This window comes from Hordeum vulgare, chromosome 6H (assembly GCF_904849725.1).
Source record: "Hordeum vulgare subsp. vulgare chromosome 6H, MorexV3_pseudomolecules_assembly, whole genome shotgun sequence".
NCBI lineage: Eukaryota > Viridiplantae > Streptophyta > Magnoliopsida > Poales > Poaceae > Hordeum > Hordeum vulgare.
This window is the reverse complement of record NC_058523.1, coordinates 521,252,543-521,324,631: the sequence shown is the minus strand read 5'-3', so window position 1 is coordinate 521,324,631 and position 72,089 is coordinate 521,252,543. Positions and strand designations below refer to the sequence as shown.

The following is a 72,089-nucleotide window of genomic DNA, read 5'->3' as shown; positions in this document are numbered from 1 at the left end:
CCTTAGTCCTTTTCAGGTACTTCAGGATATTCTTGACCGATGTCCAGTGATCCACTCCTGGATTACTCTAGAACCTACCTGCCATACTTACGGCTAGGCTAACATCCGGTCTAGTGCACAGCATTGCATACATGATAGAACCTATGGCTGAAGCATAGGGGACGGAGCGCATATGCTCTCTATCTTCATTAGTTGCTGGGCACTGAGTCTTACTCAATCTCGTACCTTGTAAAACTGGCAAGAACCCTTTCTTGGACTGTTCCATTTTGAACCTCTTCAAAACTTTATCAAGGTATGTGCTTTGTGAAAGTCCTATGAGGCGTTTTGATCTATCCCTATAGATCTTAAAGCCTAGAATGTAAGCAGCTTCTCCTAGGTCCTTCATAGAGAAACTTTTATTCAAGTAATCCTTTATGCTCTCCAAAAACTCCACGTTGTTTCCAATCAGCAATATGTCATCCACATATAATATTAGAAACGCCACAGAGCTCCCCCTCACTTTCTTGTAAATACAAGATTCTCCAACCACTTGTATAAACCCAAATGCTTTGATCACCTCATCAAAACGTTTGTTCCAACTCCGAGATGCTTGCACCAGTCCATAAATGGATTGCTGGAGCTTGCACACCTTGTTAGCATTCTTAGGATCGACAAAACCTTCGGGTTGTATCATATACAACTCTTCCTTAAGGAAACCGTTAAGGAACGCCGTTTTGACATCCATCTGGCAGATTTCATAATCGAAAAATGCAGCTATTGCTAACATGATTCTGACGGACTTAAGCATCGCTACGGGTAAGAATGTCTCATCGCAGTCAACTCCTTGAACTTGTGAAAAACCCTTTGCCACAAGTCGAGCTTTATAAACGGTCACATTGCCGTCAGCGTCCGTCTTCCTCTTAAAGATCCATTTGTTCTGAATAGCCTTGCGGCCCTCAGGTAGTACCTCCAAAGTCCACACTTTGTTCTCATACATGGATCCTATCTCGGACTTCATGGCTTCTAGCCATTTGTTGGAATCTGGGCCCACCATTGCTTCTTCATAATTTGCAGGTTCATTGTTGTCTAACAACATGATTGATAAGACGGGATTACCGTACCACTCTGGAGCAATACGTGGTCTCGTCGACCTGTGTGGTTCGATAGAAACTTGAACCGGAGTTTCATGATCATCATCATTAACTTCCTCCTTAACCGGCATCGCAACGACAGAGGTTTCCCCCTGTCCTGCGCCACCATCCAGAGGGATGAGAGGTTCGACAACCTCGTCAAGTTCTATCTTCCTCCCACTCAATTCTCTCGAGAGAAATTCCTTCTCGAGAAAAGCTCCGTTTTTAGCAACAAACACTTTGCCCTCGGATTTGAGATAGAAGGTGTACCCAACTGTCTCTTTTGGGTAACCTATGAAGACGCACTTTTCCGCTTTGGGTTCCAGCTTTTCAGGCTGAAGCTTTTTTACATAAGCATCACATCCCCAAACTTTAAGAAACGACAACTTTGTCCTTTTGCCATACCACAGTTCGTATGGTGTCATCTCAACGGATTTTGATGGTGCCCTATTTAAAGTGAATGCAGCTGTTTCTAATGCATAACCCCAAAATGATAACGGCAAATCAGTAAGAGACAACATAGATCGCACCATCTCTAATAAAGTACGATTACGACGTTCGGACACACCATTACGCTGTGGTGTTCCAGGCGGTGTTAACTGTGAAACAATTCCACATTGTCTTAAGTGAGCACCAAATCGAAACTCAAATATTCACCCCCACGATCAGACCGTAGGAACTTGATCTTCTTGTTACGATGATTTTCCACTTCACTCTGAAATTGCTTGAACTTTTCAAATGTTTCAGACTTGTGCTTTATCAAGTAGACATAACCATATCTACTCAAATCGTCAGTGAAGGTGAGAAAATAACGATATCCGCCGCGCGCCTCTATGCTCATCGGACCACACACATCGGTATGTATGATTTCCAACAACTCACTTGCACGCTCCATAGTTCCGGAGAACGGAGTCTTAGTCATCTTGCCCATGAGGCATGGTTCGCACGTGTCAAGTGAATCAAAGTCAAGTGACTCCAAAAGTCCATCAGCATGGAGTTTCTTCATGCGCTTTACACCAATATGACCTAATCGGCAGTGCCACATAAATATGGCGCTATCATTGTTAACTCTAACTCTTTTGGTCTCAATGGTATGTATATGCGTATCGCTATCAAGATTCAATATGAACAATCCTCTCACATTAGGTGCATGACCATAAAAGATGTTACTCATAGAAATAGAACAACCATTATTCTCTGACTTAAAAGAGTAACCGTCTCGCAATAAACAAGATCCAGATATAATGTTCATGCTCAACGCAGGCACTAAATAACAATGATTTAAGTTCATCACTAATCCTGATGGTAACTGAAGTGAAACTGTGCCGACGGCGATTGCATCAACCTTGGAACCATTTCCTACGCGCATCGTCACTTCATCTTTCGCCAGCCTTCGTCTATTCCGCAGTTCCTGTTTCGAGTTGCAAATATGAGCAACAGAACCAGTATAGATACTACGAGAGCCGGTTAAGTACACATCAATAACATGTATATCAAATATACCTGATTTTTCTTTGGCCGCCTTCTTATCTGCCTGATACTTGGGGCAATTGCGCTTCCAGTGACCCATACCCTTGCCATAGTAACACTCCGTTTCAGGCTTAGGTCCAGTTTTGGATTTCTTCGTCGGATTGGCAACAGGCTTGCCGCTCTTCTTCGAATTACCCTTCTTGCCTTTGTCGTTTCTCTTGAAACTAGTGGTCTTATTCACCATCAACACTTGATGTTCTTTACGGAGTTCAGACTCTGCGACTTTCACATCGCAAACAACTCACCGGGTGACTTGTTCATCCCTTGCATGTTGTAGTTCAACACAAAGCCTTTATAGCTTGGCGGCAGTGATTGAAGGATTCTGTCAGTGATAGCCTCTTGCGGGAGTTCAATCCCCAGCTCAGCTAGACGGTTTGAGTACCCAGACATTTTGAGCACATGTTCACTGACAGACGAGTTCTCCTCCATCTTGCAAGCATAGAATTTATCGGGGTTGTCGTGCTACTCATGCTATTACTACTAAAGCTACATCCTAGCAAAATAGTAAACGCATCTGCAAGCACAAACGTTAGTATAAAGACAACCCTATGGCTCATGCCGGTTGCCGTACCATCGACGTGCAAGTCGATATTTTCTATTACAACATGATCACCTCATACATCCAATATATCACATCACATCGTTGGCCATATCACATCACAAGCATACCCTGCAAAAACAAGTTAGACGTCCTCTAATTTTGTTGTTGCATGTTTTACGTGGTGACCATGGGTATCTAGTAGGATCGCATCTTACTTACGCAAACACCACAATGGAGATATATGAGTTTCTATTTAACCTCATCCAAGGACCTCCTCGGTCAAATCCGATTCAACTAAAGTTGGAGAAACCGACACTTGCGAGTCATCTCTGAGCAACGGGGTTACTCGTAGCGATGAAACCAGTCTCTCGTAAGCGTACGAGTAATGTCGGTCCAAGCCACTTCAATCCAACAATACCGCGGAATCAAGAAAAGACTAAGGAGGGCAGCAAAATGCACATCACCGCCCACAAAAACTTTTGTGTTCTACTCGAGAAGACATCTACGCATGAACCTAGCTCATGATGCCACTGTTGGGGAACGTCGCATGGGAAACAAAAAATTTCCTACGCGCACGAAGACCTATCATGGTGATGTCCATCTACGAGAGGGGATGAGTGATCTACATACCCTTGTAGATCGTACATCAGAAGCGTTAGTAAACGCTATTGATGTAGTGGAACGTCCTCACGTCCCTCGATCCGCCCCGCGAACAATCCCGCGATCAGTCCCACGATCTAGTACCGAACGGACGCCACCTCCGCGTTCAGCACACGTACAGCTGACGATGATCTCGGCCTTCTTGATCCAGCAAGAGAGACGGAGAGGTAGAAGAGTTCTCCGGCAGCATGATGGCGCTCCGGAGGTTGGTGATGACCTTGTCTCAGCAGGGCTCCGCCCGAGCTCCGCAGAAACGCGATCTAGAGGAAAAACCTTGGAGGTATGTGGTCGGGCTGCCGTGGAAAAGTCGTCTCAAATCAGCCCTAAAACCTCCGTATATATAGGTGGGAGGGAGGGGACCTTGACTTGGGGCTCAAGGAGCCCCAAGGGGGTCGGCCGAGTCCAAGGGGGAAGGCTCCCCCCCCCCAAACCGAGTTGAACTTGGTTTGGTGGGTGGGAGTCCTTCCTTCCCTTCCCACCTCCTCTTTTTTTTCTCTTTGATTTTCTTTCCTAGGCGCATAGGGCCCTTTTGGGCTGTCCCACCAGCCCACTAAGGGCTGGTGTGCCACCCTCAAGGCCTATGGGCTTCCCCGGGGTGGGTTGCCCCCCCCCCGGTGAACTCCCGGAACCCATTCGTCATTCCCGGTAACTCCGAAAACCTTCCGGTAATCAAATGAGGTCATCCTATATATCAATCTTCGTTTCCGGACCATTCCGGAAATCCTCGTGACGTCTGTGATCTCATCCGGGACTCCGAACAACATTCGGTAACCAACCATATAACTCAAATACGCATAAAACAACATCGAACCTTAAGTGTGCAGACCCTGCGGGTTCGAGAACTATGTAGACATGACCCGAGAGACTCCTCGGTCAATATCCAATAGCGGGACCTGGATGCCCATATTGGATCCTACATATTCTATGAAGATCTTATCGTTTAAACCTCAGTGCCAAGGATTCATATAATCTCGTATGTCATTCCCTTTGTCCTTCGGTATGTTACTTGCCCGAGATTCGATTGTCAGTATCCGTATACCTATTTCAATCTCGTTTACCGGCAAGTCCCTTTACTCGTTCTGTAATACAAGATCCCGCAACTTACACTAAGTTACATTGCTTGCAAGGCTTGTGTGTGATGTTGTATTACCGAGTGGGCCCCGAGATACCTCTCCGTCATACGGAGTGACAAATCCCATTCTTGATCCATACTAACTCAACTAACACCTTCGGAGATACGTGTAGAGCATCTTTATAGTCACCCAGTTACGTTGCGACGTTTGATACACACAAAGCATTCCTCCGGTGTCAGTGAGTTATATGATCTCATGGTCATAGGAATAAATACTTGACACGCAGAAAACAGTAGCAACAAAATGACACGATCAACATGCTACGTCTATTAGTTTGGGTCTAGTCCATCACGTGATTCTCCTAATGATGTGATCCAGTTATCAAGCAACAACACTTTGTTCATAATCAGAAGATACTGACTATCTTTGATCAACTGGCTAGCCAACTAGAGGCTTGCTAGGGACGGTGTTTTGTCTATGTATCCACACATGTAAATGAGTCTTCATTCAATACAATTATAGCATGGATAATAAACGATTATCTTGATACAGGAATTATAATAATAACTATATTTATTATTGCCTCTAGGGCATAATTCCAACAGGTCCTTCATTGAAAAACTCTTGTTCAAATAGGCCTTTCTGCTCTCCAACATCTCTATATTATTCCCCATCAATAATATGTCATCCACATACAGTATGAGGAAAGCTACAGAGCTCCCACTCACTTTCTTGTACAGACAGGCTTCTCCATAAACCTGTATGAACCCAAACGCTTTAATCACCTCATTAAGCGAATGTTCCAACTCCGAGATGCTTGCACCAGCCCATAGATGGAGCGCTGGAGCTTGCACACTTTGTTAGCACCCTTAGGGTCGACAAAACCTTCTGGTTGTATCATATACAACTCTTCCATAAGGTTCCCGTTAAGGAACGTTGTTTTGACGTCCATTTGCGAAATTTCATAATCATAAAAGGCGACAATTGCTAACATGATTCGGACTGATTTCAGCTTCGCTACGGGAGAGAAAGTCTCTTCATAGTCAATTCCTTGAATTTGTTGAAAACCCTTTGCGACAAGTCGAGCTTTATAAACGGTTACATTACCGTTTGCATCAGTCTTCTTCTTGAAGATCCATTTATTTTCTATGGCTCGCTGGTCATCGCGCAAGTCTACCAAAGTCCATACTTTGTTCTCATACATGGATCCTATCTCGGATTTCATAGCTTCAAGCCATTTGTTGGAATTCGGGCCCGCCATCGCTTCTTCATAGTTCGAAGGTTCACCGTTGTCTAACAACATGATTTCCATCACAGGGTTGCCGTACCACTCTGGTGCGGAGCATGCCCTTGTGGACCTTCGTGGTTCAGTAGTAACTTGATCTGAAGCTTTAGGATCATTATCATTAACTTCCTCTTCAGTTGGTGCAGGCGCCACAGGAACAATTTCCCGCGTTGCGCTACTTTCGTGTTCGAGAGGGGGTGTGATTACCTCATCAAGTTCTACCTTCCTCCCACTTACTTCTTTCGAGAGAACCTCTTTCTCTAGAAAGGATCCGTTCTTGGCAACAAAGGTTTTACCTTTGGATCTAAGATAGAAGGTATACCCAATAGTTTCCTTAGGGTATCCTATGAATACGCATTTCTCCGCTTTGGGTTTGAGCTTTTCTAGTTGAATTTTCTTCACATAAGCATCGCAACCCCAAACTTTAAGAAACGACAACTTAGGTTTCTTGCCAAACAATAGTTCATACGGTGTCGTCTCAACGGATTTAGACGGTGCCCCATTTAAAGTGAATGCTGCAGTTTCTAATGCGTATCCCCAAAATGATAGCGGTAAGTCGGTAAGAGACATCATAGATTGTACCATATCTAATAAAGTGTGATTACGACGTTCAGACACTCCGTTGCGTTGTGGTGTGCCAGGCGGCGTCAGTTGTGAAACGATTCCACACTTCCTTAGGTGTGTGCCAAACTCGTGACTCAAATATTCTCCTCCACGATCAGATCGTAGACACTTAATTTTTCTGTCACGTTGATTCTCGACCTCACTCTGAAATTCCTTGAACTTTTCAAACGTCTCAGATTTGTGCTTCATCAAGTAGATATACCCATACCTACTCAAATCATCGGTGAGAGTGAGAACATAACGATAGCCACCGCGTGCTTCAACGTTCATTGGACCACACACATCAGTATGTATTATTTCCAATAAGTCGGTTTCTCTCTCCATTATTCCTGAGAATGGAGTCTTAGTCATCTTGCTCATGAGGCATGGTTCGCATGTGTCAAATGATTCAAAGTCAAGAGACTCTAATAGTCCATCAGTATGGAGCTTCTTCATGCGCTTAATACCGATATGACCAAGGCGAAGGCGGCAGTGCCACAAGTATGTGGGACTATCATTATCAACTTTACATCTTTTGGTACTCACACTATGAATATGCGTAACATCGCGATCGAGATTCATCAAGAATAAACCATTCACCAGCGGAGCATGACCATAAAACATATCACTCATATAAATAGAACAACCATTATTCTTTGACTTAAATGAGTAGCCGTCTCGCATTAAGCAAGACCCTGATACAATATTCATGCTCAAAGCTGGTACTAAATAACAATTATTAAGGTTTAAAACTAATCCCGACGGTAGATGTAGAGGTAGCGTGCCGACGGCGATCACATCGACCTTGGAGCCATTCCCGACGCGCATCTCACGGTCGAAGGAAAAGACACTTAACATTAGAAAAAATTTAGCATACGAACAATACGATTTAGTGCTATGCTTAGGATTGGGTCTTGTCCATCACATCATTCTCCCAATGATGTGATCCCGTTATCAATGACATCTAATGCCCATGACCAGGAAACCATGATCATCTATTGACTAGCGAGCTAGCCAACTAGAGGCTTGCTAGGGACACATTGTGATCTATTTATTCACACATGTATTACTGTTTCCTGTTAATACAATTATAGCATGAACAATAGACGATTATCATGAACAAGGAATTATGATAATAACCATTTTATTATTGCATGTAGGGCATATTTCCAACACTACAACGCCACGGGATACAAATGTTATCACCTCCACCAATACAGCTAGTTCAAACTGCCTTGCTGACCCTATAAAACCGCATAGAGTCTAAATACCTCAACATAAGAAAAAATACAACATAAAAAAATCCAAAAACACAACACTAGTGCTTAAGACAATGCATATTACTACAGCCGCTTGGTAAATGGACCCATCCTTTTTCAGTAATGGCCCCAAGCATTTCGGTCCATCCTTTTTCACTAATGGCCCCCAGCATTTCCGTTTATGGAACACTTTGTGCCCCTGCATATTCTGAAGCTTTCTCTTCTGTAAACTGTAGTACTTGCCAAGAAGAAGGCAAATGTGAAATCTTAGATATAACAACTTTAGGGTCGAACGCAGTCTTGAGGATAGACACCCGAGCCGCACGCAATCTCGAGGATAGACCCCCGCGTCGCCCCGCTCGGGCGACTCAGACAGGACGAAACCCTAGCCATTGGGGCTCTCCTTCCTTTCCTCCCTCCCTTTGCCGCCTTTAAAGGAAGCCACCTGCCTATAGCCCAAGGGCCGATGACAGTGGTAGGGGCCTTCCTCTCTTCTGTGCCATGGGAATGGTGCGGAGCCCCGCGGCATGAGGAGGCGCGGTCGATCTGGCCTTGGCGGCACGACGGGTGTCCCTGCCTTGACGTCCGGCGACGCAACGGACGACTCCGCCTCGAGTGACAATGATTGCGGGCGCGGCACGCGCCCTTTTGGGCAGCGGCGGCGGCTACCAGATCTGCGGTGACGTGCCATGTGGCCTCAGATCGATGACAGCGGCTTGGAGGGCCTGGTGGACGGGTCGGTGCCATGCATCGTCTGGCCTACGTACATATCTGATCTGGCTGGTGCGGCCTACTCGCTGCACCATGGCTCAGATTGATGGCAACCCGTGTACACGATGCTTGATTGAGGTTCGTCGAGTGGATCTAGGTGAAAACCTCTTTCTCGGCTTGTTGTCAAGACTAGACATGGCGGCACTCTTTTGTGTTGTTACCTTCTTGAAGGCATTGCCGTGGAGAAGCTCCAGACCTCTATCCGCTACCTCCGGGGGAAACCCTTGATCAGTAGATCGGATGAAGGCAGCGCTCTGGTGTCGTTTCCCCTTCGGGGCGTCATTCTTGGAGGTGCCACGGGCACGAGGGACCAGTGGATGGCTTTTTTGGTGGAGCGGTGCTTCATCTTACACATTGATGGCGATGGATCTCGACATCAATGGCGCAGTGGATACTCGGCATCTGATGCACGGAGATGGACTCGTGTAGGAGGAGGACATTGTCTGGCATCATCGTAGCGTCGATGGCAGAGAGGTCGGTCAAGGTCGATACGTTAGTCTTCTCTGAAGATGGATTGATGAAAAACGGCGGCGATGACACATGAAAATGTGTCGGACCAGTTTGTACCCCCAAACCCTTTATGTGACTTTGTTGGGGCCTCCGATTTTAGATGTTATGCTTTCGTGTGATGTATGTTTGGTATTAGGCTCCGACTATCGGCACCCCTTCATCAAGTGGATAGGAATAACGACAATTGTTGCTAAGATGATGGCTTCAGACTACGTGATGTACTACTTTGTAAAGTATTTATGAATAATCAATAAAATAGTTGCATGCATCGTCCAGATGCAGATGACGGAGTAATCCTCTTTTTTTCCTAAAACAGCTTTAGGGTCAGGAGGGTATATTCTGGTAGAATACATAATTCATAAGGGAAACGCTTGTATGCGGCACGCCGGCCGAACTTTCGGCAAATTGCATTGCTCGCTCGCACGCATGTGACAGCCTGTACTTCATGGGATCCAACGAAACCTTATCTCACGCGAAAACCACTATTCGTCTTCCACCTCTCATTCGTCTTTCTTCCTTTCTTAAAACACATCGAGCAAACTCACGACCGCTGCCGAATTCGATGAGAAGGAGGTCCGCCAACGACGAGTGCCGGAACCATCGACGGTCACCGTCGCCACCGCGCCGACGTGAAGCTGGAACCGATGTAGCACCGTGCTACAACCGACGTCTTATTTTGCTGGAACCAGCATGGCACCCTGCTACAAACGGCATCTCATTTTTCTACAAAACACACCGTCGATGTGGAAAACCTTCAACCTTTTGTGGAAAAGCTTCATCCGGCTAGAGGAAAAGCTTCAAAGTGGCATGAGGAAAAATCTTCCCACGCGGGAAATAATCTTCAAGCGCGGGTAGCAAAGCTTCAACCGGCGGGGGAAAAAGCTTCAAGCGGCAATGGAGAAAAAGCTTCAACTGGGGGAACGCCGATGGTACGAGCGACACGACGCGAACTGTTTTTTGCTCCAGCTGCATAGCGCAAAAACTACAACCGGTGGCGTGTTTTGCTGCGATCTGCAGAAGAGAATGCTACATCCGTCATCTAAAAAAGCTTCAACCAGGCGACGGCGAACCAACAATGGCGAGTGGTGGCAACGGGAGCTACGAGCATGTCGTAGATGGGGATGACGACAACAAGCGAAACCTGGAACTTTGGTCCATTAGAGCTGCAACCATGGGGCAGCGGAGCTGAAGTGCATACTGCGACATCTCCGGGAGCAGTTTTTCCTTCGATCTGGACGAGGGGCGACATCCAGCCTACGTCCCAGCGTGGCGAGCGGCGATCGCTGATGAACGACAACGAGTGGAGGCGTTGTAGTGCTTCGAGGTTGCGGGGGCATGGAGCTATGTTAGCGCGGTGGTTTCTATTTTCTCTCACTCGTGGCCACAAACTGCGGGAGAGTGACCACCGAGTCCACGTGCAATCTTGTGCGTCAGGGGTTGCTGGTCCAATGGAGGTGAGGCGACCGGCAGAACCTAGCGCCGGTCCGCTGGCGCCTATAAGTGCCCTATTCATAATCTATCCAATTTCCCATAGAACAGCCACTTAGCACAAAAGCAAGTTAGTTTGTCCGCCCCTTTAGAACTAAACACCCAGCTAACTCTTGGATTGTTCTAGGAAACATCCTCACACTCGGAGAACTTTCTACCACATTTGAAACGTATCAAGCAATTGCACATCTAGGAGGGAAGATGAGCAGAAACACCCTCGCTCTCGCGACCGCGTCGCCCCCGTGGGCGACCGGCCACGCCCTGGCCCTTCCTCCTCCAGCTCTCCCTCACCCCTCCCTCCTCGCTGCTGTCGCCGACACCCGCTACTGGACTTGGCACGGGCGACACTGGCGGCGGCGGCCCCCAGCCATTCCCCTCTCGGTTTCTCTCCCGCGCGGGGCGAAGCGGCGCTAGGGGTGTTCCTAGGTAGTTGCGGGGTATCCCGGTGCGAAGTAGGAGATCGGTTGGGCGGCGGTGTCACCGTTGGCGGCGGGGCGGCGCGGCCTCGCGGCGCCCGCTAGGCCCAGATTAAGCCCTTTGGGACCCCTATGGGTCTGGCGAGCCGACGCCGGGGCGGGGCTGTTGGAAATATGCCCTAGAGGCAATAATAAATTAGTTATTATTATATTTCTTAGTTCATGATAATCGTTTATTATCCATGCTATAATTGTATTGAATGAAGACTTATATACATGTGTGGATACATAGACAAAACATTGTCCCTAGCAAGCCTCTAGTTGGCTAGCCAGTTGATCAAAGATAGTCAGGGTCTTCTGATTATGAACAAGGTGTTGTTGCTTGATAACTGGATCACGTCATTAGGAGAATCACGTGATGGACTAGACCCAAACTAATAGACGTAGCATGTTGATCGTGTCATTTTGTTGCTACTGTTTTCTACGTGTCAAGTATTTGTTCCTATGACCATGAGATCATATAACTCACTGACACCGGAGGAATGCTTTGTGTGTATCAAACGTCGCAACGTAACTGGGTGACTATAAAGATGCTCTACAGGTATCTCCGAAGGTGTTAGTTGAGTTAGTATGGATCGAGACTGGGATTTGTCACTCCGTGTGACGGAGAGGTATCTCGGGGCCCACTCGGTAATACAACATCACACACAAGCCTTGCAAGCAATGTGACTTCGTGTAAGTTGCGGGATCTTGTATTATGGAACGAGTAAAGAGACTTGCCGGTAAACGAGATTGAAATAGGTATGCGGATACTAACGATCGAATCTCGGGCAAGTAACATACCGAAGGACAAAGGGAATGACATACGGGATTATATGAATCCTTGGCACTAAGGTTCAAACGATAAGATCTTCGTAGAATATGTAGGATCCAATATGGGCATCCAGGTCCCGCTATTGTATATTGACCGAGGAGTCACTCGGGTCATGTCTACATAGTTCTCGAACCCGCAGGGTCTGCACACTTAAGGTTCGACGTTGTTTTATGCGTATTTGAGTTATATGGTTGGTTACCGAATGTTGTTCGGAGTCCCGGATGAGATCACGGACATCACGAGGGTTTCCGGAATGGTTCGGAAACGAAGATTGATATATAGGATGACCTCATTTGATTACCGGAAGGTTTTCGGAGTTACCGAGAATGACGAATGGGTTCCGGGTGTTCACTGGGGGCAACCCACCCCGGGGAAGCCCATAGGCCTTGGGGGTGGTGCACCAGCCCTTAGTGGGCTGGTGGGACAGCCCAAGAAGGCCCTATGCGCCATAGGAAGAAAATCAAAGAGAAAAGAAAAAAAAAGAGGAGGTGGGAAAAAGGGGGAAGGACTCCTCCTTCCAAACCTAGTTGGATTCGGTTTGGAAGGGGAGGACTCCCCCCTTGTCTCGGCCGAACCCCTTGGGGATCCTTGGACCCCAAGGCAAGGCTCCCCCTCTTCCCCCTATATATACGGAGGTTTTAGGGCTGATTTGAGACAACTTTTGCCACGGCAGCCCGACCACATACCTCCACGGTTTTACCTCTAGATCGAGTTTCTGCGGAGCTCGGGCGGAGCCCTGCTGAGATTAGATCACCACCAACCTCCGGAGCGCCGTCACGCTGCCGGAGAACTCATCTACCTCTCCGTCTCTCTTGCTGGATCAAGAAGGCCGAGATCATCGTCGAGCTGTACGTGTGCTGAACGAGGAGGTGCCGTCCGTTCGGCACTAGATCGTGGGACGGTTCGTGGGATGGTTCGCGGGGCGGATCGAGGGACGTGAGGACGTTCCACTACATCAACCGCGTTCACTAACGCTTCTGCTGTGCGATCTACAAGGGTACGTAGATCACAAATCCCCTCTCGTAGATGGACATCACCATGATAGGACTTCGTGCGCGCAGGAAATTTTTTGTTTCCCATGCGACGTTCCCCACAGTGGCATCATGAGCTAGGTTCGTGCGTAGATGTCTTCTCGAGTAGAACACAAAAGTTTTTTGTGGGCGGTGATGTGCGTTTTGCTGCCCTCCTTAGTCTTTTCTTGATTCCGCGGTATTGTTGGATTGAAGCGGCTTGGACCGACATTACTCGTACGCTTAAGAGATACTGGTTTCATCGCTACCAGTAACCCCGTTGCTCAAAGATGACTGGCAAGTGTCAGTTTCTCCAAATTTAGTTGAATCGGATTTGACCGAGGAGGTCCTTGGATGAGGTTAAATAGCAATTCATATATCTCCATTGTGGTGTTTGCGTAAGTAAGATGCGATCCTATTAGATACCCATGGTCACCACGTAAAACATGCAACAACAAAATTAGAGGACGTCTAACTTGTTTTTGCAGGGTATGCTTGTGATGTGATATGGCCAACGATGTGATGTGATATATTGGATGTATGAGATGATCATGTTGTAATAGTTAATATCGACTTGCACGTCGATGGTACGGCAACCGGCAGGAGCCATAGGGTTGTCTTTAAACTAACGTTTGTGCTTGCAGATGCGTTTACTATATTGCTAGGACGTAGCTTTAGTAGTAATAACATGAGTAGGACGACAACCCCGATGGCGACACGTTGATGGAGATCATGGTGTGACGCCGGTGACAAGAAGATCGTGCCGGTGCTTTGGTGATGGAGATCAAGAAGCGCATGATGATGGCCATATCATGTCACTTATGAATTGCATGTGATGTTAATCCTTTATGCACCTTATCTTTCTTAGAACGACGGTAGCATTATGAGGTGATCTCTCACTAAAATTTCAAGACGAAATTGTGTTCTCCCCGACTGTTCACCGTTGCGACAGTTCTTCATTTCGAGACACCACGTGATGATCGGGTGTGATAGACTCAACGTTCACATACAACGGGTGCAAAACAGTTGCACACGCGGAACACTCGGGTTAAGCTTGACGAGCCTAGCATGTGCAGACATGGCCTCGGAACACATGAGACCAAAAGGTCGAGCATGAATTGTATAGTTGATATGATTAGCATAGAGATGCTTACCACTGAAACTATTCTCGACTCACGTGATGATCGGACTTGAGATAGTGGATTTGGATCATGTACCACTCAAATGACTAGAGAGATGTACTTTTTGAGTGGGAGTTCTCAAGTAATATGATTAATTGAACTAATTGTCATGAACATAGTCTAATGGTCTTTACGAATTACGATGTAGCTTGCGCTATAGCTCTACTGTTTTTATATGTTCCTAGAGAAAATTTAGTTGAAAGTTGATAGTAGCAAACTTTGAAGAGGATTGTCCTCGTTGCTGCGCAGAAGGCTTACGTCCTTAATGCACCACTCAGTGTGCTGCACCTCGAGCATCGTTTGTGGATGTTGTGAACATCCGACATACACGTTTCTGATGACTACATGATAGTTCAGTGCAAAATACTTAATGGCTTAGAAGCAAGGCGCCGAAGACGTTTTGAAACGTCACGGAACATAAGTGATGTTCTAAAGAGATGAAATTGTGATTTCATGCTCATGCCCTTGTTAAGAGGTACGAGACCTCTGACGAGATTCTTTGTCCACAAAGTAAAGGAGAAAATCTCAATCGTTGAGCGTGTGCTCAGATTGTCTGAGTACGACAATCGCTTGAATCAAGTGGGGGTTAATCTGCCAGATGAGATAGTAATAGTTCTCCAAAGTCACTGCCACCAAGCTGTGAGAGCTTCGTGATGAACTATAACATATCAAGGATAGATACAATGATCTTTGAGTGATTCGCGATGTTTGACACTGCAAAAGTAGAAATCAAGAAGGAGCGTCAATAGTTGATGGTTAGTAAAACCACTAAGTTTCGAGAAAGGCAAGGGCTAGAAGGGATACTTCGTGAAACGGCAAAACAATTGCTGCACTAATAAAGAGACCCAAGATTAAACCCAAACCTGAGACTAAGTGCTTCTGTAATGAGGGGAACAGTCACTGAGGCGGAGTAACTCTAGATACTTGGTAGATAAGTAGGCTGGCAAAAGTTGAAAGAAGTATATTTGATATACATGATGTGTACTTTATTAGTACTCCTAGTAGCATGAGGGTATTGGATACCGGTTCGGTTGCTAAGTGATTAGTAACACGAAATGATAGCTACGGCATAAACGGAGACTAGCTAAAGGCGAGGTGACGATACGTGTTGGAAGTGTTTCCAAGATTGATATGATCAAAACATCGCACGCTCCCTCTACCATCGGGATTGGTGTTAAACCTAAATAATTGTTATTTGGTGCTTGCGTTAAGCATGAACATGATTGGATCGTGTTTATTGCAATACGATTATTCATCTAAAGAGAATAATGGTTACTCTATTTGCTTGAATAATCACCTTCAATGGTTTATTGAATCTCGATCGTAGTGTTACACATGTTCATGATATTGGTGCCAAAAGACACGAGGTAATGATGATAGTACCACTTACTTGTTGCACTGCCGCTTGAGTCATGTTGGTATAAATTGCATGAAGAGGCTCCATGTTGATGGATCTTTATACTCACTTGATTTTGAATCACTAGTGACATGCAAATCATACCACATGAGCAAGGCCTTGTTTTTCATTGAGATGAAACAAGATAGTAACTTGTTGGAAGTGATACATTTTGATGTATGCAATCCAATGGGTGCTGAGGCACGCAGTGGATATCATTATGTTCTTACTTCAATGAAGATTTGAGCAGATACAAGAGTATTTGCTTAATGAATCACAAGTCTGAAATATTGAAAAGTTCAATTCTGTTTCAGAGTGAAGTTTGTCGTAACAAAAGGATAAACTGTCTACGATATGATCATAGAAATGAATATCTGAGTTACGAGTTTTGGTACGCAATTAAGACAATGTGGAAATTGTTTCGCAGTTCATGCCACCTGGAACATCATAGTGTGATGATGTGTCTGAACGTCATAGCCACGCACTATTTGGTATAGTGCATACTATGATGTCTCTTATTGAAATACCACTATCGTTTATGGGTTATGCATTAGAGACAACTGCATTCACTTTAAAATAGGGCACCGCGTATTTCCGTTGAGATGACACAGTATAGACTGAGGTTTAGAGAAATCTAAACTGTCGTTTCTTGAAAGTTTGAGGCTTCGACACTTATGTGAAAAAGTTTCAGTCTGATAAGCTCGAACCCAAAGCGGATAAATGCATCTTCATAGGATATCCAAAACAGTTGGGTACATCTCCTATCTCAGATCCGAAAGCAAAGTGTTTGTTTCTAGAAACGGATCCTTTCTCGAGGAAAGGTTTCTCTCGAAAGAATTGAGTGGGAGGGTGGTAGAACTTGATGAGGTTACTGAACCGTCACTTTGACCAGTGTGTAGCAGGGCGCAGGAAGTTGTTCCTGTGGCGCCTACACCAATTGAAGTGCAAGCTGATGAGGGTGATCATCGAGCATCGGACCAAGTTACTACAAACCTCGTAGGTTGACAAGGTCGCGTACTACTGCAGAGTGGTACGGTAACCCTGTCTTGGAGGTCATGTTGTTGAGCAACAGTGAACCTACGAGTTATGGAGAAGCAATGGTGGGCCTGGATTCCGACAAATGGCTTGAGGCCATGAAATCCGAGAGAGGATCCATATATAAAACAAAGTGTAGACTTTGGAGGAACTACTTCATGGTAGTAAGACTATTGAGTAAAGATGGATCTTTGTAAGGAAGACAGACGACGATGGTGATAAGTCACTATTAAGAAAAGCTCGACTTGTCGCAAAGATGTTTCTGACAAGATCAAACAGTTGACTATGATGAGACTCTCTCACTCGTAGCGATACTAAAAGTCTGTTGGAATTATGTTAGTAGTTGTTGCATTATTTATGAAATATTGCACATAGGATGTCAAAACATTGTTTCCTCGACGGTTTCCTTGAGCAAACATTGTATGTGATACAACCAGAAGGTTTTGTCGATCCTAAAGATACTAACAAGTATGCAAGCTCCAGTGATCCTTCAATGGACTGGTGCAAGCATCTCGGAGTTGGAATATACACTTTGATGAGGTGATCAAAGATTTTGGGTTTGTACAAGGTTTATGAGAAACTTGTATTTCCAAAGAAGTGAGTGGGAGCACTATAGAATTTCTGATAAGTATATGTGGTTGACATATTGTGGATCAGAAGTAATGTAGAATTTCTGTAAAGCATACAAGGTTGTTTGAAAGGAGTTTTCAAAGGAATACCTGGATTGAGCTACTTGAACATTGAGCAGCAAGATCTATGGAGATAGATCAAAACGCTTAATAGAAGTTTCAACAAAATGCATGCCCTGACAAGTTTTGAAGGAGTTCAAAATAGATCAGCAAAGAATGAGTTCTTGGTTGCGTTGTGAGGTGTGAATTTGAGTAAGACTCAAAACCCGACCACGACAGAATAAAGAGAATAGGCGAAGGTCGTCCTCTATGCCTTAGCCGTAGACTGTAAAGTATGCCATGTTGAGTACCGCACCTGATGTGTGCCTTGCACTCTGTTGAGAGGTACAGAGAGTGATCCATGATTGAATCACTAGCAGCGGTCAAAATTTATCCTTAGTAACTGATAGACTAAGGAATTTTTCTCGATTATGGAGGTGGTTAAAGAGTTCATCGTAAAAGGTTACGTCGATGCAAGCTTTGACACTAATCCGAATAACTATGAGTAGTGAAACGGATTCGTATAGTAGAGTAGATATTTGGAGTATTTCCGAATAGCACATAGTAGCAGCATCTATAAGATGACATAAAGATTTGTAAAGAACACACGGACCTGAAAGTTTCAGAACCGTTGACTAAAGCCTCTCTCACGAGCAAGACGTGATCAGACCCCATAAATATATGGGTGTTGGATTCGTTGGAATCACATGGTGATGTGAACTAGATTATTGACTCTAGTGCAAGTGGGAGACTGTTGGAAATATGCCCTAGAGGCAATAATAAATTAGTTATTATTATATTTCTTAGTTCATGATAATCGTTTATTATCCATGCTATAATTGTATTGAATGAAGACTTATATACATGTGTGGATACATAGACAAAACACTGTCCCTAGCAAGCCTCTAGTTGGCTAGACAGTTGATCAAAGATAGTCAGGGTCTTCTGATTATGAACAAGGTGTTGCTGCTTGATAACTGGATCACGTCATTAGGAGAATCACGTGATGGACTAGACCCAAACTAATAGACGTAGCATGTTGATCGTGTCATTTTGTTGCTACTGTTTTCTGCGTGTCAAGTATTTGTTCCTATGACCATGAGATCATATAACTCACTGACACCGGAGGAATGCTTTGTGTGTATCAAACGTCGCAACGTAACTGGGTGACTATAAAGATGCTCTACAGGTATCTCCGAAGGTGTTAGTTGAGTTAGTATGGATCGAGACTGGGATTTGTCACTCCGTGTGACGGAGAGGTATCTCGGGGCCCACTCGGTAATACAACATCACACACAAGCCTTGCAAGCAATGTGACTTAGTGTAAGTTGCGAGATCTTGTATTATGGAACGAGTAAAGAGACTTGCCGGTAAACGAGATTGAAATAGCTATGCGGATACTGACGATCGAATCTCGGGCAAGTAACATACCGAAGGACAAAGGGAATGACATACGGGATTATATGAATCCTTGGCACTAAGGTTCAAACGATAAGATCTTCATAGAATATGTAGGATCCAATGTGGGCATCCAGGTCCCGCTATTGGATATTGACCGAGGAGTCACTCGGGTCATGTCTACATAGTTCTCGAACCCGCAGGGTCTGCACACTTAAGGTTCGACGTTGTTTTATGCGTATTTGAGTTATATGGTTGGTTACCGAATGTTGTTCGGAGTCCCGGATGAGATCACGGACGTCACGAGGGTTTCCGGTATGGTCCGGAAATGAAGATTGATATATAGGATGACCTCATTTGATTACCCGAAGGTTTCCGGAGTTACCGTGAATGTACCGGGAATGACGAATGGGTTCCGGGTGTTCACCGGGGGGGGCAACCCACCCCGGGGAAGCCCATAGGCCTTGGGGGTGGCACACCAGCCCTTAGTGGGCTGGTGGGATAGCCAAAGAAGGCCCTATGCGCCATAGGAAGAAAATCAAAGAGAAAAGAAAAAAAAGAGGAGGTGGGAAAAGGGGGAAGGACTCCTCCTTCCAAACCTAGTTGGATTCGGTTTGGAAGGGGAGGACTCCCCCCCTTGGCTCGGCCAAACCCCTTGGGGGTCCTTGGACCCCGAGGCAAGGCTCCCCCTCTTCCCCATATATATACGGAGGTTTTAGGGCTGATTTGAGACAACTTTTGCCACGGCAGCCCGACAACATACCTCCACGGTTTTACCTCTAGATCGTGTTTCTGCGGAGCTCGGGTGGAGCCCTGCTGAGATTAGATCACCACCAACCTCCGGAACGCCGTCACGCTGCCGGAGAACTCATCTACCTCTCCGTCTCTCTTGCTGGATCAAGAAGGCAGAGATCATCGCTGAGCTGTACGTGTGTTGAACGCGGAGGTGCCGTCCGTTCGGCACTAGATCGTGGGACGGATCGCGGGACGGTTCGTGGGACGGTTCGCGGGGCGGATCGAGGGACGTGAGGACGTTCCACTACATCAACCGCATTCACTAACGCTTCTGCTGTGCGATCTACAAGGATACGTGGATCAGAAATCCCCTCTCGTAGATGGACATCACCATGATAGGACTTCGTGCGCGCAGGAAAATTTTTGTTTCCCATGCGACGTTCCCCATCAGGGGCGGTTATGTGGCTTCCCCGCGTGGTCAGGCCAGGGGTGGCCTGGTATGCCCTGCTACTGCGTCCGGACGGCGACCGCAGCGGTGCCGGAGGCCCGGACCTCCCACATGACGGCGGTGGAGGTGGTTCCCTCCCGTGCGGCTACGGTGCTGCTGCTCCCCTCGCTCAGCGCTCCTCTCTTCGTCCTCTTGGCCTCGTGGTGGTGAGCTCAGTGAAGCGGCATGGGTGGCGACGCGACCGAGGTGGGCGACGAGTTGGCTCTGGTCCGGTTGGGCGGTGGGGTTTGGAGTGCGGAAGAAATCCTTGTCGGTTCTTCTAGCTCCGATGCGGTGACGCGTGCGGGTGCCACCATTCCTTTCTAGGGGGTTTTGGCGGTCTTCATCCCCCACTCCCCACTGCGTATCGGGGGAAATCCTAGGACACGTTTGGGCAGCAGTGTCATCGCATTCCTTGTTGGAGGTGTTGCTTAGTACGCGAAGGGATCGGAGCCTTGGATCGTGGTGGGTCGATTCTAGAGGGTGCAGCGGTTGCGGATCATCCATGCTTTGTCGAGATGCCGGTGTTGGCATTGCTTCTTCTTTTTTTTTCTTTTGGGTTTGACGTGTTGCTGGTCCCAACGTTTACTTTGTGATCTGTGTATTGGAGTTAACCACGATGATGTGGTGTCCGTGTTCGACTAGTACGCGGAGGAAATTACCGTCTAGGACTTTGTATATGGACTAGGACTGCCATAGCTAGCTATTAGTGCTCCTATATATATATACTTGTAACCTGCCCCTGTAATCAACTCAGCAAGATCAAAGCAGTAACATAGCAGGACCGACAAGGCCCTGTTTAGCCATCAGATCCTTTGTGTTTCGCCGAGTTGTGCTAGTTCGAGTCGACGGTTGATTGTTAGCTATACATGCATAGCTAGCTAGCTTGCCTCACGTCAAAGGATCAAAAACCATCCAGCAGCGTGCTTGCTAGCTTAGGCTAGTATTGTACTTGCCCGTTGCGTCTTCGTCAACCGACGGCTCGGAAAGTAATCGAGCTTCATCGTGCGTGTATTGCCGGAAAGTACACGGTAACACTGTCGACGTCGGGTTTGGGCCAACAATTGGTATCTAGAGCTTGGTTTATTGGCGTGATCTTCGGAAAGCAATCGAAGGATCATGTCGAACCCGGGCAAGGAGATCGTTGTGGCGGGAGCTAAAGCACCGATGACGATGGTTGGGGGGTCGCAATTCCCCCGGCTGGATCGAGAGGACTACGCACTATGGGCGATGAACATGGAGGTCGCGATGGAGGGAGCGGAATTCTGGGAAGCTGTCGATCCCGGCGGCGCCGAGTACGCGAAGGGCGCGGCAAAGTACCGGACGGATCGTCAGGTGTTAATGGCGATCTACTCCGCCATGCCGAAGGATGTGCTGCAACACCTCGTCGGAAAGAAAACGGCGAAGGAGGCATGGGAGACCATCAAGATCCTGCACCAGGGTCATGAACGTGTCAAGGAAGCACACCTTCAGTCCCTCATGAGAAGCTACGAGTGCCTGAAGATGGAGGAAAGCGAGACGGTTGATCAGTTTGCCTCCCGTCTCAAGACCCTCGTCAACGGCATACGCGGCTATGGTTCAACTCTAGAAGAAGTTGCGATCGTCCGATGATTTTTGCGCTCCGCGCCGGCACGCTACATCCAAATCGTCACGTCGATCGAGCAATGTCTTGACATGAACACTCTCACGGTCGAGGATCTCGTCGAAAGGTTCAAGGCCCACGACGAGAGAATTCATCTCAGCTTCGGCGATTCGAAGGAGAGTGAGCATCTCATGCTTACAATGGCGCAATGGATGGCCCTGTCGGAAGGAAAGCAAGGTGGATCCATAAGCGGTAGTAAAGCAAAGGAGAAGCAAAGCCCAGCGAAAAAGGACCTCGCTGGACAGGAAGAAAAGGCTAGAAAACCAAGGAGAAAATTTGACATAAAAAAAGTAAGGTGTCACAATTGTGGAATCCTCGGTCACTTCAAGTCTAATTGCAAGAGTCCACCGAAGGAAAAAGCTCTCATGGCCAAGGGAGGCGATGATAGCGATATGATGCTCATGGTCGAAGTATGCGAGCTTATGGACGAGGATGGTCCAGCTCTGAAGGCACCGGCTACCGAGGTTTTCACGCTCGACGAAGAGAAGGTTTACCTTCATGACAAGAAGAGGGTGAACATGGCGAGGCACGTGTGGTACCTCGACACGGGAGCAACCAACCACATGACCGGTGACAAGGACCAGTTTTCTGAGCTAAATCTCTCGGTTGGGGGCACGGTTCGGTTTGGTGACGGGCGGACCGTTGACATCACAGGGCGAGGTACTGTCCTATTTGAGCTGAAGAATGGCGGTCACAAGGTACTCACAGATGTGTACTATATTCCCAAGCTAAAGAGCAACATCATAAGTCTTGGCCAGCTCGAGGAGCGTGCTTGCAAGATTGTGCTCGAAGATGGCTATTTATGGGGGTATGACCGTCAGAGGATGTTGATCATGAAGGTGCAGAGGTCGCCAAACAGACTCTACATCCTCAACTTGGATCGTGTGGATCCAGTATGTCTCTTGTCAAGCATGGAGGACTCGGCATGGAAGTGGCACGCGCGCTACGGTCATCTAAATTTCTAGGCTCTTCGGCAACTTGGACAAAAGGAGATGGTACGTGGACTACCATGCATTGATCATGTTGAGCAAGTGTGCGACGGTTGCCTTGTTGGGAAACAAAGGCGGGCCTCGTTCCCGAGAGAGGGAAACTTTAGAGCAATTAAAGCTCTTGAGTTGGTCCATGGAGACTTGTGCGGACCCATTACACCGGCTACCCCAGCTGGGAACAAATACTTCTTACTCATCGTCGACGACTTCAGCAGATACATGTGGATTGTGTTGTTGAAGACGAAGGACCAAGCTTTGCAAGCCTTCAGGAAAGTAAAGATGGCGGCCGAGGTAGAATCCGAAGCCAAACTGAAGGCCCTCCGCACCGATCGGGGGGGTGAGTTCAAGTCTCGTGAATTCACGGAATTTTGCGAAGCACATGGGATCAAGCGGTATCTTACGGCACCATATTCACCGCAACAAAACGGTGTTGTGGAACGGAGGAATCAAACCGTGGTGGCAATGGCACGAAGCATGATGAAGAGCAAAGGGATTTCGGGCAAGTTTTGGGGTGAGGCGGTCAATACGGCCGTTTATTTGCTAAACCGGGCTCCAACCAAGAGTGTGGTTGGGATGACGTCGTACGAAGCATGGTACGGACATAAGCCCGCGGTTGATCATCTTCGTACTTTTGGGTGTGTGGCGCATGTGAAGACGGTGGTCGGGCATACAAGTAAGTTGGCGGATCGGAGTACTCCAATGATATTGGTTGGCTATGAAGCGGGCTCGAAGGCGTACCGTGCGTGCAACCCCTCTACCAATAAGGTGGTTGTGACGTGTGACGTGGTCTTTGAAGAAGCAAGGTCATGGAATTGGAACTCTACCGAGCCGGTATACCCGATCTCTGATGAAATCTTTCACGTTGTTTACAACGAATACGAGCATGTCGATAATCAACCGAAGACTACAACGACGCCGAGTGATTCTCCAGACAACGCAATGCAGCCGAACGCGCCAGATAAAGCAGCGACGGAGGCGCGCCAAGGCACGCAGCAGACGAGGCGTGCGATGGCTCGTGCAGCACACCAAGCAATGCTCGAAGCGCTCGACCAAGTGACTGCGTACCACAGGGGAGCAGCCTGGGAGCTGCGCCTGGAAGTCCACAGCCTGGACGTGGCCAGAATCTGGCTCCTACTCAAGCTAGCTGTGAGACAGGAAGGCATGCACGTGGACTTGAAGGTTCACATGTACGTGCAACTAATTCTGGAGAACCTGGATCGCGGAAAACAGGAGTTTGGCAACTCCACAAGATGAAAATTCCTCGTCTTCGACAGAACAGGAGACAAGGGAACGTCCGCCGACACCAGTTCGTCTTCGACCAGTGGTGGATTTATATCCGGAGGAAGCACTTCGTACTATTAATCCTGTCAAAGTTATAAGAAGAGGACGACAATGTTTTCTTAGCGTCGAGGAACCAACAAAATTTGAAGAAGCAAATACTAAGGAGTGTTGGCGTCGTGCTATGGATGAAGAGTTGGGATCAATACAAGACAACAAAGTATGGGAGCTCGCTGATCTTCCCAACGGTCACAAATCCATAGGGCTCAAGTGGGTGTACAAAGTCAAGAAGGATGCTGAAGGAAACTTGGTCAAGCATAAAGCTCGGCTCGTAGCTAAAGGATTTGTGCAAGAGCAAGGTGTGGACTTCGAGGAAGTGTTCGCTCTAGTCACAAGGATGGAATCGGTGAGGCTAGTTATAGCTCTCGCGGCTCAAGAATCTTGGAGGCTACATCACATGGATGTAAAATCTGCATTTTTGAACGAGGAGTTGGAAGAAGAAGTATACGTGAAGCAACCACCGGGGTACATCAAAGAAGGAGAAGAACACAAGGTGTTGAAGCTACACAAGGCATTGTACGGGCTACATCAAGCTCCTCGGGCATGGAACATCAAGCTTGACCGTACATTGATTTCTCTTGGTTTTGAGAAAAGTCCACTCCAGCATGCTATGTACAAGCGAGGTAAAGGCAAGGATCGTCTCTTAGTGGGCATCTATGTTGATGATCTCTTGATAACTGGAGCAGACGAAGAGGAGATTGCAAGATTCAAGCTACAAATGAAGGAGCTATTCAAGACGAGTGATCTAGGGCTCTTGACATACTACCTCGGGATTGAGGTACAACAAAAGCCAAATGGGATCACACTATGTCAAGAGGCATATGCAAAGAAGATACTTGAAAGTTGTAGCATGGAGGATTGCAAACCAACTTATGCTCCAATGGAACCTCGGCTTAAACTTAGCAAAAGGAGTGAAGCCCCTGCGGTTGATGCAACGGATTATAGAAGTGTGGTCGGAAGCCTAAGGTATCTTGTGAATACACGACCGGACTTGGCCTATTCCGTTGGCATAGTGAGTCGCTTCATGGAAGCACCCACGACTGAACATTGGGCAGCTGTCAAACATATACTCACGTACATCAAAGGGACAACAAACTTCGATTGTGTCTATTTGAGAGAGAAAAAGAAGGAGATGGTGGAGCTACTTGGCTACAGTGATAGCGACCTGGCAGGAGATGAGGATGACCGTAAAAGTACCTCGGGTCTGGCATATTTCTTGGGCAGGAGCATAGTAACTTGGCTATCACAAAAGCAGAAGGTGGTCGCATTATCGTCCTGCGAAGCAGAGTATATAGCAGCTGCAACCGCAGCGGGTCAAGGTGTGTGGCTAGAAAGGCTACTCGGTGACCTCACAGATAAAGAACCTGAAAGAGTGGTGCTCAATGTTGACAACAAGTCTGCGATTGCCCTGTGTAAGAATCCAGTGCATCATGACAAGAGTAAGCACATAGATATAAGGTATCACTACATACGACAGTGCGTGGAAGAAGGCAAGATTGAAGTCAACTACGTTTGCACCGACGACCAGCTTGCGGATATCCTGACCAAGTCTTTGGGACGACAGAAGTTTACAGAGATGCGGAGAAGGATCGGCGTCCAAGCTGTAAAATGAGGACATCGTGTTTAGGGGGGTGATTGTTGGAGTTAACCATGATGATGTGGTGTCCGTGTTCGACTAGTACGCGGAGGCAATTACCATCTAGGACTTTGTATATGGACTAGGACTGCCATAGCTAGCTATTAGTGCTCCTATATATATACTTGTAACCTGCCCCTGTAATCAACTCAGCAAGATCAAAGCAATAACATAGCAGGACCGACAAGGCCCTGTTTAGCCATCAGATCCTTTGTGTTTCGCCGAGTTGTGCTAGTTCGAGTCGACGGCTGATTGTTAGCTATACATGCATAGCTAGCTAGCTTGCCTCACATCAAAGGATCAAAAACCATCCAGCAGCGTGCTTGCTAGCTTAGGCTAGTATTGTACTTGCCCGTTGCGTCTTCGTCAACCGACAGCTCGGAAAGTAATCGAGCTTCATCGTGCGTGTATTGTCGGAAAGTACACGGTAACACCGTCGACGTCGGATCTGGGCCAACACTGTGTTAGTTGCTTTCGAGTACAAAGGCGGGGAAACCCTTTCATGGCAGGGAGGAAATGATATACTTTTTGGTTCTTGCTATAGAAACGACATTTTTTGTCACCTATCCGTCATGTTTGAACATGTTGTCCTTAGTCAAAATGCTACCATCAAAGGTCAGGCAGAGAAATAGTTTAACTCTTACACGAATCCTAGTGGAAAAGGGTATAAATAGTCTGTACAACTTAGCTTTAAGCACAATCTGCACGGATTTTACAGAAAACAGCTCTATTTTTTCTTCCAAAAGGCATCAACACCTATGAGGTTCTCTAACCAATGTGTTTTAGATCCCCCCCCCCCCAACACACACGCACATAATATTCATGCTAAGAATAACTAGATTAAGCATAGCAAAACATTATGACCAACCATGATATTCATACAAAAAGTAAGCATATGGAGCATACCAAAACATCTCCGAAGAGGTGTTTCACATTCATCCAAAACATAGTGTCTTTGCCATTTGAAAGGGCATCAACCACCTCTTTTGGCGGTGTTGCCCGGGACGCATCATGTCACTAGACACTAGTCATTGCATTAGAGTTATTGTTGAAGTTTTTATTTCAGTTTTTATTTAAGTTTTGTTCTCGTCTTTATTTATTTATTTCTATTACCGAAAACCCCAAAAAAATATCATGGCAAGAAAATTTGGAGACTTTGCTGCTCTGAATGAGAACTTTATGAATGCACCAATGGCATTATCTGAAGTTGCTGCCGAATAAATTGAAATTAAGCACCAACTTGTTACTATGGTTCAACACAACCAATTTGAAGGCTCAGCATCCGAAGGCGTCGGCATGCATTTAGATATAATGTGCTTTGCAATATAACATGTACTAAAGATTATGAAGCTGACGCTTTGAGGTTGCGTCTATTCCTTTCTCTTTGAGGAAAAAAGCAAAAGAATTGCTTCTAAGTTCGCCTAGAGGAACTATTTCATACTCCCTCCGTCCGAAAATACTTGTCCTAAAAATAAATATATTTGATGTATCTATAATTAAAATAAGTCTAGATTCATTCATTCCTAGGACAAGTATTTCCGGACGGAGGGAGTAGAGTTTATGTTGCGGATATTTTCACGAGGGTGTTGCTAATTAGCTTAAAACTGTTAAGGGATTTCTATTTTTTGTGTCCCTGATTCTCTAGTTCTACTCGGTTTTTCCAACACATGTATCATTCCTTACTCTTGGTGGGTGCTCGATGTTTCTAAAATATATATACTCCCTCCGTTCCTAAATATAAGTCTTTTTAGATATTTTATTAAAAACTACATACGAAGCAAAATGAATGAATCTACACTCTAAAATATGTATATATACATTTGTATGTAGTTCCTTGATGAAACATTTAAAAAGACTTATATTTAAGAACGGACGAAGTATATACTAAACCATGCCATGCGTAGAACTAGTACAAATTGCCATCTCAGAAAAGAAAAGGTGTAATCATCGAATCAAAGTCATAGGCTCATATCACGTATAAATGGGTGTGGCTACCAGTCAATCGACTGAATTTATGAAATGGATCAGACACCTTTTTTCTGCACGCAGCGTATGGTGTGATACTGTGATGTGATATGTGCGCGCACGCGTGAGGTAGCTAGCTCCGGTTGGCTGTGGTTAGTGCCATGATATTGCATTGCACACACAAAAAATGTAAAAACTTATAAAACAAACGATGACAAAAAATACACACGATTGGCATAGAAATTGCATTGTTTCATAATATACAAAAATAAACATATGATAGTGTATTTTTTAGGCAATGGTATGAATTGCACGCACATTGCATAAAAATTGAGTGGGTATATATACATGTTATGGGGGATATATATTATTTGATACGTGCCTATCATCTTGGCGTTCAGTAAAATCCTCTCCACCACCCGATTTAGCTTCTTCTTCCCCCTTATACTACACTAAGAAAATAAAATAAAATAAAATAAAATAAAAATGAAGTTTTCTAGGGAAGAATGAATCAGTAGCATAGTATTACCCTTTAAGAAAGATAAAATAAACAATGACAAAATTTGCACAAATTTACACAAAATTGCACTATTCTATAATACTCAAGAATAAGCATATAATGGTCAATGTTTTCACCAAAAAAAGTTTCTTATGAAGTAATAAGTTAATGGCACGGATAGTATACTTAAAGAAGAAATAAAATGAAATAAAATAATAATAATGAAATTTTCTAAGAAAGAAAGAATTGGTGGCATTGGTGCTACCCTTTAAGAAAAAATAAAATGAAATAAAACCTAAATCAAAATGAATCTAATGAAGTTTTCTAAGAAATAATGAATTAGTGGCATTGGTATTACTCTTTAAGAATAAGTAGATGCTAAAAAAACAATGTTTTTTCCACAAATTATAAACAAAAATTTGTGCTTCTCTATTATGAGGAAGAATAACCTTACGATAGTGGAATTTTCAAAAAAATGTATTTCACAAGAATGAATTGGTGGCATTGATATTACTCTTAAAGAAAAAGATGAAATGAAATAATAACTAAAAGGAAATGAATATAATAAAAAATTATTAGTTAAGTTGAATTATTGGCATTGGTATTAACTTTATTAAGAAGAAAGAAAATAAACATAAACAAAATAATGAGGTTTTATAAGGAAAAATAAATTGGTGGCATTGGTATTGACCATTAAGAAGAAAGAAAACGAAGAAAACTGAAACAGACAACGAAAAAAAATTGCACATAATATACACAATAATGTGTTTTTAGAAAATATGCAGGAATAAGCATGTAATAGTGAAATTTTCACAAATGAAATTGTCAAAAGAAATACCATTTAAGAACAAATAAAATGATAAAAATAATCTAGAACAAACACCGACAATATTTGCACAAAATATACATAAAAGTTGCTCTTTTTAAAAGCATGCAAGAATAAGCTAATAAAAGTGGAACTTTCTCAAAACCAAAATCTAAGAACAAATGAATAGTGGAATAGGTATTAACACTAAAGTAGAATGAAAATAAAGTAAACACTAAAACAAGATCAAAATAATGATTTTTCCTGGAAAGAATGAACTAGTGACGTTGGTATTTCCTTGAAGAAGAGAGAGAGAGAGAGAAAAAACTTGCGCACAACTCTGCACCAAAATTACACTTTATCGTGATATACCAAAATAATTATATGATCATGAAATGTATGCACATATTATATAAAATATATATGTATCTAATTACACTCAGCCAAAAAAATCCACGAAAAATAAAAATAGCCAATAAAGGAAAGAAAAAAAAGAAAAATACAACCTAGAAGAGCAAAAATGAGCCCAAGAAGCAATTCGACTGACCCAAAATAAGGGTCAGCTCCACACAGCCCAAGTCACCACCAAAATGACACAGGGAAAAAAAACAGCACACATCTCAAAGTAGAAGCAGACGGCCACAAAATCGACTGATCCAAAAAGAATTTTCAGCTGATTGAAGCGTACATATAAATACTAAAATTACTCAATGCCTCACGGTTTTCATCAGGGGGGGGGGGGGAGGGGGGGGGGGGATCTCGAAAGCGGGACCACGACGCGATCGCCGTCTGCGTCTTCTTCCTCTGAAGTCTGAACCACCGAAGCTGAGTTTTCAAGGCCTAAGAGCATGCGTGCGTCGTCGCGATTCCAGCCAGCCAGCACCCAAACCCAGTGCGTGCGTGCCGGGCTTTGCGGTCCATCCATCCATCCAGAGACGACCCTATCTATCCCCATCCAGATTTGATCGCATCATTATTCTCTTCCTGCCACATGCTGGCACTGGTAGCCTGCAGGAATCTTCCAGCTTAGTCTCCCTTGATCTATCTATCTATCTACAAAGTGGCCAAATCGCACAAGACAGCTAGCCATGGTTGCCGTTGTTTCCACTCTTCTCGTTACTTGTTCGCGTGAAAGTCTCTCTACTAGTAGCCTCTTAAAAGAAAATGTTTGTCTTAGTCGACCAGAGAACGGTGACCCTTCTCCGGTGGTAATACTAAACCACACCAAGTCCTAAATAAAAGAGCTGCATCATCAGTTATGTACGGCTCAAATTATTCTACGCATGTGACGGTTTCATCGATCTTCAAGCTCTGTGACTTCGATCCGGTCTTCGGTAGACGATGTGTGAGTGTGCGCGTCTACATTGTAATCGGTATTTTCAAAGGAAAATATTATGGAAAACTTTTTCATCCGTGCGCCGGCCGAACATTTGGCCGGACGCACGCGCGTCGTTGATCTTCTCTTTTATCCTATGATCTCCTTCCCATTTCGACGGCTCGTGTGTGGTGCGGCGCATGGTCAAAGGGATTCACCATCTGCGCGCCCATGCGCTGTTGTCGTCGCTGCGTCGGTCCCTGCCCACGTTGACCCATCTGGATCGTCAGTTCTCGCCATCGTTGACCGTCCGCATCGCCGGATCCAGCCTTTGCCTGTCGACATCGTCGCCTGTCGTCATGGTCGGACGCGCGTATACAAGTGTTACAAACGTCACCCAAAATTATGCAACGGCTATTTCAAAAAGTTTCAAAACCCAAAACGTTACCCAAAATCTATTTTAAAAGGAAAAGATTATATACAACTCGAAGAATGTATCATATGCAGCAAGCTTGTGGTGCAAAGGGTGCATTTTAAGCCGAGAACCTCGCTCAAAGTTTTCAAAGAAAATCTAAAGATAAATGCGATCACAAACATAGCGTACCGTCTATCGTGAAGTAAAACTCAGAACGTGACACAAGAAACAAAAACAGAAAATTCAGCTCTAGTAGTGTCAACTGACAAAATTAACAAACCCAGTTCAAATTAAAGTCGAGTGAAGAGTAGTGCGGCTCCAATAAATGACGATGTGTCGTCTAATAGAGGCAACGGTTCTTATGGCATACTAACAAAACATTTTATTTTGACGGCCTATTAATTTAGCGCATTCATAGCAAAGAGACCCCTATCAATCTCTAGACGATAACTCCGACAACAAACTAGCATTAACTCGTAATCTTTCGAACACTAAAAGAACACGTGCTTTGTTTGGTTCCATCCACAAAATCACTTATTAAGGCACACTTTTATTAGCGAGAACTCAGGAGGACAAGATTGCAATGCCAAACCTCTTGTAAATCCCACAAGAGTAAAACCCGTCCACTTACTATTTTCAAATCACACATGTAGAGACATAAAAACTGGCACTGGTTGTTTCTTCATACACTAGATAACACAAGAAAAGGAGACTGAGCCATATGGGATTTTCCAAGATGCCATGGCTCGGTAATTCAATTCAAATCAGATAAGAAAACAAAAAGAATCTTCAAACCAAATGGCAGCATCGCTCACTGTTATCATCGGTTATCCTTGAACTAGCAAAAGCCGACGCGTGAAAAGGTTGAAGAGACCGCGTGACATATTCTCCGCGGGAAGGAATCAAAAAAATCATTTTTAACACGGTGCAAAAATGCCCACTCCACTACTCCCGCGATAAATCAGAGGAGAGAATCTGAGTATGAATATTCCTCCTCCGTGTGCAATTCGACCTTGTGCAATTTTGATCCGATCCTCAATAAACAATGTGTGAGTGTGTGCGTCTATATTGTAATCGATATTTTAATAGAAAAGATTACATACAGCTTGAAGAAAGTATCATATGCAACGGGTCTTGTCGTGCGAAGGGTGCATTTTAAGCCTAGAATTTTGCTCAAAGCTCTCAAAGAAAAATCTAAAGATAAAATGAGGTCACGGAAATAATGTATCATCTATCACGAAGTAGAAATTTCAAAACATGACCCAAGAAACATATAAATAGAAAAATAAGGTGTACTGGTATTAACTAAATTAACAATGCAGTCCAAAGTAACTACTTTAGCATTCTCTCCTCGAATCTCTAATAAAATCTAAAGTGAAATGGTTGTGTTAAGACATATGTATGTTGTATCTACGCACTCACATATTTAAATTTGATTAGGTGCACAATATACGTCCTCCACAAGCGGTAAAGGGTTATATATCCTTTTGCGGTTCATTGTAAACATATGTGGTCAAGTGAAGAGGAGTGTGGCTTCAATGAATGATGATACATCGTTTCAGTGGTTATTAGCAGCGGCAGAGACAGCCCAAGGTAGCTCTGCTGCATGGGGCATGAGACAATTTTCCTTCATCCACTGTAGCGGACACCGGACATTGTAGCTACAATGATAGAATGTTGAAATGCGGCTTGTGGCGGTCCAGTGCCCGGCCCAGTCCTGACACTGCCATTGGTTCTTGGTGTAAGAGCATCTCTAGCAAATCCGTATAAGTTTAATCCGTAAAAATCGTTTGCAGTTTACGGAAAAACGTTTTTGCTGGCTGGTGTGAACGACGGTCGAACAAATGCCGCAAAACGGTCCTGTGTAAAAGGATATTCACAAAATATCGTTTTATACGAACCAGTTTTACGGGGTCTACTCGGTCCGCAAATCTGTTATTTGTCTTTCAATTTTAAGCATGAAAATACATTTGTCTGCTTCTTTATTTTCTTCAAAGTCATTGGATACATAATAATTTATAAAATCTTTACTAAAATAACAAGATCGAAGAAAACAAGAACCATAATTAGACATTTTAGAAGATATTCAACTTTCATAACTGCTCTCATTAGTTGGATCAACATCTACTCCATGCATTCATTGTTGATCTGGGGATTCTTGATCTTACATTCTTCATTCTTCGGCTTTGATTCTAAAGAATTAGACGTTGTTTCCCCTCTAATTTCTTTTCTAGTCGCACATGCAGTTGCATCGTTAGCCTTAATTATACTAAGAAGTGCACGGACATCTATTACTCCATCCGACACGGTTTAGAAGGCACGGTTAAATTTACGTGCATTTCCATAATAGACAAGGTTTAAGGCGCATTGCATTTACTTCTAGCAGCTAATTAGTACTTTGTTATACTATTTCTATATGCATGGATAGTGTGAATGATATTTTTCAACCGATTTCACGGCCAATCAATAACCACCTAGGTTCCAGAGAATTTCCAAGCACGCCTTCTAAACCGTGACGGAGGGAGTAAGCTTCTTTCTATCAATAAATCAATGTATTCTTTTTTCCAATACCGAAATGAGCATCCACCTTTCTACACACATGAACGCCTCAATAAGCTATCGAAATTTAACCAAATAAAGTTGACAAAGCCGAATAGAAACCCCGTCGTTATTGCATTTGAAGAATACCCATCCGAGGTGTTGTTGCGAGCTAGATGTGAGCCGCTGTAGTGTCTCTAGGCAGTCGTCGCACTATAAGAGTGGCATAAGCAAGCCGGCGAGCCGCTGCGCAACCATCGAGCCCGGGCGACGGCCGGAAGAGTCCTTGCCGGCAAACCGACGACGTCTACTAGAGGATGAACCAGTACCTGCATGCGGCGCTGGCGCTTTGTCGGGGCTGTGCGGGGTGCTCCCCAACCAATCTATGTCTTTGGCGCAGCTGCGGGTGGCCGGAAAAGCCAAATCCGGTGGCCGCGACAAAACAACTGTCGATCTGCAGCTTTCCGGCCAGCCGAGGCATGAGGGAGTGCTGAAGGTCAATCTAGGGGTGTGTGTGCTGGCCTGTCGGCGTGATCCCGACGGCTAGTATAGATGTAATCGAAGGCTGCGCCGGACGACGATGGGTGGGGAAAAGCGCGGGTTGAAATGTCCCATCCACCAACCGCTCTCAATATATACATGACACCGACGGGGCGAGGGGGGAATCTGCGTTTTCGCGGGGTGGGGTGGGCATTTTGTCCTGTCCCACAAAAAAAAATTATGGATCAGACTCGTTTGTGGGGTCTGGTCGGACAGCTTTTTTCGCTTCGATCCGTATTTTGACAGTTATTTTACGGATCGGATCATTATACGGGGTCTGTTAAAGATGCTGTAAGCATGACGCCATCGATGAGGCAAGATGAAAATCGAGATGGCTAAGCAAATGCAGACAAACAAAAACATTATCTTTGGCGGCCTATTAATTTTGCTCATTCATAACATGGAGGGCCATGCCAATCTACAACATTAACTCGCAATCTTTTGGGCAGCGAAAGAGCATGAGCACGTGATTGGTGGTTCCATCCACAAAATCACTTACCAAGACGCGCTTTGATTATCAGGATCTCACAAAAACACCCTAAACAAGAGGACGTGATTGCAATGCCAGACCTATTATAAATCGCATGACAGTAAAAAACTATACTTTCATTTTTGAACCACATATAGAGATGTAAAAAAAATCACCGGTCGTTTTTTAATACACTAAAGAAGAAGAGGAGGAGGAAGAAGAAAAGCCATATGAGCCTTTCCAAGATGCCATGGCTTGGTAATTCGGTTGAAAATAGAAAAAGGAGAAACAATCTCCAAACCAAATGCCAGCATCGTTGTTGTTATCCGTCCGAACGTATACTTGAACCGCCGGAGAGACGGCGGATGAAACCACCACGTGACGCGCGTGTTCTCGACGACGCGAATGAATCAAAAGAACCCATTTTAACACGGGCGTAGAAATGCCCATCCCACCATTCCCGCGATAAATAAAATCCGCCAAGAGAATATACTATACGTATTCCTCCCTCCGTCCGTCCGTGGTTTCAACGCAGCGCAGCGCAGCACATGGCCCAACCCCGCAGCCCAAACCCAAACCCAAACCCAAACCCAAACCAGGCCCCCGATCCCGTCGGTTGCGTCACAGCCGCGCCCGCATGGACGCCGCCCACGCGCCCCGCCTCACCCCAGCGCCCCCCGCGACGCCGCCCGGTCCACGGACCCTCCCCACGCCTCCCTCCCCGCACACCAAAAAACCAGCCGTAATCGCAACGCGAACCCAGCAACAACCCAAACGTGGCCGCCATCCCCTCCCCCCCTCCTCGCCCCTTTCTTTTTTCTTATCCAGTTTCTTTTCTTTTCTTTTCTTGCCACTTTTCCTCTCTCTCCTCCCCCTTGAGCAAATCGTCCGCCACGCCTCGATAACTTGCGTCCTCCTCCTCTCCGTTCCGTTCCCCTGCGCTCCTCCCCGACCTCCTCCTCGTGCCCGCCGTCGCCTCGCCGTGCCCGACTCCGCCGGGACCGCCCGGACCAGCGCCCCTCGCCGACCCCGCCGCGCTCTAGGTACATACATACACACACACACACACACACACACACACACACACACACGCACACACACCCGGCCCTCCTTCCTCCCGATTCCTCCCCACCTACCTCTGATTTGCCCCGGCTGCTTCCGCGCTTCCGGTCCGCGAAGGATAGAGCGAGGTCTGCGGCCCTCCGGGGGCATGGGACCTGCTTCCCGCCCGTCTTTGCTTGCGTGTTTGCGCTGGGGATCGCGGGGAATTTCGGGGGTTTTCCGGCGCTGATTCCAGCGCTCCGCGGCTGGTTCCGGCGGGAACGAGGCGGCCCGTGGCCGTACCTGTCGAGCCCAGGCCGTGATCCGGGCGGGCGGGCGGTGCCGGGGCGGGGATCTCCCATGGGGGTGACCGGAATTCGCCGCTCCGTGTGAATTTCGCACCGGGCAGAGTGAGGATTTGGGTGATTCCGGTCTCGATCTCCTGGGTCTTTGCTCTAAGTTGAAGTTACCCGACCAGAGGAGGCAACTCCTCCGCCAGTTCCGAGCCGATGAAGCAGTGATTTCGATCCTTCTGCTTGCTGTTTGCCTCTGCGTCTAGTGTAGGTTGGAACCGTGTGCCACAATGGCGTGGTCCATGGATTTGTTGTGCAATCGCGGTTGTTTTTGTTGTTGTCTATAGATTTCTTTCTTTCTCTTGGAAATGATCGACTCAACATGAAGGGGGAAAAAGACTGTGGTCTGTTGATGCTCATTTCCCTAGTAATGTGAATAACTACGAGCCCTAAGTGAAGCAACAGACCTCTCTTCTCCGGATTTGTTAGCATTCAGCCATGCGCATCAGGTTAGGGCTCTTCGCCTCAAGTGCGGGAAGAGAGATCTTGCTTAGTTACTAGTACTGCACCATTGAGTGGATAGGGTGCTTTTACGCGCAAGGAAAATAAATCCATCCTTTTGCCTCAAACTAATGTTGGCTCCAGAATGCTGGATTTGGGTCCAACACGCCAAGTTGCGGCAAAAGAGATCATTTCCCAACCTCCTTCCATGTGCTTGCAATCTGCATTTATCATGTAAGCAGGACCAGGGCCAAAGTGAAACTTAAAGGAGACACCTTTGCTTCATATTCTTTCCGTGTGCTGGTAACGTAGCATCTCCTCAAAGGATGGAATCTTTGGCCCAAGTGCAGTATCAAATGATTCTCTCCAATTAAAAAACTAGTGTGTGTTGTTCCTTGTTTTTTCACATCTAATCTGGCAGATCTAAGAGGAGCTGAGATGCTCCATGTGAGTCGCTCGTTTTTTCCCTTTAGCTAGTCTTATCTGGCTCTTAGGACTGCTTTTTTAATGGGGAATGTAGATCACATCTGATGTATTTGATTATTTAATGCTCCTGGCTGTTCCAGCTCCTTGTTTCTTTATCTGCCTGCCCAACTGTACTTGGATCCCGGAAAGTCTATTTGTGACTTCTGGTGCCTTTGCTACCTGTTAGCCATTCTTGTGGATCTGAAGTTTGGTAGGCTGTTTAAGAAGGAAAGCTGCTGCAAGAGTAAAGCTGCAATTGTGTGGTAATGTTGCTCAAGAGTTGTTTTTATCTCAATCGAATTATGGGGGAGGGTCGGTTTGGTTATGATAACATGATTATTTGCCTAGAAGTTGATGTGCTCCTTGGTTGTATGTATATTGGCAATCTGTTGATGCGATTCCATCATTAATATGCTTCAGCTTTATTACTTGTGTGCTTTTGTCACAATTCACAACCTTGTGCATTGTCTCTGTGGACTCTGATCTGTGATGTGTTCCTCATTGCTTGGGAGTTAGGACATCATGAATGATACAGATCAAGTGATCTTCAGGTCATCCTGGCATCGCAAATTCATTTCTCTCTCACTAGGGTAGAACTTGCTCTTGGTGACCTTGGCAGTGTATGATCCTAGTACCTAGAACCTAATGAAATTGGCACCTGTAGAACATCAAGCCACTTGATTGTGTTTCATGCTGTCAGCCCCCTTTGCTTCCCTGCTGCTTATGTTTGGCGAGCAACGAGGATGAGTATAATCTTGCTCTTTCGAATTGCCGAGGTAGACTTACATAGCCATTGATCCATTCCGGACAGGGAATATGCTGGATGAGTTGATAGCATTTTCCACTTCGTATGACTTTGATTGTCACTATACTAACATAATTGGAAGGGACTTTCTTTTGTTTGTTCATGTTCCTGGTGTGGTTCTGATCTCTCCCCTCCTTTATGTTCTATTAATCTTCCTGTTTATCATAAGTTACACTGTTGTGAGGTGCTCATGTAGTAATGGTTTTCCAGACAGGTTTCCAAGAAAATGGCAAGAAATGCAAGGGCGAAGAGGCATGCGGCTCGTCGTCTCAGGGCCACGCCGTATCCTATTCCTTCGTACCGCTGGAAGGCAATGAAAGGAGCCAACCGGAAGAAAGCACTGCCAACTGTGCAGAAGATGGACTGGGAAGATGCCAACTGCTCTGTGTGCATGGAGTACCCACACAATGCTGTGCTTCTCCTTTGTTCATCTCATGACAAGGGCTGCCGCCCTTACATGTGTGGAACGAGCTACCGGCACTCGAATTGTCTCGATCAGTTCAAGAAGGCATACACCAAGGGGGCATTGCTTGAGGAGCTGCCTGCAAGCACTGTTGGCAGTACCTTGGACTTTGTGCCATTGACTGCAGTCGAGAAGACTGAGTCCATTGACCTCGCATGCCCATTGTGTCGTGGCAAAGTAAAGGGGTGGACTGTGGTAGAACCAGCTCGAAGTTACCTGAACGGAAAAAGGAGAACATGCATGCAGGATGGCTGCTCGTTTGTGGGGACGTACAAGGAACTCCGCAAGCATGTGAAGTTGGAGCACCCTCTTGTACAGCCAAGGGAAGTGGATCCTGCCGTTGAACAGAAGTGGAGATCGCTCGAGTTTGAAAGAGAGAGGGAAGATGCACTCAGCACGGTCACCTCGTCAATGGGGAGGGCAGTGGTCTGGGGTGACTATGTGTTGGACCTGGAGGATGGAGCGGACTTGGAGGACGAAGACAGCGACGACGAGGATCATGGCAATGACCGGGAGGCGGATAATGCTCGAAGGTTGATAATATTCATGATGCGTCAAGTTGCTCAGCGACACCGGACCCAAAGGCTCCAGAGTCCAAGTGGCATGTCTGGCAACCCCGAGGAAGATTATGCGGTTAGCGGTGGTGGTGCCAATGGAACCACTCCATACCCCTTCACCTCAGAAGGCGACGACGAGGATGACATGGCTCTGGCCGGAGGGGGAGGCGCGGGTATGCTTAGATCAGACAGGCGTCGCCGGCGGCGCCGTAGGAACCGTGGAAGACTGTTCTTAGACTCTAATTGAGGAAGGCAGGGACTTTGTCACCAGAGCACATGCACAGCTGATTCCCTGGTGCCTGGCATTCATCAATTCCAACCAAAATTTACTTGTTCATGATCATTGTACCAAAGTAGTTTGTCTTAACCTCACCTCATTGCTTTCCATCAACCATGTATCATTTTCACATTCTTTGCTGAAAAGGGAAAATGCCGCATCCATCTTGTGCGGCTTGTGTAGTTTCCAATTGTTTCTGGCCAATTATTCCAGCTGCTGTGTGTGTTTTGTGTGTGTGGATCTTCTGTGTTGGATCTTGCGTTGTTCAGCTATTTCGTTTGTGACACGATGTTGGGTTTTAAATACATCACTCACTGCACTGCCAGGTGAAGCTATGAAGAATTGCAGACATGAGAACAATACATCACTCACTGCACTACCAGGTGAAGCTATGAATAATTGCAGACATGAGAACGATGAAATGCGCTCACATATGAGCACATTCCCTTCCTTTCATAACATTGCGCTTATAGACATTTTTCACAAGGCAAGCATTGTAGAGTTCAACCAAGAATATCTAATATAAAATGGAAATGCTAAAAATCTGGCATCAGATATTTAAGCATCGCAAATCACACATTTTTTATGTTGTGGTGAGGACGGCAATTTTCTTTAGCAAACACAGAAACTCCTGGCAAAAACTGTAACATGGCAAGGATTTGTACTTGCTAAAGGAAAAATTGCCATCCACATGACAACACAATTTGCCATCTCGAGCAATTTGCCACGCTAACAAAACTGACATTCTATTAGTAGCAAAATCCATGTAAAAAGTTACTCCTTTCGTTTTTAAATATAAGACCTTTTAGAGATTCTATTATAGACTACATACGGATTAAACTACACTTTAAAATATGTCTATATACAAACTACATGCTTGTCTGTTGGACGATTTGGTATGAGCAGAATGCTAGAGCCTTTAGGCACAAGTATTCGCTACCGTCTGTTCTCCTTTCCAACATCAAGAACGAGGCTACTCTCTGGATTACCGCTGGCGCTAAGCACTTGAGTATAATCTTACCACGAGAGTAATGGCTTTGTAATAATCTTATTGCTTTTGGTTGTAAAAACAACTCTTAACTTCTTAATTAATGGATGAGGCAAATCTTTTGCCTCCGTTTAAAAGAAAAGTAGAGAGCGGAGGGAGTATGTCTCATGATGTACCTGATATGAATTTGGTCAAAGTTTATGAAGCTTGGCTTTTGAGGGAGCAAAATTTTCCCAGCAAACTTTATGGAATACTCCCTCCGTTCCTTAATACAAGGTGTATAGTTTCTTAAGAAAAAATCCAAAATATGAGGTGTATTGCATTGCATCACTCGTTTGGATACTTGTTTTAGGGATTTGATTACATTTTCTTATATCAGGCAAGCTCCTCTATTTTCTGATGTTAATTAGTCAGATGTAATCTCACTCAAAACTTATGAAATTTCCCCTCCACATGCGTTCTTTAATTTTCGCGTCAAAAATTATACACACTATATTTAGGAACGGAGTGATACTGTACAAGCTTAACAGAAACACACATGGCCCAAACCCTGGCTACTACAGTACGAGAACATACAATGAAACCAGCTTACTATGATGTGACAGAAAGAATCAGATCTGTAGTGTACAAATAATACAAACAACAGTTACCAGTTGCCTTGGGGCAGGTTCATTTCCTCTACATTTTACTGATGTCTCGGAACATAAGATTTACATCTGTGCTCAGAATTACATCTTGAAGCACATGTATAACAACAGATCAAGGTTCATTTGCTCTACATGCTACTGACTTCCCAGGGCATAATTTTACTTGTATATACCCTGTGGAAGCACAGCACTGAATCTCGTCAGAATTGATGAAATCTCAGGGCGGTCCTCCGGTTAAAAATGTCCAATCAGCATATCTTGTTAGTTCTGCATCTGCTGCCAAGTACAAATACAAATAGACATGTCACCAGCACATCTGAGCTTCTGCAATGGCATGCCTATCATGCCGCTTCCCTCGGTGCCATGCGGCTCGCATCAATGGCTCAAAGCCCAGAACTACAGCACGCGGTCATCGATGATCTCGAGTTAGAGTACAGGCGGTTACTTCTTCCTGATGATGGTTGGCACGCCATAACAAACGGGAGCTGCACCAATCATAAGAGGAAGCCTGCAAGCACGCCTAGCTTCACTTATATGTGAAGCTATTCGCCTGTGCCTGCAGTTACAGCAACTACTACTGCCGTCCATCTCTGCTGTCTGTTGTTGCTTCCTACCTCGTGAGCCTTTTCGTCTTGACCTACCATTGTCCTTCACGGCGATGGTCATGGACTCAAATTCTTGTGTCAGCGGGCAACATTTAGAGCAATTCTTGGCAGCTGTGACATTTTCTTGCAGCCATGAACTGAGCAGTGCTTTACTGAATCGATCTATATCTCCATCTGTGACGTCCCACAGATTTGCAATGACGGCAGGAGAACCAGCAGATAAATAAGACAAAGGGGCCCCTCGAGGAGCATACGCTCCTTTGCAATCAAGTGCCCCACTACTGCAACCCATGAGGAGAGCAGCTGCACAGTTATCTAACTTCTCAATCTCCTTTCCGGAGACATACTGACTACCTGCAACATATTTTCAGACTAGTTAGAACACTCTGTTAGTACAACAGATAATAGCACAAGTGGTCATCAAACCATCAGACTTGAAGGCATATGCCACTATACTGCTATAAGTGATAAGTTTTATACAATAGAAGTATGTGTCAACTACTAGTTAAAGTTCCTGTGGAAGCTTTCAATAAGAAGCTTGGTGAGCGTTTTGTACAAAATAACTTAACACGGGTAGCTATGCCCATAGAAGATCGTCATAAACAATGGGCTACCAGACATTATTTTTTTAGCTTGCATCCTGTAGTGTGGATATTATGGTAGTGCGCTACACTTTGATGGCTTCAAAGGTTGAAGGGTCACAAGCACATTATACAAGACAACAAAATGACTTAACTACCAATATTTATATCCATAGTACATACCACTTCCATGTCCAAAATAAATAAAAAGATCATGATTCCTCAGGGCCAAGACAAGCTCCTCAGCTGTTGGAGCGTCCCCAGAATTTCCCTGCATGGCATCAATGCATCACAATTATATGCTGGTGATTGCTTTAAGAAGAATCCAAATTTATACTTTAACTAGCTTGCATCATACTTGAATTCATGGCTTATTTGCTTGTGACAGACGTTAAAGCGTTTCAGCAGGTTGCAACATCTATATATACAGTATGCTAAACTCGATTCAGGCCTGACTAGTGAAACTAACAATACACTCAAATGGAGAGTCTACACCAAAAGCTACCAGGAAACCAGATATGCAGCTATTTATATTTACCATTTCTAGAGTTTAAAGAAAACAGTGAAGGTTCCACTTCTGCAAGCCAAACTACATAATTGTTTATACAACACAAGTGTCGAATTCTTCTTCTTTTGCAATATTCACCATTGAGAAGGTTGTTTGAACAAACAGCATATTTTCTCATCATCACTAAATAGTAACAGATCATTGTTACCTTCCACTCATAGTTTCTAAACAACTGATCAAATTCCTCTTGTGTTCTGATCAGATCACCACTAGGATTCAACAGATAGAATGCATTGAAGGGGTCAATAATAGGAAAAGGAGGGTCTATGACACTGGCATCTTTCTGATGATTAGTGCTTCTAGTCAATGCTAGAAAGATGCTTCTCACTGACGGCATGCGGTATATTTCATGATTCCTTAACGCAGGCAAGTTCTCCCAAGGAAGCATCTGCACTCAAGCATTTTTAAGAAGAGGTTAAAGAAAATATATAACGGGGATCGGAAAAAGCTTCTATTGGCAATATTGCTAGACAAAGAATACGAGAAAGCTAGCAGTAGAACATTTCCTTTTGAGGTTAAAGAATATTGCTACACTAAAATTTACCATGAAAAATTCTTACAGTGTTGTTTCATCCGTTGTTTAACTATTTACCACAAAAATGAATTACATTAGATCACATGAAGGTAGATGCAAATGACACAGCTTTCAATTAGTTTATCCCTTCCAGTGGCTAATCAGTAAGGCAGAACATCCATCAAAACTTATAAGAGTCAAAAGGACCTTTTTAATAACAGAAGAGATAGCCAACAATAAGGATATCATAATGCTCACCTGCACATCAGTATCCAGAACTAAAATGACTGGATTTCTCTCAACTGGCTCGGGCAGCTCATTCACTACACCATTGCATAAACGCCCAAGGGACACCAGAGCTTCAGCATCAATCTGGCAAGAGAAGGCTCTAAATCTATCTCTCCCACAACATCCTCCCCTGCCAAAGTAACCTTTATATGATACAAGTTGAGAAACACATTCTTTCAGCTCATCCACTGATGCAACCCCACCAAGGATGACCTTGATGAGCGCTGGATTTGCTTCAAGTTTGAATTCTGATTCTAGACCAGTGATTAGATTTCCCAACACTGTCTCACTGTGTTGGTCCGCTAATTGCTGCCCCAGCAGAAGGCATTTCCAGGGTCCTAGCCACAAATTTTCCATGTTTCTGTTCAAAATGGCAAAAAAGATATCAGAACAAAGGAATATTGATTTTTAAAATATAATCCTATTGTGAAAACGCAAATCTTCAATAATGTACAGAGCAAGATATCTAGAGATCGCCCTAAAATATTTATAGCTGCATAGCATGCAAAAGAAATCTTACTCCAGTATCTCATTAAGGTTGTCGTTGAGCTTCATTCTATCTGACCACCACCTTACTCCATTTGGAATGCCGGTTACATGAGAGAGGGATCTAAAGTTATCCTCACATAGTTTTCTGAAAGTTGGAGCCACATAATCTGTAATAGTGAAGCTCCAAGGGCACTTCCATTTCATATCTGATGCTCTAGTTGGATTATCCAGTTCTTTGATAGACGAGTCTTCATTATGTGCTTCTGCCAAACAATAAGCATGTGAGTGAAAAGTGCAAGAGACTCAATATTAACTCATAAGACTCTATGCAATCACAACAGGCAATCTACACACCTTTCGAAATAGAATCCACTGGTAGAAGCATTGTGGTAGGCTTGTTTGTTGAATCAAACCTTGAGAGCAACATCCAAGCAGGAAACAGGGAAGGGAGAAGAAGTGCTTCCCCAAGAACATTCACAAAATCACCTCCAAGCATACTAATGCACACAATTGGTACGTCAGGAAGTTGATTGAAGAATTCTGATACATGCTTTTCGAGATGTTCCATGTCTGCCGATGAAAATCTGATACAGAAATTGTAGTTTAATTATACATGTACATGCACCATATGAAACAATAAATCAGCAAGTTAACTATTTAAAAATTTAAACCTTGGTAACTTTGGAATCCCATCTATCTTGTTTGCGAAATCTCCAACAAAACACTGAAAACGTGAAGGGGAAATTATTAGAAAAAATGAAGTATGCCAGCATGTTAATCTGGTTGTGAACCTGGGAGTGGTTCAAACCTTCGAGTCTGCTTTTCTGAGCAATGCCTGTAAGCTTGCAAGGTAATGGCAACTGAGATAAGTTCCAACAGAAGCTTGGTGAAAGTACGCAGCCCAATGATTCAAAGAGAGAGATCCTTTGGAATACGAAGGTAATTGAACCGTGGAATCTATCGTTGAGAGCAAGAATATGCATGTGAGTAGCCTGCAAACCTGCAACGGGGGAGTTGGATGTAAACACATGAGCAAGTGTATAATCGACGACGAAAGGAAAAAAATAGCCTGACATGAGCAGACACTCACAAAAAGTGGTAGAATAAATATATGAACTAAGCATTTAAAATTACGAGAGCAAATGACTTGAGAATATCACAGACCTCCTGAAAAAGTGAAGGACTCTCTTGAGATAACACAAATGCTTTCAGCAACCAAGAAACGACATCAGCCATTTGTACGTTACAGAAGGTGCAGCAACCATCCCTGAAGATAGTGATGAAATGATAACGGTTTAGCAAGAGTCGTGAACTGCTACGATCAGACTGTTACGCATGTGACTGATGCACAAACAGGAAACTGATTAGACAAACCTTGACTGTTCTGAAAGGATGCCCTTCAGCAAAAAGAAACTCATACTATATAGTATTTCTGCACGCTCTAAAGAAAGAAAATCACCGGTATTTTCATTCATGATTAGTCCAATTAAATGAGGCTCATAGGTTCTATAACAACCTTGAGGAAGAGATCTGAAATACAGTAATGATATACACTGCCAATAAATACTATGAACTTCATGAACTTCATTCTTTCCACCCTGAGCTCCCAAGGCTCTTGCTGCAAAGGCAGCACATCAGGACTGAACAATATGAAAGAATTAAAGAACTTAACTAATGAGTAATGATCAATAAGTAGCACAGCTTGCATATCACAGATTGGTTCGACACATAACAAAACATGGATAAAAATAGTACCTGTTTTTAACAAAAGTGACACAAAATGGCGTCGGCGGATGCAGTCTTTTCTGAACTGCAATATATTCTCAATGGACTCGGAATTGAGTGAATTAACAAGAAGACAGTTCCAACACCCAAACATATTGCATATGTCATCTCTGTTGTATTCAACACCATCAAGAGAGCAGTTTAGCTTCCCACAGACCAAAGCATTCGTATGTGCAGTTCGCTTACTTGATCTGGTGGTTCTAGTCTTTGCATGAGCTACAGCATTCTGTTCTTTGGCTAAACGTGATGAAGTTCTGGATGTCTTCTTAACGTTAACATCCAATGGTGGGGCACTTTCGGCATTCTTCAAATTTTCCTTTTCAGATTTTAATCCCACAGATTCATTGTACTGGTCAATAGGTGCTTGACTGAACAACAAACAAGGAGTACATGGAGGTAATACTCCATCCTTGGCTGCTAAGGGTTCTTTCCCATGATTACAAGCCCCACGCTTGGTTTCTGAAATACAATCTTTGCTGCTCAAGATGCAACTAGTATTAAGTTTACCACAGGACACAGCAGAAAATTCGAAACTGGTGTCATTCAGTTTCTCCATGGCAGATCGGTACATGCCTAAAGCACTAGACAAATTGCATGTTGACTGTTTTTGCAAATCTTTCTCAAAAAGATTCCAAAACATATCCCCAGCTTGCATATCAACTGAAATCTCCATAGTCAACCAGCATGTCTTGCAGGAAATGAATTCACCATTTTCTTTAAGGAGATCCCTGGCATGTTTAAGCTCACCCTCTGCAGCATCCCACAGCTGTCTCTTGCAGTATAGCTGACCTAAAAGATGAGAAAGAAGGGACAAATGAATAAAAACCAACAAAGATGAAAAAAAAAACAGACAGATCATCGCTAGATGTATGTACCTAATGCTGCTGTAAAAACAACAGCAAATATTGGCAATCCTTGGAAACATGATATCTCCTTTCCTGTCCGTAATAGAACTTCTGCTTCAGCACCATCACCAATCAACTCATCCATCAGAGCAACCTGAGTACATAGTGAAAAAACATGAATAATATGAGAAAGTCTGTAGCCAACTTGAGACCATGTTTTACATTATGGAAATGCTTGTGATACTGCCAAAAGCCAAAGCAGTGTCAACACGAACCATCACTCATAAGTAGGTTGGCTCATCTTACTATGTTAAAGATGGCTAGCAGTGGTGCACATATTCCATCAACTTTTCCAATCAATTTGCTGGTACTGAACTTAACTCATGCCACACTATTGTCATACCTGTAATATGCTTTCAAGACAACATTTAAGTACATTCCATGGGGTAAGGAAAGAATCTCTCATGCTGCTTGGCGTGGTGCAATCTGGCCAAATTTCAGCCATTGTTGGTCCCCATGCTTCAAGTGAAACAAAGCCTTGCTCACCAGAACATTCGCTTTCCTTGCTTACAAACTTGCCCAAATTAAATTTGAACTTCTTTTTTAGGAGCTTTTTGCGCAATTGGAGGGCTTCTCTTCCATATGAAATGGCCTGCAAAACAAAACAAAGAGTTGTTCTGATTACAAGGGGCTAAACTATAAACAGCGTCAAGCAAATTTCATTATAGCTGGAGATTTTCCACCAAACTAAATTGATGAAAGAGAAAACGAGTACCTGGAGAAGTTGTCCTCTTGACAGAAGTCTTTCTGACAAATCATAATACAGACAGCCAGCCAGATAGATTGATTGATTATCTGAAGGAACCTGCAAAAAGCAATACAAGATGCATAACAGAAAAAACAAAGGACAATACGAACTATATTTTTGCAATGCAAGTAACTGAGCTTACTTCAGAAACCAGAGATGATGCAATTTTATCAATCCCATCAACACTAGCATTGAAACCAAACTGATTTCCAAGGGAATATTCACACGATTGAGAAAAGAAATCAACAGGCCCCAACTGCTGAAGAAACATAGAAAGAGAAGGATAATCTCCTTTGAAACAGTTTCTCCAAAATAATGTATTGCGGCAATCAACACCAAGATGTTCTGCCACATAAGAAACAAATTTCTGGTCCATTGGGAGATGACAGCATGCATGATTAAGGCGCCGGTTGATAAATAACATGGAGAATAACTTCTCTACAGGTAAATTTTCTTGCTTCCACGTCGTTATGATAAGCTTGCACAGCTCAAACGGAAGCTCAAACTGACCCTGATATAGGGAAAAAACACATAATTATCTTGCTAAAGGCACAGTTACATCTTATCAAACATAATAAGTTTTAGCTTCGACTTGCCTTCATCGCCAACAAATCAACGAGAGAACAAAGAAGTGGTACAAGAGTTTCTGATAGCTGTTGAAAGATCACACCAGGAGAAGAATGATGAGAAGTACCCATCTTTGACCACAAGCCAACGGCACTCCTAACATTATCGAAGATTACCTATTCAAAATAACAAATAACCATAAGCAAACAAAGAAAAGGCGTTTTCTAGCTAATGTACAACAGTACAAGTGACTACAAGCAATTCTTGTGTACTCAACTTAACGCAGCTCAGATATGAAGCAGTTACCTTGCCGCCATGATTGGCTTCCTGCACACAATGTGCATGTAAGCAGTATGCAATAGCTAATTCATGCATCACAATCGCATTGCCGCGAGATGAATCCAGTAAGATGCCTCGCTGGTTGGATGGAAGAAAACGATCTTAGATCTCACTTGTGGTATGTTATGATGCAATTTATCTCTATTGCGTAGCCCAAGGGGAATATATATTACACATGACTTAGCCTAATAGGACTCCTAGACCAATACTAGTACTTCCTACCATGGTATACCTAAGAAAACAGGACGGGGACGGGGGCGGGGGGGGGGGGGGGGGGGGGGGGGGGCTTCACCAGTAAAGATATGGCTTCAGACAAGGACTCGAGACAGCTGCTTATGTTTTGCACCCCAGATGCACGGAGTGCACGCGCCTTTCTAACCAAAACCTTTGATCTCTCCAGATAATACTCTTTTGAACAATAAAGTTCATTCAAGAGAATATCTATTATTCTATTTTGCGCACTTCCACAGAGCATGGTGGCACGAGATTCCATTGCTACATATGCTAATAATTCCTGCAAAACCAATGCAAGTCCACAAAGCACTTCGCATCAGAAAGAGATCCAAATAAACATACACTATTTTTAATCTAACAAAGCAGAATCCGGTACCTGCTCTAAGATTGAGCCTATCAACTTCTTTGGCAAGGGAGATGGGTAGCCCATAAGAGAATGATATAGAAGTGGAGCACTATCCACATTTTGGTCATTCGCAAAATCCTTAAGTGTTATCTAAAGTTTGCATAAGAAATAAACAAAACCAAATCAGCAAAGTGTTTGAAGTGATAGCTTCTCTAGGGTTTTTTTATGTTAATACCTTCACCCACAACTTGATCAGAACCAAATAGCTTTTGTGATAATCTGATGTGTCACCATGGGCCAGCAATTCAGACAAGCTCTTCACAACAATATCTCGTATCACTTTTGAGCCACATCTGTAGAGAGTGTCGACCATCTTTGCTATCCTAGCAAATGCATCCGTAATGATATCCTTCAGTGTATCCTTCGGTAGATCCTCAATTATGATGTGACCTTCCGTTCTTGCTGATAGTCTACAGTAAGAAAGTCTGATGTGTGCCAATGTTGCTTGGCAGCATAGTTCTAATGCTTTCGGTGCCTGAGGCAGTTACAACAGTCAATCGTACAAAACTCTGTAGTTAAAAGCAAATTTAAGTCATAGACCAGCACCTTAGAAGGATACCTCTTCAAAATGTCCAATGTTGTAAAGTTTCGCGCCGATGTTATAAATTGAAGAGATCAAATATTTGAGCTCCTCAAGCTTTATCCATGTACTTGAAATGGCACGATTGATAGAAGACAAGCTCTTCTGGACTATGAAAGCAAAATGCATTAATAGGGATGGTATTGGAAGATAGTAAATTCGGTGATTTAACAGCAATTCTCCACAAATGGACTGGTAAAGGAGAATGAACAAAGTTGTTTATTGATAATAACTCGTACATGCAACAAAATGCTCCAAAGGTGATACCAATAACAGGCTGAATCAAGGGGTTCTATGATGCACAAGTAATAACACCAGATGACTAAATGGTCTTCAGTTCCTATTGATAAGATTCAAATACAAGTATAGTACAAGCGACTTAGGTACCTGGATGGCCTCTTTGGTCACAAAGGAAATTTTGATTGCTGAAACTAGGGCTCTCAGTAAGGTTCCACGTTGTTCATCCAATCTCTCATTCTCTTCTTCGGACATTTTGGTACAACTGCAACAACACACAAAAGAACAGCTTGCAAAATCAGAGATCACTCGCTTATTGCAGTGATAATACATACAATTTTATGGGCTTTACCTATAAGCAAAAAGGCTGGAATCAATAAACTGATCCAGTGCCATTAAGACAAATGTCACTTTCCCCGAAGTGGGGACCGTTTTTTCTTCAAAGAAGCTCTCCCAAACTGCATTTGCAGGCTGCAATAGTATCTTGCAAATAAACTCCATACAATCCAAATATGCCATAAAATTAATATGCTCGTCTGACTGAGAATAACTATAACTGTGTTTCTTATTGGGATGCCCAGCATCAGTTAGTGCACTTGAATATTTACACAAATTATCATGTTTACTAGATTTGCCATCAGTGACACAGAAAATCCGTGCTAGTGTGTCAAGTGCATTGTTCATAGTTTGTAGACCCTTTTCATTCTTGGCAAAATCCACTGACATAGAGGGCTGATCTTCGCTTTCCATTTGCTGTCTACTGAATTGTAATCCAGTAGCATAAAGATGAAGAACTGAGGCGATGGGCAGGGGTATCTATAATTTGCAAGCAAATTAATTAATCAAAAACAATAATAGCACTGTTATGGTATGAATTAACTTGAAGCAACGGTAAAAAAAACTGTACAGAATGTACCTCAGAAGAAAAAACACCTTGTCCATAAAGTAGTTTTGAAGCACCAGCACTTACATCCCTATTTGAAAGAAAACTCCGAGAAAAATATGCTACAAATTCCAGGAACTCGTTTAAAGCTTTAGGTAAGTAGGCCTGAAAAAAAAATCATGATATTACAACGTTAACAATGCCTTATTGGTAAAATAACTCATTGCCTCAGTGCAAACAATATATGCGAACTGAGGTACACCAGAAATCTGCTTGCATGACTTAATTGTCATTTATCCATAACTACCTAAATACCCGTGTGTTGCAACGGGGGCAACTTTATTCTAGTGGTTCGGCATAGGAAATTTTGACTGAGTTGAGATTGACATATGTTGTGTGGAGGGAATCCATAGGCAAAGGTAAGGAAAGATATGATGGAGATTGTGTACGTACAACTACATGAGTTGATTTTGTTGTTTTCTTGCAAAGGGATTTCTTGCTATTGGTGATTTATATGATTTCTGTTGATTACTTTGCAGGGGATTTCTTTCCCAAGAAACGAGGAGGTGGGGTCGGTTTGGAAAAAAGGCAACGTTCAAAAAGGCACACTTAATCGTGCGCTTATGCGCACCTACGCGCGGGGCACTGGCCTAACGCCTCGCGTAGGCCTTGTGCACTCGGAAAGGCGTGATGCACTCCTAGGCGGAGCGCCTTTTGCACGTATGCGCGTTTAGGCGCAAAAAAGCTGAGATTAGGCGCGCTGATTTCATGCGGAAATGGAAGCAGGGGTAGCGTCGAAGACAATAAAAGGAGTGGGATCTCCTCGCAGGACACACGCAAATACCAATATTAGGTTTAGGTTGCTCTCCTCGCGCCGCCGGATACCAGAGCTGAAGGCTCTCCTCGTACCGCCACCTGCCAAAGCTGAAGGCTCCCCTCGCGTCGCCGCTTGCCGGAGCTGAAGCTTCTCCTCGCGTCGCCGACTGCCGGAGCTGAAGCTCCTCTTCGCGCCTCTGGCTGCTGGACTCGGATCTCCTCCACCCCGCGTCGTCGACTGCCGGACTCGGAGCTTGTCCACCTCACGGTCCAAGGACTACTTCCCCCCCCCTCCTTCGATCTGCTCCGGCCACCTCCTTGTGAGCTCTCTGTCTCTCTCCTTTCTCTGTTTCTCTCATTGCTGGTGCGAGGTGGACTGGAGGAGTGGAGTTGCCCGCGAGTTGCTGATGCTAGTTGCTAAGGTGCTGTCAATACTTGCCTGTTGCTACTGCTGTGTGCTCCAGCAAGCTGCTGCTCCTATCTGTGCACTTGTACTGCTAGTAATGTGTGGTACTGGTCTGCTAGTTGGAAGTTGCTGCTTGTGTTGGCCACTTGGTCTGCTAGCTATTGATTTTGTTGGTATGCTGCTTGCCTGCTTGTAGCCCTCTCCGTACAATTGTGTAGAAAACGCCTAGTCACACCTAAGCTAGAAAAGCGCAAGTAGGTGGCCAAACGCATAATTAACGCCTAGCGCTTTTTTGAACTTTGAAAAAAAGTAGTTTTTCTTCGCTCTTCTGGAACCGGTACAGAAATTGGTGTTTTTTCTACTTTGTTTACATTAGTGACTGGTGGGGTTTCGGGGAAGGCCCATGTGGGGATGGTCGTTTAACTTATGTATTCATCTTGTTCCTTATTTACCTGGGTGCACTGTCTTTTCAAAAACTTCCTGCCGAACCGGCTCCTATTTCAATCCGTGCTGGACCGATCGATTGCTTGTTTGGTTCGAGGTTGAGCTCACCCGCCACCCTGCGTCATTAGTCTTCCTATTCCCTTTTTTTTGCTCTAAGGGTGTGTTTGGTTTGAGGACCGAAAGTCATGGAATGTCATGGTTCCGTCCCGAAGTCATGGGTTGGTTCCATCCTTGTGTTCAGTTGATGATAAAAAAAGTCATGGGTTGGTTCCGTCCCGGTGTTTAGTTGGAGAGATGAAATGAGAAGAATCTAATACCACTCACCTTTTCGATATAAATGGTGAAATTACATATCTGAATAAATAGAGTTATTTGCATTTAACAAGCCTATAATTTAAATTTTCAGCAACATTTTCTTTCTATTTTCAACACATGCAAATAAAAATATATGATCCTGAGTACATATCAAATATTTACGAAAAATAATCACAAAAATGAAAAAATAACCACGAAAAAAATTAATCACGAAAACGAGAAAAAATAACCACAAAAAAATAATCACGAAAACTTTTGTTCGGGTGCGGAGGTGAACGCGGTGAGAATTGCTTGGTTATTTCTTTTTTTCTTTGCTTTCTCAGACGAATAACGAGTCGATTCCTTCAAATCGGTGGAATCACTTGGTGAAGCATCTGGAGGGAATATTCCCTGCATGTGGATGACCCAATTCTGATTCCTAACCCAACTAAACACGAGAACGGCTGCTAGGGATGGAACCAACCCGTCCGATTCCACCTCATCCTGAAACCAAACACACCCTAAGGTAAGGTCCTTCAAGAACAGCATTGCGGTCGCAACGGGGCTCTAGGTAAATATTGTCCGCCCATATGAGCCGGGTTGTGAATATTTACAGGTCAGGGTCTTTACTGAAAAAACACAATATTGCACTACAACATTTGGGGGTTATCGCATGGTTTGGAAAAAATCGGTGGAAAGGGGCATGTATCAGCGAGAGGGTGGAAGAGATGGAAATGAAAACAACAAACTCCCCTTTAATAGTAGAGATGACTTACACCATCAGTAATCACAAGGGGGCAGAATGCTTCAAGATTAAACAACATACTGAATCAGGATATTTAAACAGCATCTACTGCTCCAGGGCATCTAGCGCATTCAGTATCACTACTAAAATAAGTACCACAAGATCATAGTAAGGTGTATTCAAGTGATGCGAGTCTAACAGGTTTATATTATGAACAAGGGCACTCTATCAGTCAATAGAGAAGTTTAAACCATAGGTAGGAAACAAGTAACAATGTCTACTAAGATAGCTTTACAAAGTTCAGCTACTAACAAGCCTTATTCACTTCTAGTTACGCCCGCACATCTCCAAAACAAGGAAATGCACTAGTTTAAATTTCGAAAGTAAGTTTCATGATCATGTGATGTTGTCAAGACACAACTTTCAATGCTGAACTTAGGCAGATTCATGTGCTTCTAAATTTCAGTGAAAGATAATGTGTTTTATCTGTATAAAATTGCTCAGTCACAGGGAGGAGGAACTAGATGGTTTAAAACCAAAACAGTAAATACCTCGCACGAAATTTACTATATTTGACACGGATGAACAGTTTCTTAAGCCAGCCTAAATTACAGAACAAATGCAGTGTCTGAAGAAGTCTAAACCATGGACAGGAAACAATGTTTCGTAAAATAGATTGGCAAAATCTAACTATTGACAAGCCAAGTCACGGTTTTTACCGCTAAACTTTGTGTGGTTTAATGTTCTTCTGAATTTTAGTGAAATCAACATGTTTCAGCGGGGCATTACCTTGACATGTAAAACAGACTCAAACACGGCAAGCAAAAGCCATGTGCTCTCACCACAACTCAAATCTACAGAAGAACAGATCTTGCATGCAACCTTCAACAAGAATAAACAGTAAAACCATTAACCAACCAATATAATTAAGTTGTATTCGTCGAGTTCAATGTAAATCAGATTGATAGACACACGTACGACGGGCAAGCGTTCAATCATCCGTGCCCTCTCACACTCCCCTAAGGTCGCAACGCAGAACTCGCGGACAAGGTCAGCGTCGAAAGATGAAGACTCGGCGGCCAGGAAAATGGCACAGCGGCTCATTGCATTCACAAGCAGAGTGAGGTACTTGCTGACGGCCTCCTCGGACGGGATCCTGCAACCGCGCAAAATTTCAGTCACACACAGTGTATGCTTCCCTAGTAAGAAAATGCAGAGTTGGCAGAGGACGTTATCTCACCGGAGCCATGGCCGGAGCTGCTGAACGAGGTTACGAACACGTTCGTAGCAGGCAGCTTCCTTCACCTTGCCCTTGCTGGCACAGTTAGCAAGGCATACGGTGAGCTCAACCGCAAGGGCGGTGACTTCAGGGTCCGCGCCAGCCTCTCCTACAGTGGCAGGCTCGGGGAGGAGGGGAGCAACACTCGCAGCGCCGCGGCAAGGCTTTGCGGCCGCCGCCGGCGAGAGCGCGCAGCGGAGGGCGTCGAGGGTGGCAGCGGCCTCCGCCTCGGCGCGGGCGTAGTGGCCGCGCGACTCGAGGCAGCACACGAAGCGGCCGCGATGGAGCAGCACGCTGTAGGGCTTCCCGGCGAGGCAGGTCGAGATGGCCGCCAGGCAGTCGAGGGTGAGGCCGTAGATCTGGAGCAGCTCGTCGAGGCCCCCCGCGTCGCCCGCGGCGCTAGGGTTCGGGCGGAGGAGCGGCGGGAGGAGCTGGAGCGCGCGGCAGAGGAACCGCAGGAACCGCTTCGCGAGGGGGCGGACGGCGGCCGCGTCGGGGGGCGGCGGCGGCTGCTTGGCCTGCTTGGTCGCCCTCTTCGGCGGCGGCTTGGGGTTAGGGTTCGCGGTGGGCAGGTGGGGGGAGAAGGGCTGGAGATAGGCGGCGAAGCGGGAGTGGAGGCCGGCGCGGGAGCTCGGGGAGGAGAGGGCCGCGAGGAGGTCGTCGGCGGCGGCCTCCATCGCCGTGTGGGGGTGGGGTGGGGGAGGTTCGGCCGTTTGGGGAGGGGAATGAGCGGGAAAGGGGGAGGGTTTTGGCAGAGGCGCCGCTACTCTGTCGCCTGCGCATTCCAGATCTGATCCTGCACACGAAGAGTGTTTTTTTTTTTTTTTGAGAAATTGCAAACGAAGCGTGTGGCGGAAGATTGGGTGTTCATGGGCCAAACTGGAATGATGCTGGGACTATAAGCAGGCTTTTGTTGGATTGCTCCGTTTGGGCCTAGTTGTTGTTGTTTTAGCAACCGATGATCGGATTCCTTAATGACTCGGATCATCATTCTGCCATACCTGGTTTTGTAAATAAAAAATGTTAAAAATTATTATAAGAAACTGGTCAAATGTGTCGATAAAAAAGGCTCGGTCCTCCTAGCTCGACTAATGCTAGACATAGACAATGCGAATGACACATATATATATACAAACATAATTCATACCAGCAAACTCGGTTTAACACCGAGAGGCAAGAAACAACTTTGTGATACGTGAGCTAGCCGCCCCCACTACCCGCGTGAGGAGGGGGGGGGGGGGGGTCAAGTCTACTACAAGAAGGGGGATATTGTTTAACTTTTGAGTTAACGCAAGGTCCCTCTAAGAAAAGGGTGATGTCGGAGTGTTTTGTTGTGGACTTCCACTGTTAGCCATATCTGTTTTTGCACTTCTGCAGAAAATTGTTCTTCCATTATTATTCTAGATTTGGATTTAGTAATTTTCATAGTGGTCTAATTCGACTTAGAATTATGGATCCTTAAAAAATGAATTTGCTCACTTGGATTGGTTTTAACAAACATAACCACCACAACAACACTAAATATAGTGACGACTATGAACATTTTCGGTTGTAGTCTAAAATTGCAAAAAAAATCATCTTGAAAGGGTTATTTCTTTGAGGTGAAATTATCAGACATTTAACATGGGGTCACATGTAGAAGACTTGTGAATTCAAATTTAGGGGTTCTTTTTAGGTGAAAAGCAAATACATGAAGATAGTTTGCATGCAATAGGTCATTCTAAATGAGAGGATATGGTGGATGGAAATTAGCAGAAATAAAAATACGAAGAGTAAAATAAAGGAAGATAGTGGTTGTTCTACACCCTAGCTCGATGCATCCACGCTGCACCCACGCAAGAAAACATACCCAAACATTTAAAAAAAATGAAAGTTTATGGGAATGATTATGAACAAATGGTATAGATGCTTGCAAAGTTTGATGATCAAATGACATCCGAGTAGTTATGTATCAAAAAATAAAATCAATGAAAAATACTCAAATTGTACGTGCACCGTTTGAGCACAACTTGTCAAAAAAAAATGTGCGCAGCTCCTCGGATGTCATTTGACCACCAGGTTTTGTAACCATCTATAACATTTGTTTATAAATCATTTCCACAAAATTTTAGATTTTTGATATGTTTTCTTACATGGGTGTAGCGTGGGTGCACCGAGCTGGGGTTCATCCACTACTTTCTCATTTGCTAATTAGTCCTATCAACTTGTGTTTTGAACCTACCCTTCATTCGCCATTTCTCGCATCCAACGCACCAAATGCACCAAATTACCACACATTCTTTTGCGCACCCACATAATGTCCCCATCATGTTCTTATCACCCCTTTGGCATCCAATCAAGAAAAGAAATCTCTCGACTAGCATTTTGATGTTAAGATCGGACCTGCCAAATTTCGACGCGGCAATCATGTTTTATAAACTCACTTCCACTGCGTTAATAGATCGTAGAACTACTGGTCCTGCCAAACTATGACGGTGATCATTTCGCAAATAATTTGTATTTCGTGATCTTTATCTTTAATTGTTTGAAACTTGTCAAGTTCCTCTGCCAAGGAGCACAGCCTGAGTGGCACTCAATGGCGGAGCTACGTGTATATATGAGGGGGTTGTCCCCCCCCCCCCAATCCCAACACAAATCCGTGAAGGGAAGAAATTAAGTGTTTTTGGGATGAATGAACAAACCACTGGATTTCTTTCTCAATATAAATCGTTGGTAAGGGATGGCGATACATCAAGGACAAACTTTTGGTTGTAATCATTGCCCTCGTGATTGTTATCATCGTCATTGTCTCAATCGTCATGCGTACACAAGACTGCAAAGCTCACAAGTATGTGCGTACACAAGGCAGGTTCTCAATGGATTGGTTTATCCTGTGAGAGAAATGTGGTCTACAAATATAATGTTGCATCTCTTATGATTTATCTTGGAAATAATCAGCGTTTATGAGCTTGTGTTTTGAGCCTACCCTTAGTTCTCATGCAAGATTCGCCATTGCTGGCATCCAACGCATCGAACACACCAAATTACCACACATTCTTTTTGTGCACTCATAAAACTTCAATCACACAAAACTTAACAAAACTTCGTGAGAGGGGTGAGTATGATAAATATAGATCATTCACTTATGTACTTCCAAGACAAGATTCATAATTGTTCTTACATAATACCTACTGTATTCAATCATTCCCATAATTTATATCACTCAATGTAAGTTATGAAAACAATAAAACAAGCAAACTATGCACGCAAAATAGAATGTGTCAAAAACAGAATAGTATGTGAAGATCTGCATTAAAACCATACTTCCTTGACTCTAAAAATCCTGAAAAATTAGGACAACGCAGAGAATTTACACAGATTTTTTGTGTTAAAATTTCAAAATCAATTGACGCTCCAGTAAAACACATAATTTATTTACTGGATGCAAAACTTTCTGTTTTTGTACAGAATCAAATAAACAAGTATCCATACAATCCCAAAGGCTTTACTTGTCACTTTATTAAAATAGAAGACACAAAACTTGATTACTACAGTAGCTTAATCATGTGAACACATAAGAACAAAAAAGAAAAGTGTTGGGTTATCTCTCAACAAGCGTTTTTCTTTAATGCCTTTTATCTAGGCATGATGATTTCATTGATGCTCGCATAAAGATTGTAGATGAAACATGCAAAAGAGCATCATGAACATTATTTTTATGATAGAGTGGTATTTACAAGGAGATAATTATTTTTAGAGAAAATTTCATGATTTTTTTATATTGTTTCCGCGAGCATGAACACAAATGTTCAAGGTCGACCCTCACTTCTCCAATGCACAACTTACCAAACGCTTCTCTTATCAAAGGCAAGTAATTTTTGTGTTTGTTCCACCCAAAACTAAAGAAAGAAAACAAGAACATAGGAACAAAACAAAAACAAAATTTACTTGATGATGGTAGCAAACAAACATACACGAATATATTAACCCCACGCTATTGCTCCCCGACAACGGCGTGAGAAAAGAGCTTGATAATTCTCAAGTGCAAGGAATCATCATAGCACTTTCCAAAAATGGAAGTGGTAAGTATGGAGTGTCGAACTCATAAGAAGATAAAGGTAAGGTCAATATTCTCTCAAGTCCTATCTAACACTGATACGACTCTACGCATACCAAGTATTTGCTTCTATTTAATAACGAGAAATAAAATTACGTTGTGGGCACAAAAAGGATAGCTTTGCATGATATTGAAGAACTAAAATATGAAAATAGTTGTTGCATTAAATATAGTTAGAATATATTACAATATATTACAAATGACGAGTGTGGAATAATGATGGTATGGTGTGCGGAATCATCCTAGGCAATTAATGACGAGATCGATAATCATTCTTACAATTTTATATGAGGAAGAGACATGAGCTAACATACTTTCCGTACTTGGATCATATGAACTTATGATTGGACCTCTAGCAAGCATCCGCAACTATTAGAAATCATTAAGGTAAAACCCAACCATAGCCTTGAGTATCAAGTCCTCTTTACTCTCATACGCGCACAACTCACCGTCGTGCTGCCGGAGCTCTCCATCAACTTTCCCTCTCCCCTTGCTGGTTCAAGGTAGAGGAGACATCACCGGGCTGCACGTGTGTTGAACGCGGAGGCGCCGTTGTTCGGCGCTTTGGATCCCATCTACCGCGATCTGAATCGCTGCGAATACGACTCCATCACCCGCGTTCATAGTAACGCTTCCGCTTAGCGATCTTCAAAGGTAAGGAGATGCTCTACCCCTTGCTTGTTGCTAGCATCTCCTAGATTGGTCTTGGTGTTTCGTAGGAAAATTTTGAATTTCTCCCTCGAGCCCCGACAAGACTTACCACACCAGACTCTGACTCCACTTCAGAACCTTCCTCTTCATCACATTCCTCAAATTCTTCTTCAGAATCCTTTTCCTTGCCAATGAGTGCCCGAGCCTTTCTGAAACTGGTCTTCTTGTGCGATGAGGATTTTGAATATTTCTTCTTTTTCTTCGAGTCATCAGAACTTTCATCCTTGTATTTCTTCTTCCTTGATTCTTTCACCCAGTAAGGACAGTCAGCAATGTAGTGACCAATTTTTTTGCATTTGTGGCAGGTCATTTTCTTGTAGTCCTGAGATGAAGATTCTGATTTCCTCATATCTTTTCTTGAAGATTTTCCAAACGGACCACGCTTTGTGAACTTCTGGAATTTCCTCACGAGCATTGCAAGTTCCTGTCCAAGTTCTTTAGGGTCACCAAGACTGCATTCCGAGTCTTCTTCTTCAGATGAGGAAACAACCTTAGCCTTCAGCGCACGAGGTCTTGAGTATCTTGGTCCATACAGATCTATCTTTTATTCTTGTTGGAATTCATGAGTATTGAGTCTCTCAAGTATATCAGCAGGATCAAGCATCTTGTAGTCTCTTCATTCTTGTATCATCAAAAGCAGTGTGTCAAATGATGGATCAAGAGATCGTAGCAGTTTCTTCACAACTTCATGGTCAGTGATGTCTCTAGCTCCCAGTGTTTGCAGTTCATTTCAAATGTCAGTGAGGCGATCAAAGGTATCTTGACAGCTTTCATTGTCAAGTCTCTTGGAGCGATTGGAGAGATTGCGAATAACATCGTCACGAGAGTCACGCTGTGTTGAGACTCCCTCGTTGACTTTGGACAGCCTATCCCAGATAAGCTTAGTTGTACCCAAAACACTTACTCTGCCATACTGACCTTTGCTCAGATGACCACAGATGATATTATTCGCTTGCGAGTCAAGTTGCTTGAACTTCTTCACATCAGTGGCAGAGATAGTAGCAGTGATGGAGGGAATACCATTTTCCACAATGTATCAGAGATCATTGTCAACTCCGTGAAGATGCATTTGCATCTTGGTCTTCCAGTAGGGGAAGTCTTTTCCTTCAAAGGTAGGACATCCTGCAGTAACCTTGATCATACCTACGGTCGTCATAACTAAAACTCCAGGCGGTTAAACTAAAACCACACAGAACAAAGGGGTACCTTGCTTTGATGCCAATTGAAAATGCATTATATCAAATAGAGGGGCGTGAATAGGCGATTTTTAGAATTTCATCACTGAGGAAATTCCTAGTGAGGAATGTCCTCAGTCATTAACTGAGTGCAGCGGAAGTAGAACCAAATGGGGGCGCAAAAACGTCTACATCAAAGTACTCAGCGAGATTTCAGAGATTCGGTTTGCACATGTCACAAGTACTAGATAAGCAGGTGAAGATTAACTCATGTGAAGAATTTGAGGTTGAGGAAATTAAGAAAAAGTCTTCACACAAATTCTTCAAATAGTTCATATGAGAGTCTTCAGCATACAATTGAGGAAATGAGAGAGTTGAAGAAATAGAACTCGTAGCTTGATGAAGATAGTTGTTGATGACCTAGTTCCAACTGCTGTGACAGTTGTACGTCTGGTTCGGAGTGGCTTGGTATTGAAACCAAAGGACACACAGTCCCTGCCGTATTCTTCTTGAGCTAAGGACACACAGCCCTCGCCCAACACTCGTGGTAAGTCTTCACGACAAACTTCCAACCCCTCACAAACTTGGTCACCCCGCGATCCACAATTGACTGTTGGATGCTTTAGACCATGACGCCTATCCGTCTGGAGGATACACAGTCCTCAAAGGTAACAAACGTCGGTTCCACACAGGAACAACTTCTCCAATGATGCTCAATCACTTGGTTTTGGGTTTGGGTCTGTGTGTTTGGGATATTTCCTCACTTGATGATTTTCTCTCAAAGGCTCTAAGGAATTTGGGTTGTTCTAAATGACAAGTGTCAGTTTCTCTCCAAGCACCCAACCAGCAAGTGGTTGTGGGGGCGACTATTTATAGCCTGGGAGCATCCCGACATGATTTGACATAAATATTCTTTAATAATATGACCGTTGGGTGGATAAGATTTGTGACAGGTGGCGCGTGGCGCGACAACGGTCAGAACTTTGAACTGTAGAAGTCATCATGTCTCGCATATTCCTCACTTTGAGGCTTTGGTAGATTTAGGCTTGGGTTGAGCATCATGAGGAAATTCGTTTTGTAGTTTTACCTCGATCCCTTTAACAGTACGGTGTTCCTATGACTCAAGTGTAAAGAAAATGAAACAAAAAGAGTAATTCTTCACACTCTAAAGTCTTCAGAGTGTTTTTTCTTCAGAACACACCGAATTCACCATCTTCAACATCTTCATGAGGAATATCAATTATTTCTTCGCAATTTCTTCGCGGTCAAGGTCTTCAAGGAATGACCAAAGTCTTCACCCGAAGACGTTTATTTTTAGGGGTCGATATTCATCAAATAACTCAAACTCGTTACCAACTTATAGAGTCTGTGTACACCCACAAACATATCAGTCTTTTAACCTATAAGTTTTCAAACCACCAAAATCACTAAGGGGCACTAGATGCACTTACAAAAAGCACAACATCACTTTTCACGAAAGCAAATCTGTGCTTGCACATAAAAAATGCGCTTCTTGTGAAAGCACCAAAAAATCATGGAAAAAAATCTTTTAAACCTACGAAAAAAACTCATAAAACCGAAATTCACAGCGAGTGTCCAACACACGACATATGGCGGTGGCTGGACGCAATGCTCTTCCAAGACACCAAAAATGGCCCGTGCAAGTCTCCCCCAAGGGGTAACATCGAGTTAATTGCTTCAAAGAAGGCCGATCATATTCCCCCACATAGGACGGGGAATATGAGATCATCCCATATTCCCTCGCCCACCGGTATGGGCTAGACCATTCTGATATTTTTGCCGCCAGTTTACGGAGGGTTCTAGTATCTTGTCTCAAGTATTTTTTTTCCGTTTTATCTTCTTTTGGCCCCATTATTTGTTCCTTCTTTAGTTTTCCTTTTGTATTTTGTATTTTTTATGTTTCTTTTGCAAATTCCTAAATGTTTTTGAAAAATCACAACCAATTCTTCAATCATGAGCTTTTTTGAATTCATGAACAATTTTCCAATTCATGGCATCTTTCAAATTTGATAACAATTTGTGAAATTCGTTAAGATTTATTTGAAACTCGTGAACCCATCTTTCAAAACCGACACACATATTTTTCTAATTCGTGATCATTTTTAAATGTTCCATTTTTTTAAATCAGTAACACTTTCCGGAATCATGCATATTTTTCGAATCTGTGAACTTTTTCAAAACATACGACACCTTTACGAAATGAATATTTTTTTTAATTCGTGAACTTCTGCTAAATTCATGATTATTTTAAAAAAACACGAAGGTTTTTCACATTCGCGAACTTTTCTGTAAAAAATCATGCACTCTTTAGAATTCACAAACAGTTTTCAAATTCAAAAGCGTGTTATTGAACCTGCTAGCGTTTTATTGAACCAGGGAGCATTGTTCAAGTCCAGTGGCGCAACGTTCCCACACATGGGGCTGCCCAAATCCTGCGCTGGAGGAGGGACGGGGACGGTGTGTCTGTTTGTGAGCTCTCCTCCCCTACACTGACGAATCTAACATTATGGTAGAAGGTATGCTCGAATCATCAACTTACTGAGGCTAATTAGTAAATACACTAAATTATTACATGTAAAGCACCTTAATGTAATTATCATATTCTATATTTAACTGAAATATGAATTCGAAGGATGGGCTTCTATAATTCACTAAAACCAGCTTCACTTCATGAAATTCACTTTAAAGCAGTTTCATACAAAAGTTATAGCACTATCAAGAAAAAGTTGGCTTCAATCTAGCTCCAGCTTCAAAAATAAAAATATTGATGGAAATAATCTATTTGATTGGTTGATGGGAAAAAATGAAGAGATATTCACTTACTGGTGGCAGTGGTGGGTAATTTCTCATCAACTCCAACTTCTAGAGTTTTTGGAGCACGCCTCAGGAGCTTCATAAAAACTTTGAAGTTATATCCCAGATTCTAGTTTTTTTACGGAGCAGCATATCGTGAAACTACCCCGTTTGGCTTGTCTTTTCTGAAGCACAGCTGAATTTTAAGGAGCAGAGCAGTCCCAAACATTCATTGCCTTTGCCTACACGGACGGTGTAAAATCGATAAAATTGACCTCTGGACGAAATAAATTCACAAACTGAACCGCGTTCAAAATAAATTCACTCAGGCGATCCTTTTGTGTGGCGCCTGACAGTCGGGCGTCACACTACACTATGTAGCGCCTAGCATATGGCGTTACACCTCTGACCAATGTGGCACCCGGGGCCACACTCCTGGTTGTGTGGCACCTAAGAGAAAGGAGCCATACTACATTGTGTGGCGCCTAACTCAAAGGAGTCACACTATCTTATATTAAAATCGATGTAACTTTTAATCCGTACATTCGATAAATACGTGCCTTATATGAATATTGTGTAATTTTTTGTATTCTACGCAATGGTGACATTTTCAACTATATTAGGATATTTTTTTTGATGAAAATTCTGTTACAAAAATTCATCATAGTATAACTGGTTGAATTTTTTAAGACTTACAAACTTGGCATGATGATAGCTATTGACCTGTGAGGATGGTGCACATTTGTTTGCTCCTGATGGTGGAAGTTGAAAGAAATGAGAACTCAGGTGTGTTCTTGCAGTAAGGCAAAGAGATGTGGTTCTCCTTCCCCCGTGCTTGTTGAAATTATAGAATCATGATTAACGAAATGTAGGCACTGCGATCAGGTCAAATGATGAAGTGACTTACCACCAGGCCGGTGAGAAGATGTTGAGTTCTTCCTCAAGCAAAAAGTTGCTCGCAATAGGAACATGTTGATTTACTAAATGTGGATGGTGCTTTCTGTCTTCCAGATGAAACTTCATGATACTTTCTTTCTTCCAGATGAAATATGCTGAAAGTGCATGTTAATGGTGCTTGTTTCTTCTTCGAGGAAACGAGACAAAACATGACGGCTATGGCTATGCTGTATTATGCTCCCTCTATTCCTTCTAGGTAACGAGACAAAACATGGCGGCTATGGCTGTGCTGTATTATGCTCCCTCCATTTCTTCCAGGAAACGAAACAAAACATGGCGACAAAACCTCTAAGATGACAACTATGATGACATAAATATGGCAAGTAGGAACGATGAAAAAAATATCAACGAAACATGTCAACATGGGATCTTATTTTAAAGGTCTTGACGGGACGAATCTAACGATGAAGACGAATCTCCAATCAAATTTGGTTAGTTATACTATGATGTATTTTTATAACAGATTTTTCATTAAAAAATTTATTCTAATATAGCTGAAAATGTGACCATTGTGTAGAACACAAAAAATACACAATATTCATATAATGCAAATTTTTATCGAATGTACGGTTTAAAAGTTACATCAGTTTTAATATAAGGTAGTGTGGCTCCTTTGAGTTAGGCGTCACACAACCAAAAATATGGCCCTGGGTGCCACGTTGGTCAGAAGTGTAACGTCCATATGCTAGACACTACATGACTGTCGGACACAACACAAAAGGGTCAGTTGAGTGGTTTTTTTTTTAAAAAAGTTTAATTTATGAATTTATTTCGTTTAGGGGTCCATTTTGTCCACGGGCGGCCGGCCAGCCAGCCGACTCGGGATTTCCGACTTTCACCCAGAGATCTGAACTCTGAGGCTAATCACCGGCGGGAAATAGGTCACACGGCGCTGTGCGTGGCGGGCAGCGTGCCGCGTCGCAGCTGCCACCAATCGTGCCGGATCGGAGCGCAGCGAGGAGAGGCGCTGAGGTGGCCTTTCGGGCGCCCAACGGCCCATGCGGTTTGAGCGGGCGAACCAACGGACCAGCTCGTGCGTTCGCGAGTGGTAGTAGTAATAATTGACTTTCGCGTGCCACTCTTTGTCGAGTAAAAGACAGCTTTAGAGGAATTCATTTCGGGTCGACGGATCATCCGAGTTACCCCCAACGAGGAAAGGTGGGACGGACAAACGTATGTAGCATATCATCCGTGTTCACGGCCACAGGGATATACGTATGTATGTATGTATGAGTATGAGTGTATGACCCTTGGTGGAATTGTTTTTCAGCGTGTGGTGGCCTGCGTGCGGGCGGTGTTCATGCATGCGTTCCGTCTCCGCGTCCTCGTTTTGCCCGCGTTTGGCCGAGCACACAATTACATATAGCTTCGACTCCTGGCCGAGAGGCGGCGCACGCGCGTGTCTCGCCGCAACTCTCGCATTGTTTGTTGCCCCGCCGCGGAACAGTAGTGGTACTAGTCGTAGCTATCTTTGGCCGAGGTTTCATTGGCGCGTCCGATTTGGCCGGGTACTCCAGCACGCTAGACCTAGACGTGCACCATCCACAGCCTTGGGTTGGCTGGCTCACGCGCCCAACATATTCCGGCATGCATCGGTACCTGCGCTGCGGTGGTCTTGTCCGTCCATTCCCCTTCTTGACCCGCGGCGAGAAACAGCCATTCCAACATTCAGAGCATCAGAGGCGACCACGCCGATGACTGTCTGGATTACTAGCTCCGATGGATCACGAAACAGATCAGCTACTACTTTGGATGCCCTTTGCGGCGCGATCCCGGGCCGCTCCGAGAGGCCGTCGTCCGAGACGCCGCTTTCACCACTCCAGTCCAGCTTCCAGCTCCAGATCCATGATTCGTCCGCATTTTTTTCTTCTCTTCACGAGAACAAAAGATCTCCCGCTGAATGGTGGAAAAGCGAGGATATTCTAGGCGTCTCCATGGCACAAAAAGAGCTCCCTTTTCTTCCCTCTCCTTTAGTTAACATAGATATAAATATTACGAGAGGAATCAAACTAGACTAGCTCGGCGATCGTGATGGATGGAACAGGGGGTGCGCCAAAGGGCAGGCCGTTTTCTACTTTTCTTAAGCGACGCCGAGCTTTCCCGGTGCGGGTTGGTGATCTGCGACGTGGACCGCTCGCTTATTCTGAATTTCTGGCTCCAGTGGAATCGGTCAGTTAGCAGACATTGGACGAACAATACTCGATCAACGGTGAATGTGATGTACTGACTGGTGTGTCCGTGTCCGGCCAGCCTAACAACAGTGATGTTTGTATTTCTCTAATGGTGTGCTACTTGTTGTACGCTCTGCCCTGATCATTTCTTATTGCTGGGCTTATTTGATGGTGTCCGTCCATGGTGCTTTCGGGTTCGCATTTCCTGTTTACGCCTCAATGCATTTTATTTTTGTATTGTGCTCCTCCGCATCCAATATTTTAAAAAGCGAATTCTTATGCTTTGAAAAGGCAAAAGAAAAGCAACACGCGTATAGACAGCTATTTGGTTGTGAACTAGGATCATTTCCGTTTAGCTACCTCGGAATCCTTATTCATCATAGGCGTCTCACAAATAAAGAATGGAAATGTACCGAAGAAAGATTTGGAAAAAAATTAAGTTACTGGAAGGGCAAACTAATGTCAAGGGAGGCTTGTCTTAATTAACTCAGTGTTAACAAGCTTACCTATGTTTCTATTGTCTTTCTTTCAAATACCAGTAGGGGTACGAAAAAGACTAGACTTTTACAGATCTCGGTTCTTCTGGCAAAGCGATGAAGCTAGGAAGAAATACAGATTAGCTCGGTGGGATATTATATGCTCTCCTAAAGATGGGGGGGGGGGGTTGGGCATTGAGAATTTAGAATTGAAAAACAAATGTTTGCTTAGCAAATGGCTATATAGATTATCTACAGAATCTAAAGGAACGTGGATTCAGATAATTCAAAACAAATACCTAAATTCTAAAACTTTAGCTCAGGTTACAGCTAGACCAAATGATTCCGCATTTTGAAAAGGGCTAATGAAGATAAAGATGATTTTTTATCAGAGGGTAAAATTTATAGTTGGTAATGGTGCCTCAACATGGTTTTGGGAAGACACTTGGCTTGTGGACACACCACTTGCACTTCAATACCTAATGTTATATAATATAGTACAACGTAAAGAGGATTATGTATCCACGGTACTACAATCTACACCGCTTAATATACAGTTCAGGCGGGCTTTAGTAGGAGCTCGCTGGGATGCATGGTTGCATTTGCTTGAAAGAATCATGCAGGTGCATTTATCTGAACAATCAGATAATATTAGGTGGATTTTAACTAAGAATGGAGTATTCTCAGTCAAGTCCATGTATTCACATCTGATAAATACAGGAATTTTACCAACATCTATACCTATTTGGAGGATCAAGGTGCCCCTCAAAATTAAAATATTTATGTGGTTTATACACAAAGGGGTCATACTAACCAAAGATAACTTACTTAAGCGCAGTTGGAGAGGAAGGCCTAACTGTTGCTATTGTAAGCAAAATGAAACAATTAAACACCTTTTCATGGAATGCCCTCTTGCAAAATTGCTATGGAGAACTATTCAAATAGCTTTTAATATCAGCCCACCTACAAGTGTTGGTTCAATATTTACAACGTGGCTCAATGAGGTTGATGTTAAAATATCGAAACTTATCGATGTTGGGATATGTGCTTTGTTTTGGGCAATATGAAATACCAGGAATGACATGATCTTTAATGGCAAGAACTTCAACATTTTTTTGCAGGTTATATACAGAGCAACGTCTTGATACGTACGTTGTCGTTTCTCAGTCATGCGGAGTACAGGGATCTTATGGATATTGGATGCGACCGATGGGAGATGGCCGCACGGGTTATCTTCAATCGATTTGGATGGCGTGCTAATAATTGACTAGATGTATAGGCATCGTAGTCTAAGTTTAGATACGCCGGATGTGGCATCTTTTTACTATTTCTTCCATGCTTTCTTTTGCACTTTGGGCTTTTTAAACTCTTTGGATCTAAGATACTATTTTATTTATCTTTAATAATATGGCTGCATGCATCAATTGATGCAGAGGCCGGGGGCTCGCTTCCTCCTTATAAAAAAAAATTCAATATTTTATCACAAATTTATAATGAATTTGAGTAATATTTCGAAACAATTAGCTCATTGGAGTAATACCAGACAAATCGAAACGGATTTTCAACACTAAAATTGTTGAATAAACTTGAATACATAATTATATATTCTATGTAAGTGAAAATCATATATTATTTAGTTAATTAAACTTTTTTCCATGGATTAAGATTTTTTACAACTATAATTCAAAATATTCACACAAATTCCACTAGTATCAGCCATATTTCAATCATTTTAAACATTTCACACATGCACAAAAGATTGAATTGTGAAACGTGCACTTCAAATTTTGGAAACAACTTATTTAAACTTTAAAAGCATATCTATTTCTCTATTTTGTGCAAAACGATTTAATTAAAAGGCATTGACTATTTGTGGTGCATCTTTTGTAAATTTGAGATTGATGTATTGAAATTAGTCTATTCATTGTATATATACTCCATTGCTAGGATCCTAAATCCTCCATTCTGTGATGGGAACGGGACATCGGCTGACAAATCGGTGTCCTAAGAGCAACTCTAACTGGTCTTGTAAATTTTGAAGGAGTAACAGCTGAGTAAATTTTAGTGGAGCACATTTGCTCCTCTAAAAAGGTGTCGTTTCTAGCCGCACCTCAAAGTTTAACTGAGCAAAAGAAATCAATGACACATAAATACAACAGTGTTAAATAAGGTTCAAACTACTACTATTACCTCCTTTTCGGTTTACAGGCCTTAATTTAAAAATCTCTTCAACCAAGATAGATGGTGAGTGATGAAAAAAACATAGTTTACAAAATTACTTAATTGGTACACTCATTTTCTCAAAAAATTGTGTCTATTGATGCGTTATTACAATGCATGCATGCATGATCACCAAATGACCAAAAAATTATACATGCATTGGTGAGTTCTCTCTTGATCCTTGGATGCAGTGGTTTAGTGCACCTCAAAATAAAAATATGTGATGATAAAGAGTAGAAGTGAGACTAATAAAAGGAGAAATATTTTTTTAGAAGAGCCTATAAACCGAAAAGGTGGGAGTAAAACTTACTAAAATGAAACTCGGTGCAAATTCAATTTTTACAGAAAACTTTCTAAAACAAAATTCCAAATTTAGACTAGAACTTTAAATCTAGTTGATACCCGACTCTTGCTCAAGCCTCTTCCAATCGTTCTGCCCACTCCTCCAATCAAAGGGTCGGGATCATCGATGTCGCCTCCTTCGTCGATGGAGCGGTCGATGATTTGTGTCCTTCCCGCCATGTACTCCACATACAACTCGCGATCTGCCTCGGGAAGGTCTGGGTAGCGGTGGCGGAGCTTGGCCATGTAAGCCTCATCGGCTTGCTTCGCCGCGATACGATCTCATGCCTCGAGGTCCTCCTGTCTCTTACGTGTGGTGTCCACCTTGGGGTCGACCGACTCCAATGGCGGCAAGTCGTGGGGGAATTTGCGGTGACCGACAATGTCGTATAGATGCACTGACTTCATGCCGTATGCGCGCGTCGCCTGCTATAGCGAGTGAAACAACCCCAATCAACACGTCTTGCTAATGTTGCGGTCATAAATCATCGCCACCCAAGTGCCTACTTGCGATGTCGCACGCCGATATAATTCGGCTCTAGAGGCGACGAGGGCGGGAGGTCGGGGATGTGGGATGATTTGTTGGCGTGGGAGGATGATGCACTATTGCAGACGCGTCCTATACAAACGGTTTTTACCCACTTTTTGTGACTCGGTTTAAAACCGTCGCCATGCATGTGTGTGGGTGCTAGGGGGGGGGGTCCATCCCACACAACCAAGAAACCATCAGTGATAGGTCCTCTGGTCACACATGCTGAGAAAAATGAGTGCGTGTGCGATCGGGTGAGCCATCACAAACAAGTATACATGACAAATCGTGCGAGATATTCTTAGCATCACACACAGTGCCTACAAGGAATCATATGGCATAGGTTGTCCATATCACATGCTTTTTATGTGGAAACCTTTGTGGAAGGTGGCCTAACGCAAATATTTATGAGACAGAAGTCGTGTGTGATTGTTCATTGGTCCAACATGCTACTTTCTTGAAACTTTGTGGGTTGTTTGAGGTCATCACCCACTCTGGTGCGTGAGAAACCATGTGCAATAGAAAATCTAATAATCAAAATAATTGACCTATTGTTGATAATCTATTTAGTAATCAAATTGACATTTCACATCAAGCACACCGTATATTTCATATATGTATTATGACAACCAGGATTTTATAACTAAACTACGTCAAAGTACAACATTGGATAGCTTGAACATCCAGTTACATTATATAGGCATATAGCTAGCTACGACATTACACAACAGCGTCAAGTTTCACATGCAACATCTATAACCTTTGAAAAGTAGCATCATATACGGTAAATAGGCACATGACTCTCGTGTGAAAAACTTTTGAATCTCAAGGCGACTATTGAGCCTTCAGTGATATTGAATGTCCTTGCAACTTTAGGCCAATGGTTGTGGATGATTGACCGCCCAACCTTCGTCCTCTTGAGGAAGACCTCAGTTTGAATGAATACCTTCATCGTCTCTTGACCATGTAGGTGGTTTGAGAGGTAATTATCGGCGAACTACTTTGTAAAGGATTGAAAACAAAAATATGCATAAATATGTGCTCTAAATTTTGAAATGGCGGAAAGGGAATAAAACTAGGTAAAAGAGTTAGTATCATCCTATAATTGACTAACATCTTTCTCGTTTTGCAAACAAAGTGGTTATTCATCGCTAGTTTCTTTATCCTAACAATCTTTCGAAGTTTTTTTGACTTGAATGATATTCATGAACATCTCATTTCCCCACATGCAAAATGGATCCAACAATGGGTCTTAACCCCTCACAGCACGACCTACATGTGGAACTACATGTGGGCCAGCTGCAGCTCCTTGAGGAGGGTCGGTCGCCCCTTTTGCGTTTGTGACGGTCGGGTGATGTCTACTATGCAACTTATTCTTGTAGACGTTACTACGCTCCAAGTGTAGAGTTTTGTAGGACTGTAGCAAATTTTCCTCAAGTTGATGACCTAAGGTTCATCAATCCGAGGGAGGTGTAAGATGAAGGCAGTCTCTCTCAAGCAACCCTGCAATCAAATACAAATAATCTCTTGTGTCTCCAACACACTCAATACAATGGTAAATTGTATAGGTGCACTAGTGTGACGCCCTCGATTTGATCGTACGCTAATCATACACGCAAATGCGTACAACCAAGCTTAAGGATTCACGGGAAGATATCACAACACAATCCTAGGCACAAATAAAACAAACAAGCATCGTATTACAAGCTATGGGCCTCGAGGGGTAGAATACAGAAGCTCGATAGACACACCAGTCAGCGGAAGCAACATATATCTAAGTAAAGACATAAAATAAGGATAATGCCTTAGAGAAGGCTAGCACAAAAGAGACAACGATCGAACGAGGCGAGGGCTCTTGCCTGGGAACCTCCTAAGCTACTCCTGGTCGTCAGTGGCCTCCACGTAGCTGTCAACACCGTCGGGGTAGCAGACATCGTCGGCGGGATAGGCCATCTCCTGGGCTCCATCATCTGGTCGCATCAATTGTATCGAGTGAAAAAGGGGAGCAAAGCAATGGTGAGTACTCATTCAAAGTACTCGCAAGACTGACATCTGAACTATGCTAAGTATGCATCACTATCAAAGGAAAGGGGTTATATGTGGACTGAGTGCAACAATGGAAGAATAGAGGAGGGGACCAATCCTATCGAAGACTAGCATCTTCAGCGTCTTGCAGCAATAGAGGAGAGTAGAGCAAGTAACACAGATATAATCATATTGTTGCAGCAATTTTAATATGAGGTCACGCCCGAAGATGCTTCCTCAACTCCCTTTGAGAATGCAATCCCGGAGCAAACATCCCAGTTAAGTAACAATTGTAGTTGTATAAGATCAGAGCACAACTCCAAATCATCCTGTAACCGTGGACACGGCTATTTGAATAGTTAATTGTCATCCCTACACGGGTGCACCACAGTACCCAACACGCTTGATAAACTCTGTCCGGACACACTTTCCTGGGTCATGCCCGGCCTCGGAAAATAAATACGTGGCAACCCTACCTAAGCTCAACCAAGAGGCCAGCCCGCCGGTTTAAATCCTAAGCGCGCAGGGGTCAAGGGGCCATCACCCTTTGCATTCCTGCACTATGTGAGGGTGGCCGATGTCACTCTTGGCACCTTTTATACAAGAACGATGCTTATTCAGGCCACTCGGGCGCGCTCTGCTC

At 43.8% G+C, this 72,089-nt stretch overlaps 2 protein-coding genes across 4 annotated transcripts; one reads left to right on the top strand and one right to left on the bottom strand.

Moving 5' to 3' along the window:
- Positions 1–35,024: 35,024 nt before the first annotated feature.
- LOC123401872 lies at positions 35,025–38,764 on the top strand. Of its 3 annotated transcripts, none has more exons than XM_045095728.1 (2): positions 35,025–35,223; positions 37,500–38,764. In XM_045095728.1, the coding sequence occupies exon 2, from the start codon at positions 37,512–37,514 to the stop codon at positions 38,550–38,552; it is 1,041 nt and encodes a 346-aa protein (XP_044951663.1). In that variant the 5' UTR covers positions 35,025–35,223; positions 37,500–37,511; the 3' UTR covers positions 38,553–38,764. The 3 variants fall into 3 exon arrangements, with proteins under 3 accessions (XP_044951663.1, XP_044951660.1, XP_044951662.1); XM_045095725.1 differs by having other exon boundaries at positions 37,496–38,764; XM_045095727.1 differs by lacking the exon at positions 35,025–35,223 and adding an exon at positions 35,598–36,743 and having other exon boundaries at positions 37,496–38,764.
- Positions 38,765–40,143: 1,379 nt separating this feature from the next.
- LOC123401871 (separase) lies at positions 40,144–54,635 on the bottom strand. The gene is made up of 27 exons (XM_045095724.1): positions 53,892–54,635; positions 53,630–53,807; positions 53,441–53,533; positions 49,980–50,111; positions 49,416–49,879; positions 49,214–49,328; positions 48,806–48,931; positions 48,422–48,721; positions 48,217–48,336; positions 47,899–48,120; positions 47,574–47,684; positions 47,297–47,443; positions 46,843–47,211; positions 46,668–46,757; positions 46,296–46,544; positions 45,923–46,046; positions 45,018–45,836; positions 44,637–44,880; positions 44,427–44,529; positions 44,071–44,262; positions 43,934–43,986; positions 43,617–43,846; positions 43,294–43,525; positions 42,744–43,134; positions 42,120–42,359; positions 41,587–41,674; positions 40,144–41,176 (listed from the first exon to the last, which is right to left on the bottom strand). The coding sequence occupies exons 1-27, from the start codon at positions 54,605–54,607 to the stop codon at positions 40,659–40,661; spliced, it is 6,666 nt and encodes a 2,221-aa protein (XP_044951659.1). The 5' UTR covers positions 54,608–54,635; the 3' UTR covers positions 40,144–40,658.
- Positions 54,636–72,089: the final 17,454 nt, after the last annotated feature.

Coding starts and splice junctions, on each gene's coding strand:
- LOC123401872 (XM_045095728.1), top strand. CDS start 37,512: ATGGCAAGAAATGCAAGGGCGAAGAGGCATGCGGCTCGTCGTCTCAGG.
- LOC123401871 (XM_045095724.1), bottom strand. CDS start 54,607: ATGGAGGCCGCCGCCGACGACCTCCTCGCGGCCCTCTCCTCCCCGAGC. Junction 53,534..53,629: donor TGATTGAACGCTTGCCCGTC/GTACGTGTGTCT, acceptor TTCTTGTTGAAG/GTTGCATGCAAGATCTGTTC. Junction 48,121..48,216: donor TAGGCTCAATCTTAGAGCAG/GTACCGGATTCT, acceptor TTGGTTTTGCAG/GAATTATTAGCATATGTAGC.